The 72,089-nt window shown below is 44.1% G+C and overlaps 1 protein-coding gene across 1 annotated transcript; it reads right to left on the minus strand.

Annotated features, from left to right (window-relative positions):
- Positions 1-30,804: 30,804 nt before the first annotated feature.
- On the minus strand, positions 30,805-55,092 carry LY86 (lymphocyte antigen 86). Its single transcript, XM_074985919.1, has 5 exons — positions 54,909-55,092; positions 42,652-42,738; positions 41,363-41,491; positions 33,968-34,020; positions 30,805-32,336 (listed from the first exon to the last, which is right to left on the minus strand). The coding sequence occupies exons 1-5, from the start codon at positions 55,027-55,029 to the stop codon at positions 32,253-32,255; spliced, it is 474 nt and encodes a 157-aa protein (XP_074842020.1). The 5' UTR covers positions 55,030-55,092; the 3' UTR covers positions 30,805-32,252.
- Positions 55,093-72,089: the final 16,997 nt, after the last annotated feature.

The raw sequence follows: 72,089 nt of genomic DNA on the forward strand, positions 1-72,089 counted from the left end.
TATTCCTTACTGTTTTCGTTACCTGAGGGGGAGCTATGGAGTGAATATTTCACTAAGGGCCTCCATTCAGCCATTAAGCCGGCGGTCTTCACCTGCAGTCTAATTATCCCCTGTATCTCAAGAAGCTGGGGGGCAGGGTAGTGTCTGGCTTATATACAGATAAGACATTACAGCATTTTTATTCCTAAAATGTGATGCTGCAGGGCCGCACTCTCTGTGAGTTAGGTGCTTAACGAAGAATGGCTTTTAGTGGGAGCTTGTTCTTTCCTTTATTTTTTTGGATTACCTCATCTCTTCTTCAGCCCTTATGTGTTTGCTTACTGGGACGCCCTCTAATCTGAAAAAAAAAAGGTTCTGTTACTATGTATACTAGGCGAACGCTGCCCTCTAGCGGCCTATTAAGTCCATGAGCCACGTAACAGTTTATATAGGCAAAAGCCATGTTTCAGACCTTTCCATAATGTGGGCTACAGTTTTACAGAGAGCGTATTGAGGAACCTCCTTCCCTTCCATTTATCCTGCCAAGGGCCTCTTTCTTCCCCCCGCCCCCCCCACAACAGCACATACCTCCGCTCCCACTGACTGTCATGTAACATCGCTGTGGCCCCCTTCCCTATGGTAACTGCTTGTTTTTCCTATTAGGAAAATGTAATGTATTTTTAGCTGCCTTTTAATAAAATTTAGAAGTTGTTAAAAAAGAGCCACACCAGCACCTTGAGACTAATCAGTTCTCAGCAGACCACCAGAGATTCATGGACCACAGCCTGAGAATCATTGGAGTACCCAAGGTCTTGGAGAGAATTCAGACAGACCTGTTTGTGAAACTCATCACTGTGGTAACTAAATTCTGCTAGTTTACTGTCAGACACATAGTAATATCTGTTCTGGTCTCAGAAACCTATCTGTGCCCTGTCTGACTTGTAGATTTGGAGGGATTACACTTTGCACCAAGCCAAAGAGTTCTGCTGCTGTTATCTTGGAGTAAGGTACAGCATGTTACACTGTTCAGACCACTTCCACAAACAAAAAGCGCCTCATCAACGTTCATGAAGTTTTTTCTGTTTTCTCAACAAATAGGAAAAGCTTTTAAGACAGTGTGGTGGGGCATACGTACTGCATAGCAGAGGCTTAACAAAAAAGAAAAATACTGGAAAGACATCTTCAGAGTTAATGATTGGTAGAATGTAAAGATCATGCCTGGACTTAGCCCGCTCTTCTTTAATAAAGAATTCAGTATCCCTCTGCGGAACAAAGTTTATGAGTGACAGAGAAAACAGAAGACTACTTCTGGTTAAGGAGACAAATAGTGTTTCTGAAAGTTGTGGACCAGGGAGTTCTTTTGGTGGAGTGAAAGTCTGTGGGTCCGATTCTCATTTAATTAATTTTAGTATAATTCCTTAATTAATGCTATTGCTTCTTTTTTATTGCAGTGTGAAATCAGAATCAGAACCTGTAGTGGGTCCTATTCCTACCTCAGACACAGGCCTGCTGGGTGACTTTGGGGAACTCACGTCGCCGCTGTGTGCCTCTGTTTTCATACCTATAAGATGGGGATCAATACTGACTTTCTTTATACAGCCCTTTGAGATCTGCCAATGAGAAGCACTACATAAAAGCTACATGATTTGCTTTATTTATTTATTTATTGGCAACTTACCCCACAATGTAGAATTGTATTAATAAAACTTGCTTTATGTTTGTATGTCTTAGAAAGTCTGGAGTGAAATCGTAGCCTCTTTGAAATCACTGGAAGTTTTGGTGTTGGTTTGAGTGGCGTCAGGATTTCAGTCCTGATGTTGATGTAGCTTTCTGACCACACTGAGGGATTAGAAAGATTCCTGGATAGAAGAAGGAATTTTGGATGGCAAAGGATGCTTTGTCTTTTGCAAAGCAATATTGGGGCAAAATGGTGGACAACTGCCAAGTAAACGGAAGTGGCAAAGAAGCCACATGATTTTCTGGCATGTCTTTGGATGAGATTTTTTTTAACCTCTTTAATATAGCTAAACTGAGTGCCAGTGACACAAGGTTTCTACCACTCTAGTGGAGCTTGTACACACTTACAGCACTTCAGCAGCACTGTGCTTCAGTAAAGACGTTACTTTCAATGAAAAAACAGTTTTACTTGTCAGCACAGGAAACGCAGCTTTCACAGAGGCTGCAGCTAGGTTGACAGAAGAATTCTCCTGTCAGCCTAGTGCTGTCTATACTGGTAATTAAGTCAGTTTAACAACATCACTCTGGTGTGTGGATCTTCCATACCCCAACCACCGAATTTCTTAGTGCAGACCAGGCTTTAGTCTGACATGGAGCCAGTTCCATTATAGTCACCGGCAGGGAACTGTTGGGCAGCTTTTTAAAACTAGACAATTGCCAGGTTTAAGAGAACCAGAAATCTAGAACATTAATGAAACCGTGGTCCTCTCTATCTAATAACCCAGGTATCAGCTGATACCAAAGCAATCCCCAGTAGGTAACCAAACATTGGGTGTGCACTGAAACTGAAAAATCTGCAAAGGGCTGCTTTTAAGAATATGATCTGACGGGGGAGGCCATCCTTTGAGAAGTTTGTGAAGGATTTTAAGGTCTGATCTCATTAAGCATGCTCAAGCGCAGGGGTGGACTACACGTAGCCTGCAGGCCAGAATCCAGCCCCTGAAGCCTTTTTATCCGGCCTGCAAAGGTGCCATTTTGATAGCCAGGTGTGGGGCGCGGGGTTTGCAGCTCTGGACAGTGCTGCTGCTGACTCCTCCTCTGGCTCCCTGCCCTGCCACGCAGAAGTAATGGAACTCAATTTAATTTGTTTAAAGGCCAGCAGGAGGGATCCGACTGTTAAACCAATTAAATCGAGTTCCATTATTTCAGCATGGCAGGGCAGGGAGTTGCCCGTGCTGCAGATGGGGGAAGGGAGTAGGAGAGCTGGGGGGAGCCACGCAGTCATGCTGAGGGGGATGAGGTGGCAGTAGCCATGGTGCAGGAGCAGCAGGGGGCAGCGGATGGAGCTTCTGTCTCAGGTAGCTTAAAGCTGGGTTTGGGGCTGAGAGGGTTTAAGCCTGAAGGTTGTGGGGGGAGTTTGGATCTGAGAGGGGTTAAGCCTGGGGATGGGGGTGTGGAGTTGGGGCTGAGAGGGGTTAAACCTGGGAAGGGGTGGACAGGTTTGGGGCTATTTTGTGTTCAGCCCCCAGAACATGTAAAAAATTGTCATGTGGTCCCTGATGGAGAAAGGTTGGCCACCTCTGATCTAGTGCATGATTTCTTTCTACATATGGAGGTCCTGGCCAGCTTTCAGATATCCCAGGCAATGCTTACATATTGGCTAGGATTTGCAGCAGATAGTCAATTTTGTATTTGGCATTCAGGAGTAAAAGCCAATTTTTAAAATATTTCCTAGTTTAAGTAGAATAATGAAGCCAAAAAGAAAAGTTAAAATTTTAAGGTCTTTTCTACGTGCAGCGACTGCATCTATTTAAAACTGCTTGTACAGATTGAACCTCTCCAGTCTGGCACTGTTGGGACCTGACTGGTGCCTACTGAGAGAATTTGCCAGACTCCACAAGGTCAATATTGTCTAGCAGCATTACCAACACTTCCACTGCTTACTGTTCTCTTAGAAGACATTTGGGGTAAATTACAGCTACACAACAGCACAGAACACTGAGAGCCAGGACTGGTGGCTGTAAACAAATTTGACTGGCCCATTGGGAACTTGACCACACCCATGATAAGTGGTTGTCCAGCTGAGGAATGTAAGGTAACCGCTACTATAAATCAGGTTTAAAATCAATAGGCGAGTCCACACAGAGGTTTGCGAGATTTTGACTGAATCAGTTTAAAATCGCATCTTTAGTTTAGTTCAGTGTGTTTAGATAAGGACTTCATCTATATGAGAAAATTGCATGGTTTGGTTAAAGGAGTGATTAAAACTTATTTATTTAAACCAATACAAACATCTCTTTGGACGTTTATGTAGGGTTAGTTTAAGTCAGTGAGGAAGAGGTCTAAGCTAAACAACAGCTCACTCTTACAGTGAAGTAAGAGTGTTCGCCCAGGCGTTTTCACTGTTTTAACTACCCCAGTGAAAAGTTAAATGGCGCAGCTGGTCTGCAGACAAGTTTTCACACGGACACACACACATTCACTTTTGGTTCTCTGTGCCTTAAATATTGAGTCTGTTCTGGTATGGCTATGGTGTGAAGAAGTGGGTCTGTCCCACGAAAGCTCACCTAATAAATTATTTTGTTAGTCTTTAAAGTGCTACTAGATTCCTTTTGTTTCATTCACGCCAGTGGAACTGCACTGGTGTAAGTGAGGGCAAGATTTGTCCCAAGATTCCCTCATCAGATTCCCTCGTGGAGGCCACTGAGGGTGGATATGACAGAAGCTGGTAATGTATAACAGGAGAGGGATCACTTGATGATTGCCTGGTCTGTTCACTCCCTCTGGGGCATTGGCTATATAAATCAAAGTTTATTTTTGTTTTGCATAACCACCCTTCCCACCCCTGCTTCAGACCAATGCGCAGCCAGTAAAGTACTGAACAATCAGTATCTGAGGAATACGGTGCTAATGTCATCCTACTGTAGACCTGGCCTTACATTTAAAGTTATGTAGGCATTGCTACAGCACTCAAGGGTGAGACCCTGGTGTAGACCAGTTAGCTACTGTCACTCAGGGAGGCGGAGTTCCTATAGTGAAGGAAAAATCCTGTTGGTCGCTGTAGGAATTGTTTACACTCTGTACGTTGCAGTAGCACCTGTAGTGTCGATGCGGCCTGGGAGACATTGGGATTGATTTTGTGGGCCTGACTCAGCCAACATACTCCATTGAAATCAATAGGAATTTTGTCTGAGGGAAGTCTACAGTATTTGGCACTTGGTGACTAAAAGCTGAAATTGCGCTGGGGGGAGGGGAGCAGGGAGGTCTCTCTTCATTTTTCTTAATGCAAATAAATAAACACACAAATCAGGGCCAATGTGCCAAGTATAAGAGGCTTAGCTGAGTCAGGACACGCCAGAGTGAAGTTTGTTCGATTGCGCCAAGATTCTCATGGCTGTAATTAGCTGCGTACAAACAGGATGCAGGACAGCCCACTGTTGGAAGCACAGCTCTGCACTGAATGGAAGAAGGTGTGTGCAGAAGAAGGAGGGGAAGATTTTTCTGCTGCCATTCAGCTATTGACTAGAAGAGCTGTTTTCTGCTCCAGTTAATGTTGGCTGAACAGCCCCTCCTGCAGTTGTATTGAGTTACATGTTATTTATGCAGTACAATCCTGTGTTACAAACAATGGCCAGGGGGACCTAAATCATGTAATACAAAGACTATAATTAAGAGGGGAAAGTGCTTGTTTTGCCCCACCACCCATCAAGATTGGCTGCAAATCACGTGGCATATCTTTAAGGAGGAAAACACTCGAGTTCGGAGGCCTCACAGTGTTGAGCCAAGGCAGCCTGGTGTAGTTTGAAAATTACTGTTGGGCTCAGATCTCGGGCGGATGATTCTCTGCCTGACAGGAATGTGAATTAAACTTCAAATATTACAGGTACGCCCCAGGTGGATTTCAAACACCCTCATGTTCAGAAGTATTTGGATTGGGGGGGTGCTGTTCCACACCCATCTCTAGCAAATGGCAGGCTAGCTGGGCGAATGAAGTAATGAAAGAAGTAGCAGTGTAGGAATGTTGCTTATCTTTCTGTTTGCTATCATTGCTAGTGCTAACTCTAGAACCAGTGTGTGTAAACATTAAAAGCTTTCCTGTGCTTGGCTCTACTTACCAACCTCCCTGTTCTTGCTCTGTTGTGCATCCGTGTGATGTGAACTATTGAGTATTTAACAAAGAAATTTTTCCTTCCTTTTGTTAGATATTTAAATTAAATGAGAGGCTAAAAAGCGAAAGGCCTTATATTCCTTTAACTTGTATCACTTTTGCACTGATGCAGTTCCAGGGTTTCCAGTGACATTCGTCCTCATTGACGCCATGGTCTATGAGAGGAGAGTCAGGCCAAGAGAGTTTTAAATAATCTGAATAAGAATCGTTTCCTCTCTCAAATACCTATTGTTACCTCAATTGCCTGTGGAGTCAAATACCTACTAGTTCTCTAATTCACCATAGGAACTCCCAGGAAAAAATAAGACCTTTTTTTTTTTTAAATATAAAATGTGAGGAAAGTGAGCCAGCACTGTGTTTGTGACCTAGCAGAGTAGTAAAGGTGGTGACTGTTCTGATGCTGACTGCCCCACTCTTTTACGTAATCCTAAACGTTCCTGCTTTTCCTGCAGAGTCTCCTTCTGCAGTGAGCATGTTACACTCATTTTATACCCACTGCATGCCACACTGGTTCATCATCATCAATAACTGTGGGCTCAGCGCCCGTTGGTGTCTGATGCCTCTCTCACTATTTCCTTCCATCTTTCCCTGTCCAGTGCAGAGTGGCTTTGTTTCTGTAGACTAGCTCCGCACCAGTCTACTGCATCATCTCTCCATTCTCTGTGGGTTCTGCCTCTCCTATTCGAACCGTCCATTATGCCAAATACCAGGGTCTTGATTTTTCGTTTGTTGTTCATTCTGCAAATATGTCCAAATAGTTCTAGCTTCTGTTTTATAACCTTCTGCAGCAGGTTCTCTTTTGTCTGTATCTTCCCATATATTTCCTCCTTGGTGACCTTTGCATCCATCCTATTCTCAGAATCTTTCTATAACAACTCCTTTCGAGCACCAATATTCGTCTTTTCGAATCTTTCGTTATCACCCATCACACTGGTTACTCTAGTTATATTGGCCCTGAACACAGACAATCTGGTCAGTTTTTTCTTTATGGAGAGTTTAATGGACAGCATTGTGATAAAAAGGTGTAAAGCCTGCATATTAACTTGTGTATAGCAGTGGACCTATAGTGAATGTGTTCTTCTGCCAGTAATTCCCACAAACTCACCTCACCTTCCACCCATTCCTGTGCTGGACCACCACACACAGCTTTAGCTATTACAGCCAAACATCTGACATTTCAGACAGTCCTGTAGCACTTTAAAGACTAGCAATCTTATTTATTAGGTAACAAGGGTAAGACTCACTTCCTCAGATCCTGTAGGCCCCAAAATCTGAAGAAGTGGGTCTTACCCACGGAAGCTCATTACCTAATAAAGAAAATAGTTAGTCTTGAAAATGCTACAGAACTGTGGCGGGGGGTATGCGTGTGTGCAGCTACAGACTAACACAGCTTCTTCTCTGTGACGTTTCAGGAGTTTGGAGAGCAGGAGGAGGAAGCATTCATTGTTATCTATTTGCTCTATTTCTTCACCTGCACTCAGACTCCTAGCTGTGAATTCCGCACCTCTGTGAGGCTGCTGGTTTTTTTGCTGGTGGTATGGAGGATGTGGATAGATATATAAAATAGCTGACTCAGATAATATGCTCTCCACCTCACTCCCTGCGTGACAGGGGGGCAGTGCATTATTTACTTGTTTTATCATTTTCACATTATGGAGTCGGTTGTGGCTTTGCCACAGACTCTGTGTGTGGAGCAGCACATCGTGTGCTATCCCAGCCGCAGGCCAGGCTTTTAGGCAACGTTTACACAATAGCTTGTGCTGTCATAATAGATATGAATAACCCCTGGGCAACATAAGTTACACTGATATAAGTCCTTGTGTGTACAGCTGTGTGTTGGGTGGAGAGCTGCTGCCATTTGCGGAGATGGTTTTATTGGGCGGCTGGGAGAGCTCTCTTCCTTCAGTTTAGAGCGTCCTCACCAGATGCCCAGCAGCAGCACAGCCGCATTGGTATAGCTGCACCCCTGCAGTGCTGTACTTCTAGAGTAGAGTAGAGCGACCTTTGAATCACAGTATCATAATCTGTTCTGTGGTTCCTTCCTTGTTCTTGATTCCTCCTGAAAATTTGATAGACAGAGATCTGAAGCAAGGGAGAAAGCTCCAAGCATTCAAGTGAGAAGAGGAACCCTTTGGATTTAAATTGTGTAGAAGAGAGGACCTTTACTTTGAAGAGAGTACAACGAACTTTGTCGATGAGAGAGAGAGAGGCATGAGGGAAGTCCTGTGTGCGGTCTGACATGGATTCCTGCCCTGTGTGCTAACTCAGCTGCACTGGCTGATAGGTTGCAAGAGGAAGAGCCAAGGCTCCATCCGCTCCCTGCCCATCAGGATGGGAAGGAAAGCAGGGACTCTGTGGAGCTGGCTTACCCTCCCACCTCACTACTCATCTCAGGAGAGAACCTGATTAAGGGCACCTTCATCTCAATTCTTCTTCTGCAGTGGGTTGCCAAGGTAACCAACAGCCTCACTCTGCATTGTTAGAACAGGTTTCTTCTGTGTATTTAGGTCCAGATGGATGCTCTTACAAAATGAGTTCTCTGCGAGGTTGCCACAGCAGTTAATGCAGTATAATAATAGGGCATCTCAGCAGCTGTTCATATTACAGGTGCAAAGACACTGAAAATATTGCCATGGATAATAACCCTCGCCTGAGGCATGAGGAAGTATTTGAGGCTTCTCCAGAAGGCCCATTTGTACAATGCTTGACACTGACATCTCCAGGTGGGTAGTATTAGTGGAAGGAAATATCTGGCACTATTAGATTAATCAGTTCGGGGAAAGGAATTACATGGCCTTCTTCCATCTTCTCTGGTAGTCCTGTCTGCTGCCTCCTCTTCATTCCAGCCAACCATGGAAGGTACTCTCTTCTGCAACGTTTAAATCCAAAGGGTTCCTCTTCTTGCTTGAATGCTTGGAGCTTTCTCCCTTGCTTCAGATCTCAGTCTATCAAATTTTCAGGAGGAATCAGACCTATGGTTTATACTATGTGGCTAATAAAATCCTCTTTTGTCATGATTTTGAACAAAAAATAGCAATCGTGGTGTTCTACTTCCTGGAGATGACACCAGCCTCTGGTTTGGCTGCTGATGTTTCTTTCCTACTAATTAGAGAACAGCCCAGGCTGTGAGGTTCATGGCAAGGATTCACAAGCTGCATGACAAGGATTTTTTTTTCCCATTTATGAAATCAGTAACAAACCCTTTGGAGTAATTTATCTGTGCTCTGCTAAAAACAGACAGTGCTGTGGATTGAGAGGCAAATACATTCCAGTGTTAAACCTACTTTTTGGGAATGGACTCCCCACAAGAACAAGAGTCTGAAATAGTAAGGAAAGAGACCAGCTTCAAAATATTTTGCAAGAATTATTGCTGTGTGTTAATTATTAATCATTATTATTTATTCATTTGTTTGTTTTGTGATTGTGCCTAGGAGCGCCAGTTAAATAGATAGTGGTCTAGGACCTCATTTTGGTAGGCATTATACAAATACAGAACAAAAAGATGGCCTCTGCCCCAAAGAGCATATAATTAAGTTGTTCTGTTTTAATTAAAATTGGTTTAAAATTTGACTTAGTCAAACCAGTGGAAAATCTTCATGACCACATGTGTGTCAGTTTACAAATAGTTGATGCAAGCAAGATTGCCATAAGCCAGTTGTAAACCCATCTGAGCCCAGTCACACAGGTTTGCGCTGGTTTAACTCAATAGGTTTCCAGCAGAGTTGGTCAAGGTTGAAATTTCTGTCACAGTAAATTTCAAAGTTCTGAAAAAAATTAATTCTGCGTCAGGAAAAATGTAGCAATGTCTAAGTTTCCCATGAAAGGGAAAATCTGGGATAAAAACTGAAATAAATGAAACTTTTCATGTTGGAAATTTAGAAACACAATTGAGTGTGGGAGCCCAAGCTCCAAGGCTCCTTGCTGAGCAGGACTTCCAGGCTCTCTGAAGCTGTGGTGGCCGGGCTGCAGATAGGGGTGGGAGAGGAAGGTGGCAAAGGGGCAGCTAAGTCAGTGCCTAAGAAGCAGAAAAGGCCCAGGGCTTCTGGGTGCTAGTGCTACTGTGCCAGTGACCAGAACTCTGGGCTCTTTAAATCACTGCCAGAAACCTGAGTGCTGCAGGCTGCTCAGAGCTGAAGGGCTGATTGAAAGAGGCTAGACACCAACTCAGCCCTTCTTCCCAATCCCTACTCTTTCTGGGGGCCCAGAGCTTGCCTAGGGGCCTGGCAGTTCTGTCAGCAGCCCTGTGTGGCAGCCATGATGGCGCTGGGAGCTTGGAAGCTGGGAGTCTAGGCTCCCAGCAGTGTGGCAGCGAACAAGAAGGTCTGAGACCTCCAGCTTGAGCTGGGGTCCTCAGGGCTTCCAGCCGTCTGTCTGTCAGAGTGGAGCTCTACCTGCATTTCAGTGGGCATCGTTTGAAATTGACACCGTTCTGCCAAACCTTTCGGTTCCAGCGAATCCATGTTTTCTGATGGAGAAACTCTTGCGTTGGGAAATGCCTAACCAGCTCTATCTCATCACCCTGTTTGTCCATTACGTAAGTGCCAAGTGTGTGTATAAAACTCTACCAAATTAGAACGGCACAAATTGTACCCAATTTGAATGAGCTAAGCCAGGTGCAGGGCTACCTCTTGCTGCTCTTGGGCTTTGTCTAGAGCGGTGTTTCTTAAAAGATGTTTCACGGAACACTGGGGTTCTGCAAACAACTTGCAGGTGAGCTGCAAGCGTCTGGCTCTTTTTTGATATCATACCCTGAGGGTATATATTTTCTGTTATTAAAACCAGGTACAATGTTAATTCTTCATTGCTATGATACCTGACTGAATTACTTCATTTTGTTTTTGCTGTAAATGTTGCTGTTTGGTTTTTTTTTTTTTGTCTGACAATTATTTTTAAAGAAAATTGCCATTGGTGTGCCGCATAAAAATATTATTTCTTTGGTGTTACATGGTCTCAAACAATTTAAGAAACACTAGTCTAGAATAATAACAGAGAGATATCCGTGTTAGTCTATATTCTATCAAAACAAAAAAGCAGTCCAGTAGCACTTTAAAGACTAACAAAATAATTAATTAGGTGGTGAGTTTTTGTGGGACAGACCCACTTCGTCAGACCATAGCCATACCAGAAAATATTGAGTCTGTTCTGGTGTGGCTATGGTCTGAAGAAGTCGGCCTGTCCCACAAAAGCGCACCTAATAAATTATTTTGTTAGTCTTTAAAGTGCTACTGAACTGCTTTTTGTTTTGATAGTCTAGAATAAGGTTTCAAAGTATGTGATTTGATCCTTTTAGCTGGCTCTACGGAGCTTTATCAAATACATTCTAAAGCTCTAGTCAAAACAGAGGCCAGGGCTGCATTAGAAGCACTACACTGGTGCAGCTGCAGTGAGTCTGATGAAGTATACAATGGGTGAGCTCTGTCACAGCTGCATAATAACTCCACCACTGTGAGGAGCAGAAGCTATGTCAGCCAGAGAGCATCTCCTACCGACAGTGCGGGTGAGTACAGCACATAGATCACTGTGACTTAAATCGCTGGCGTGTGCGCGTGCACTTTTTTTTTTTTTTTTGTATCACTTTGTGCAGGGCTGTCCTGAGAGGAGTGTGGGCCAATGCTTCCTCCCCTCACTGCCAGGGAAAAATGATGTGCAGTTGGCTGGGAGAGCGGTGGAGCAGAGCAGGCTGCTCTGGCTCCCACTGCTTGCTGAGAACGGAGGATGGACCATCCAGCTGCTGCCACTGCACCAAGCCCCTGTAGTGCCTGGGTCCCTCACATCCTAGGACAGTAGTGGTGGCCACAGCAGAAGCCCAAAAGTGCAGGCCTGGCGCAGCCACCACGATTCATCCTATGGTTGGGCAGCTTTGCCTGTGCGACATAAATTAGATAAAAGTGGTAGTGTAAACCTACCCAAAGCAAGTTCCCCCTCCACCTCTTCATTTGCCGAGCTAGCACATGCTGAAGTACAGATTGCTTTGTCTTGACTAGAGTTTAGAAACTGTTAAATCAAACCAGCTAACATGACCTAGCATCACCCCTTTCAATCTAGACAAATCCTTAGGATAGCTGAAGTCTCCAGTGTACTCAATTTTATGTTCTCATCTGTAATGTGGATACTAATTCATATTCCCCTTACCAGTCTGGGACCTTTGAAAGCCCTTTGAGATGCTGAGAGAGAAAATGCAAAGTAATATCACAATTCAGATAACTGCCAGGAAACTGATTCAGTGCAATTCCTTTCAGTGATTGTGTACAGTTGATAAAAGCCACACCTATTTAATTACATGGCACACCTGCTACTGTCTGTTCAAGTGGTGATTGGGTAAGAAATTGGTATTTGCTGATGTAAATTTCTGACTGTACAGTCTTTGTTCCCCGGTCTTAATCATGAGCAATCCTGCAAACTCACATGCGGAAGTAAGAAATGGGCAAAGGTGAAGAGGATGCAGGGAGAGAAGAAGTGGGGTGCCAGAGGCAGTCTCTGGGTGGGAGGTGCTTACCTAAGTAGCTTGCAGCCAGTAGCCCCGTGGGTTCCTCAGGCAGGCTCCCTGCCTTCCCCGCCACTGCACACCAGTCAGAGTGGCTGGCTGTGGGGGCCATGTGCTTCCCCGAGCAATGCTGTGCATCTGGTGGGCAGAGAGGCTTTGTGCACTGTCCTGGCTCCCAAAGCTTGCAGCAGGGCTCAGAGCACATGGCTTCCCACCAGGCTGCTTTGAGAAGCATGTAGGGGTGGGCCAGGCAGGGAGCCTGACCGAGGCTCCACTGCACTGCAGGCCCCATCCAGCAGCTTGGTGGGCTGGATGAGGCCTACAGACTGCTTTTTACCTGCCCACGGCCTAAAGGCTGCATGGACATGCCGATGAGTGAGCAGTCAGGGCTGTGCCCCAGGGAGGTTGTTCTTGAGGCTCAAGGCTTTTCGCTTCTGACAATGAAGCAGTGGGCCAGAGCCGGTCTGCAGGCCACAGGTCCCCGCACCCCTCCTTTACAGATCACCTTTACACACAACCTTGGCAACGTTTAGGCTGCTGGTGTGCTGAAACAGCCACCTACCCTGCAGACCAACGTTGTCTCATTCTTGTCTTCTACCCCCACCATCTTGTTTGTCTGTTCACAACTGCTGCTTGCCTTATATTTACATTGACAACCGTGTGGGGCAGGGAATGTCTTAAGCAGCCCCTTCCTTTTGGAAGAGGCATATTAATGAGTGAGTTCAAAATATGCTAATGATGCACCGCCATGAATATGCAGCATCTCATTAGCATAACGTTGGCCGTGGCTATTTGAAAGTGCGGCTTTCAAATCGTGTGCCGCCTGTGGAGAAGGGGACCTTTCGAAAGGATCCCCCAGTCTTCGAAAGCCCCTTCTTCCTATCTGGTGTTAGGAAGAAGGGGCTTTCGAAGACTGGGGGGGGTCCTTTCGAAAGGTCCCCGTCTCCATGGGCAGTGTGCGATTCGAAAGCTGCACTTTCAAATTGTTGTGGCTGCCATTATGCGAATGAGGTGATGCATATTCATGACAGCACCTCATTAGCATATTTCAAACTCGCTCATTAACATGCCGCTTTCGAAAGGAAGGAGCTTGTGTAGACACAGCTTTGTTGTTTGGTTTCTACAGTGCTACCCCAATGGGATCCTGGGCCACAACTTACAGGTTCTGCGGTAATACAAATAACCATAACAATGATGATTTAATTCTAATAATTATAGCACAATTAAACTTTCTGAAAATATATGTTAATGCTGGTCAAAATCTTGAGATCCTTACTGCATTTTTAATTTAGTTTTTTATGTGGTTCTTACTCAGGAAGACTCACACTGGAGTCATTCAATGCTTACCTGAATTAGGATGTCGAGTTACTTATAAACCAACTAGTGTATTGCAAGAAAATTGCAGAAGGTATTTTAAGTAACCAGAATATAATTTGCCATCCTTGACTTGGCTTTTGGCCAGAGCACCATGGACAACCCCTCTTCTTTTACGAATACTCCTTGAAAATGTCATAATGCTATGTAGATAGCTGAAATTTAAATAATTGCCTTAATAGTAAACATCTCCCAGCACATTATGTTCCTCTGAGTCTCTGATAGACTGGGTGATCACTTATGAGAACACATCCGTTTTCACCAGGGACTGTATTGTACTGGTAAACTACAGCGTGTAAACTGCAGTTCCTCCAATGGGTAGTTTCTACTGCTGACTGTGGTAGGAAAGAGGATGTGGGAAAGAAGAGACGAGGTTTCAGGGGGAGTGCCTGACTATGGGGACTTTTAAATACATCAGAGAAAATGTAGGCACTGCGGTCTTTGCTGTGATTTGTGTAATATCTGGGTCACTGTGTGAGACTGGATGTCTTTAGTACAGTAATTACTGACATGTTTGCAGCGATCCCACTTAACTGAAAAGCAGTGGCACACTACTGTCATTTGCAGACTTGTTCCAGGGCTAGAAAACAGAGTTAGCTCAGGCAGGGGATTCCCATGCTGTGATCTGGACGGTTGGTTGCCCTCGGTGCATTTGCTGGTGGTCTCCTAGGACATCTAGCAAGTCACATGGTGCTAGCGCCTTCCTCCCATTGTTTCTGCCTATTCCACCGCATGCACAAGCAGCTAAAAATACATTAAACACGTTCCCAGTATCACTGCTTCATAGCAGCAATAGCCACCAGGTTGCTTTTTATTTGCCAGTTGAGGTGCTCTGTGCAATTGCAAATGGGAGGTGGTCCTTGAAACGGTCAGTGAGAGAGAAGGTGGAATGGGAGATATTCTCTGGGATAGTGAATGGAATGAGGAGGCAGTTCCTGTGGGGCTCAGTGGAAGGGGAGGAGCCATGATGGCGAGTGGGAGAAGAAGCGGTCGACGGGACAGTTTACTATGGTTTGGGCCACGTTATGCCAAAGTCTGACAAGGTCTGGTGTACAGGGATTTCTAGACCACTTTTGCTATTTTTTCACAGCACTTTTTTATACACTGACTCTACCTGAGGCAGGGAGAGAGTGCAGTGAGAGGCCTTTTGCTTGTGAAGCCTGAATCTTATACCTATGCCATGTTGACATGGCACCTAACTGAGAATGTAGGGTGCGTCACTCCATGGAACATGCAATCACCCTTTCACCAGGCAGCCACTTGCGAAGAGAGGCTCGTATATGTAATGTGTTTGAGTGCAGTGAGGATGTGGTTACAAACAGAACTCTGGGAAGGCTGGCTCCAGACACCAAAGGGTAAAAATAAAGCTCAGTTCTCAGAATCATTGTGAAGAGAAGTGAATGCAACAGTGTGTGAGATTTAATGAACTATCTGTCATTCTCATTTAGAAATCCCTTAAAACATTGGTGCAAGAGCCAGAAGTTAACACTGAGGATATGATAAAACCACTGTCAAATTAAGGGCTTATTACATCCGTATTTGTCCTTTTAAAACAGTAAATCCCTTTCACAATATCCAAGTCAGGTATCCAGGAAGAATCTCACAAAACAAAAAATATACAAACTCACAGTGACTCCTAGGCTAACACTGCCACCTGCTGGAACAGTGCATAGCCTAAGGGTGTGGATGTCAGCAGACTGGAATACAGAATGTACATCATTCCATAGGATAAGATGTAAAATTCTGTAAGTCACTTAAAAGTCTTCCACACTGAGGCACTGGATCTTGAATGCTGTGCAGAGGAAGAAAAACTGCCTTGTGTTAGTCAGAAGAACAGCCGGGAAAAAAACTTCGGTGTATTGAGTTGAGTAGAACTCGGCAGGAACCAGATTTTCCATTTGGTTGGAAATTTCATGAGTGTGAAATTTTTATCTATTCCAGAACGGCATGGTAACAAAAAAAAAAAAAGTGAAATTTTCAACAGAATGAAATTCTGATTTTTGTTTTGGCTAATTGAAATGTTTTGTTTTGATAAAATCAAAACATTTTCTTCTAGTTTCAGCATTTTAGTTACAAAAAATTAAGAATCAAATAAATATCAAATAAAAATCATTTAGAAATGAAAAAATGAAATATTCCATTCTGAAAATATCCAGGGTGAATGTTTTGACATTATTAAAATGCTTTATGACATTTTTTTGTAAAATGAAAATTTATCAAAATCAACACTTGTTTCTGCCAAATTTTTTTTGCTCTTGAGGAAGCTGCATTTTCTGATGAAGAAGACATTCTACAGAAAATTTGTGACCTGCTGTATACATTAGATTAGCTAAGCTCTGGGAAAAGTCTGGAGTTCCCGTCTCTCATTTTGAGATTCTTCCTGCTCAGAATAGTCACAGCAGGACACCCTCTCATCCCTTCCTATGCCTGCATCCTTCTGGAAATATGGCTTCTGAGACACCTCAGGGGGCTGGAAGTCTGGTGACTTGGACATGAGAATGGAAAAAGGATAGCAAGGCTCTCTCAGTGGAAGCTAGCAGGATGTGGACCTCATTTTCTTGAGTGATGGCTGTATGGGCAGTGCTTCACTGCAGTTCAGATTCAGAGGGGAAGCTGCACTTCCTTCCTCAAAGGTCCCAGCTGGGACTGGAAAGTTGTTTTGCTAGAGAGGGCACAACTAGAGAAACTTGATGCTAAATATTACATAAAGTTCTGCTTGAATCCAGAGGTTCTGCTTGAATCCACTCATAGATTCAGTCTTCTTGTCTGCACTTAGCATTTACCTCAGAGTAGTTGCTGGTTGCTGGTTGCTGGCCGCTGGCCACTGAGTAATGGAATCAACAATATAAGCAAGGCTGTATGGTGGAGATGAATGAGCAGGAACATGTGGGCCTTGGAGATAATGAGATGGTGATATTCCAGAGGAATTTGGCACTGTAGGGAATTGTAGTGGGGCGGCTGCTCCATTGTGGCAAGGGAAGGGCTAGAGGAGGCCTGAGAGAATCTGCACAAACCCTTCCAATCAGGGTGAGGCTCTTAGGGAACCAATCAAAGGGCTGCTTGCTGGGGCAGCCCTGATATAAGGAGCTGCTCAGCAGAGCAGAGGGCAGTTGAGTCCTGGCCAATGAAGGGGAAAGACTGGTTCCCAGGAAAAGCATCTTGAGTAGTGTTGAGCAGGTTCAGGGGAGTGGAGTGGGGTGGGGTGGGGTGGGGTGGGGTCCCAGCCTGATACCTCCTGGGCTATAGGCCTTGAAACAAGGGCCAAGAAGGTGCAAGGGTCATGGGGAAGTGGCCTAGGGTACAGAAGCACTCAAGGGGAGTGAAGGAAGGCTGTTAGTAGGGGTTCCCGGAGTTGGGTCACCCGTTCTCCATTGCGCCACACTTTGCCACAAAGGAATGTGGCCTATATAGATAGTGCTAGACTTTGGGGCTGCAGTTGGCCATAGTAGTGGGTGTCAGGAGTGAGGACTGACACACCTGGAAGCAGGCAAGAATGGAGTTTTGGGCACTGCTGGAGGGTGCAGACACCAGAGCAGAGAGTGATGACAGGTGAGACACCAACCAAAAAGATGCTCAAAACTTTTCTGTTAGTCTATAAGGTGCCACAGGACCCTTCGTTGCTGTTACAGATCCAGACTAACACGGCTACCCCTCCGATACTCAACCAAAAAGAGGGCGCCCTGCTGAGGAGCAGAGATAATTCCTGGAGTGACCAGCAGGAGGCACTGCGGCTACATTCCATCATTACAGTACAGAAGCTCTGTTTAGGACCAGCAGCAAAGTGGCTAACAAATTATGTACATGGTACATATTTGCTCTTCAGTGGATCTGCGTTTCTTTTCTCCAGTTCTGCAGTAATATTTATGAACATTAACAAAATAATTAGAGATAGAAACGAACCACCTGTTTGTTAGCCGGATACAAACTTCCCTAAAGTTTGGGGAGGATAGAATTTGATGTTCCTTCTCTACTTATTGGAGCACAGGCCATGCTGTGAGAAATAAACGTGAGCTTCATGACCAGGATTTTTTCCTCCTTTATAAAATCAATAATAAAACCTTGGGAGTAATTTATCTGTCCTCTGCAAAGCTATAGGAATCTGTATTGTAACTAGGGAGCTACAGGCATCCTCCTCATCTTTCACCACACCCCCATTAATGGGGAAATTGGTTTAATTGGTTACAGACAATAGTGTTTCCTGCTAATTGATTCAAGGCTGAACTTTTTCTCCAAAATGAAGAGCAGTCTAAACACTTTCATTTTTTTGTATCTGACTTTTTCTGTTGGCTTTGCTTTCTGGTTTTCAGAGTGGGAAATAGCAGGGGTTTAACATCAAAACACTGAGTTGAATGAGTACACGGAACTTGTGTGCACTGTTTCCCCAGCCTGAAATAACAAGGACTGCTACAGATGCTGCTGAGTCCATGACCGGGCTGGATAAAGTGGGGGGAAACGAGAAAGGGAGGAAAGTTATTGGCATCATGTGGTTACTTGGGGGACAAAGGTCCTGATCCTGCACATATGCCCATGCTTAACTTTTAGGATATGAATACTCTCACTGAAGGCAAAGTTAAGCATATTTGTTTTTGCAGGAAAAGGGTCTAGATCAATAATGGTAGGACAGAAGAATCCTTAATACTGGTTAGGCAGAGCCAGCAGCACTGTAACTAAAGCATATCAAGCTTTAGATAATTAAAAACTACATAACAGTGGTTTTCAACCCTCTCTTCATTTCTGGAAGGCTACAGAAATTTGAATGGAGGTGCTGTATATATGCATCATTTCCTACTACTTCTCTTTCCACTCAAAATGGCCCATAATTTTCCAGGCTGACAGCTCTGAGCATGGGCAAGGAAGGACAGAGAAGGCAAACAGTGACAATCTTGTCCTGGAAGGGACCGATAACAGTCAATATTAAAATACAATGTTTAAATACTAAAGATGGAGAAGCCATCAATCGATTGAGAAGCAGTACACCCACCTTGTCACTCTGCTAACTCCAGCTGTACAATTTACCATCAGAAAGTTAATAATGGAGCCACACAAGCAAACAAAAGACACAAGGTTACTGGTAAATATTTGTTTTGGCTCTCAGCAGCGCCATTCTTGTGATCAAAGTGTTGGGAAGCTGAGCCCTTTTCTGGTTGTTTCACAGTCAGTGTCATGCTGTCCTGTGGGTAGATTGATGGTGACAGAGCAGAATGCGGGAAGTGGGAAGGGGGGGGGGGGGGCGGGGAAAAAGCCCATGGGAGGGTACTCAGCTATAAAGGTGTGAGCCAGTGGTAGCTGAATTTCTGAATCCAGCCTCTATTATCTCAGGCTATGGCTAAACTACAAGATAAATTTGATTTTTAATAAATTCAATTTTTAACCTCTTTCTTATGAATTCGAATTTAAGTATTCACAAACTTTCTTGGAATTTGACCCATCATTCTTCCGTGTCGAGTTTCCGCATGCCCATTGCCCTATGCAATTTTGACAGCATGAGCAGTGCATCGTGGGTACCTATCCCAAAGTGCTTTAGCCCTGGTTGCTTGTGGGTGTTTCATGTTAGAATCCCAGAATAGAAAGCACTGTTCCAGAGTTCAGAGCCAGTAAGAGAATTCAGCCCCTCCTACAAACCCGCCTGGGCTCCCTGTACTGCACATCCTCTGTGGACGTTGGTGTAGTGGCGGGCAGCTGTGCTATCAGCCCTACCCACCCCTGCCCAGTTCCGTCAGCCGCATGTCCGGGCCTTTATATTTGCAGGCCTGGGCACTGCAAAATTCTAATTCTAATTCTAATTCAATCAAAAAATCATGGGCTTCCTGTGACCTTCTTCCTGTGCACCTGGATGGAAAGCAGCAGAGAAGGAAGTGCCCATACATGGAGGGTCACTGCACAGCTTTGTGGGATACATACAGGACACTTCTGGAGGCTAATAAATTTGAGTTAAAGACATGGCAATCCCACACTAGCCTTTATTCGAAATTTTAAATTTTAAATTGACGCTATACCCATCCCATAGTATCGACATTTTGTTATCGGTATTAGGGTTCACTAATTCAAGCTCATGGTATTTACAGGGAAGACAATGACATTTTACTATCAAGCTAACTCATTTAAATTTGATTTTCTCTCCTAGAGTAGATGCAGCCTCACTCTAAACTAATGTCAGGATTGTTGTGGATACATTATGGCAATGCCAAAGGCTGTTTTAACATCCTGTATGCCCCTGAGAGACTGACCAAATAGTATTTGGGCCTTTGGCAACAGAATACCTTCCTTGGAAAAGTGGTGGTGCTTGTCTCATGGTAGCCCCCTGCACAGCTCCTTTCTCAGGCCTCTATAGGTGCGGACACCCGTCATGCTCGGAGGTGGTGAGGAGGGCATGCAGCGCTGTGTTATCCTGCTGGGTTGGGCTTGCATTTCATTTGTAACTGAGTTACTGTGTGAGGCACCAGCCTCACGGCCTCCAACAATCTCACGGGTTGCAGGTGCCTAATGACGCCGCTGTACTGGAAATGTAGATAAGTAAAAACCTGATTTCTCTTGGTGTGTCTTGTATGTCTGATCTCTTTGTTCAGGGCTTCCGCAGATGCTTGAAACCACCCTGGCAAATAGGCTACGTCGACACTATGAGATGAATTTGTTAAAATAGACTTTGTAACGCTGTGTTTTATAAGTTCAAATTGGAGTATCCTCACCTCCCCACAGGCTCTCCACAAAGTCGACTTACTGCTGCCACAGTCAACTGCCAAACATTGACTGTTGCAGCAGTGCACCATGGGAACCTATCCCACAGTTCCCTCAGCTCCGTAGCATTCTGGGTATTTTTGTTGATGCAGCATGGGGAAAAAATGTCCCACAAGTAGTTGTGGGTATGTGATGTCATTTTCCCACATTGTATTGCCCTCATTCCCCTCCCGTGGAAAGCAAACGGCCGTTTTTCCAGGAGGAAGGAAGAAAAGTAGGCCACCAACAATGATTGCCAAATTAACTGAAATCTCTTGCTTCTATAACTGAATTGCTTTTTACAACTGTAGCTGTAACTGAATTATCAAACATTTGCAAAAAAGGCAGCAGGTGTCTGCTTCCCTTCCCTTGTGGGCCCAATAATAATAATACAGGAACAATGCAGAGCTTGAAGAAAGAGTAGGATAGTAAGGGTTTTGAAAAAAGAGATTTTTCAAGGCAGGGTCTTTGGCTTCCCAGTCCGCTACACAGCTTCTGTTCCCTGGGATCTGCCCACAAGCTGTGTCTTCTCAACTGGCCCTCCACCCACTCTTCCCTGTGTTAAGGGGTCCAAAACTCAAAGAAAGAGAGTAGAAATGGTTAGGAAAAAGATTTTGGGCTTCCCACTACATTACACAGAGTTGTCCAATATGGGGGATGGGGCTTGCTAAATTTCAACAACTGGTGGTGGTCAGGTGTGGGGGCAAGCCATGATTGACTGTCAGGGTGCTGCACCCCCCATATCCCATGGGGAAGGGTTGGGTGGATCGGAGGATGATGGGCCAGTTGAAATGGTTCCCCAAAAATCTTTTTGTGTGTGGGGACCATGGCTGCAGAGTCAGTTGAAATGGCCCCCCCATGCAGCAGGAAGCCCCCAGAAATCTTTGCCAGGGGAGACTTTTCCCCAGCAGCAGCAAGCACCCAGAAATCTTTCCCACCTTTGGAGCATTCACTGTGCGCAAGCCAGGACACAGTGCTGCCTGGCAGTATGGTTTGCACTGAACAGCGGGCACATCCTTTTATTGGGTCAGGGGCTTGCCACGTGATGTGGCTGGGTGCGGGACAGACCCCAACTGCATTGCGTCTGTGGGGGATTGAGGGGGGAACCCATCCACAAATGTCAACTGCAGAAAAGAAGTTTCTTGGCCTCTCTTTCATGCATGACCCCCCCCCGCCGCCCCCAACGCCCTAGCTGCCATGTGGTATGGTGGGGCAGGGGCTGGTGCTAGCGCTGAAAAAAAAAATCCAAGTGCTCAGCTTGCAGAGGTAGAGACAGAACCAAGAACTCCATGTTGGGGCTATCTTTAATGAGTAGATACACTCACAGCGCTGATAGAAGAAGAAGAAATAAGCTTCTCAGACTCTCATACAAGCATGACCCCACAGCCAGAAGCTTCCTGGTGCTGAATTCAGATTTGCGGGCTTCCTGTTTCCTAATTCCTGCACATCTGGGCTACGTCTACACGTGCACGCTACATCAAAATAGCTTATTTCGATGTAGCGACATTGAAATAGTCTATTTCGATGAATAACATCTACACATCCTCCAGGGCTGGCAATGTCGACGTTCAACTTCGACGTTGGGCAGCATCACATCGAAATAGGCGCTGCGAGGGAATGTCTACACGCCAAAGTAGCACACATCGAAATAAGGGTGCCGGGAACAGCTGCAGACAGGGTCACAGGGCGGACTCAACAGCAAGCTGCTCCCTTAAAGGGCCCCTCCCAGACACAGTTGAACTAAACAACACAAGATCCACAGAGCCGACAACTGGTTGCAGGCTCTGTGCATACAGCATGGATCCCCAGCTGCAGCAGCCAGAATCCCTGGGCTAAGGGCTGCTGCCCACGGTGACCATAGAGCCCCGCAGGGGCTGGAGAGAGAGCGTCTCTCAACCCCTCAGCTGATGGCCGCCATGGCGGACCCCGCTATTTCGATGTTGCAGGACGCGGATTGTCTACACGTGCCCTACTTTGATGTTCAACTTCGAAGTAGGGTGCTATTCCCATCCCCTCATGGGGTTAGCGACTTCGACGTCTCGCCGCTTAACGTCGATTTCAACTTCGAAATAGCGCTCAACACGTGTAGCTGTGACGGGCACTATTTCGAAGTTGGCGCCGCTACTTCGAAGTAGCGTGCACGTGTAGACGCGGCCCTGGAGAGCAGCGGAGATGGAAGGGGCCAGAGCAGAGCACTGTGGGGCATTGTGGGATGCATACGGGACGCCTATGGATGGAGAGCAGTGGAGAGTACATACGGGTGTGGAGAGAGTGCATACGGGACTCTAATGAATACAATTTTAGGATTTGGTGCTTCCACACTGGCCTTCATTCGAACTTTTCACTTCGCATTTGATGCTACGCTCAGCTGGTTTTGATGATGTTATGATCTCGATATTAGTGATCCCTAAATCAAGCTAATGGTGTTTACAGTGAAGACAGTGACATTGTAATATTGAGCTAACTGCCTTAAATTCAAATTTATCTCACAGTGTAGAAGTAGCCTTAGTCTGCTGCCTGGCTAATTGAATGTATCCAGCCTTTCAAGCTAGTTAGCTGCATGTATGGTGAAAACATTATAGTAAACTTTCTCATATCTGGCAGCCCCAGGACTAGGAGGTTGCCAGATAGTCAAATATTCTGGATAATAGAGAGGTATACCTAGCAATGCATAACACTAAAGAAAAACAAGATTAAATGTTACCAAACAAATATGCATGCAGAGTACTTTATTTACGAATAACAGTAGTATTGCACGCTGTAAACTTATACTGTATTTGCTGTGTTTATTTGTTTATTTGTATTTACTTTCACTACACTGTACTTTTGGAAAATGTAACTAAAATTTACTTATGGTTAAAATGCTGGTCATCTGAGAGTTCCAGGTGAGAGAATGCCCAGATCTGAGGGAGTTTACTGTACTTTCAACAGTTGTCTGGTACAGGGGTGAGCAAAATTTTCCATCAGGCCCCACTTTTTGTCCCTGCAATTATCAGGGCCCCCCAACCTGTCTAATGTTATCCAAACCAATGGAAAAGTCAGTTACATGCCTACGAAAACCCCCTTTTGGCACGTGTAAGAAAATCAGTCTGTAGAAAGTAAAAACTTTATGGATCAGTCTGTAAATGTGAACACACAGACATAAAACCAGTAACACAAGCTTGACATTCTTAATGAGCAGGATGGCCCTGACACCCAGCAGCCAATCATTGTGCGGTGCCTCCCCCAGGGAGCCCCGACCTGCCACTTTGTGCACCCCTAGTCTAGTACCTGGTCCAACTTCTAATATCAGATAGTAGTAAAGTTGATGGGACACCTTTTAGAAAAGACTTGTAATAATGACCTTTCTGTGCACCTTGAAAGCAGATGGCTTTTGTTTCACTTCATGGATTTAGAGCACATAGCGTTGGCTTACTGTATCCTCTGTTTCTTTTGTCATCGCTGTTCACATGTTACTCTTCTGTCAGTCCAGCATGGTCCTGCACCTCCCTGTTTTTCAAAATGTGTCCAACTGGGGGATGCACTATACATATGCAGCTGAGCCACTGTTAGTTTAAACTAAGGAATTAGGCTGCTGCTGGGGGAAGCAGAGAGCAAGATTGGCTTTATTAATATTCCTAGATTCCAGGCCTGATGATCATCTGAACACCTGTATAGCTCTGGCCAGTTGTTGCTTGTTGCATGCGCAGAGTGTGCTAGGAATTGTAGAAATATGGAAGGAGCATGACCCTTCCCCCATAGAAATGATAGTTTGAGTGGATTGAAACCTTTTCTTCTAAATAGTTTTCCGTTGGAAAAGGCCGTTTCAATGTATCCCCATTTTTGGGCTGATTGCATGAGTTTTGATAACATCACCCATGAAAACAAATTTTTCCCAAACAGTTTTTTTCCAAATGTCAGTTTTGTGGGAAATTTTGAAAAGACTTGTTTTTGGTTTAATTCAGAAGGAAAACAAATGTGAGACGGTAGTGCTGAGTTTTGACCAGCTCTGCTTACAAACTAAAGAAGAAAAAACAGACAGATGGAGGCTTAGAGACTGGTCTTCAGGAAAGTGAGACAAATTTGTAACCTTTGCAGAACAATTAATGTGCGTTTCTATCTGCACAAACAAGAGGCCATGTGTAATCTCTCTCTGCCATCTCCGGCATAGGAAGGTTTTTGCATCTGCAGCACTGGGGGTGGGCGGCAAGTAGTATTTAGTTATGTCATTTTGCAAAATAAATGAAAATCAACTGTGATGAAAGGCGCACTTTGAGTCCTCTTCCTCTCTTCCGTCCTGCACAGCCTGACTGCTGGTGTAGCAACGACGGAGCTCTTGGCACAGACCCACGCCCCATGCCTCAGTCAGTATCCTGTGCACTTGACAGAGGGGTGGGGACTGTTCTTTCAGACGTTGTCCTACTCCTGTTTCGCATATGAGTAAGTCAAAGTGCACCAAGGGACTTAACAGCGTGTGGCAGCAGGGTCCATGGAACCGGTGAGAGTGTGAATGAAAGATATACTCCCCAGTTTGCTACATACCAACATGCCATCTAGACAAGCCCTCTGTGTCCTTTTGTCCTTAGCTTTGTCTTCTGGGATATTCTTTGATGTGCAGGCTCTCTTCCCAAGGTCCTTCTGTTGCTTGGGAGCTCCCGGCTTGAACGCGCTTTGGCACATTGGACGCACGGAGATTTCCGCATCCACGTCATCTGTTTATTGTATACGTTTGTATTGAGCCCATCACGCGGTCGGCTAGACCCCAGCCCTGCAGGAGCTCATGTGGTTGGACCTTTGTGTTACAGGGAGCCCCGCTGAGTTCAGTGACGCTCTGCACGTAGGGTGGCTCCCATGGTGTTCCTGGGTGCCAGATGGATCCTTCCCCAAGAGTGTGGATGAGCTATTCTGTCGCAATGAGAGCTGTGTGGTGTATAAGTTTAGGACAAGGACAATTTTGTTTTACTTTGACATTAACTGGAGGGAGGCAAAGATAAAGCCACTGCTAATTCAGACCCTATTGGGGTCTCGCTCACTGCTGTGTCCCAGGGAACCATTAGAAGAATAAAATGGAGCAGCCAGAACCTTCTTTAGAGGCTCATACAAGAATCCTCAGGTCATGAAAATGACCCTTGAAAACACATGCACATTTGCAGAAAAGAACAGCACCTCTGAAGACAACGGAAAACTACAACAATCCCCCAGCGTGGTTCCAAGCCACTCAGTTCCTTCAGGGAAATCTTTGAGCACACACTGCAGCCATCATTTCATTTCTGCCTCCACCTCCTGACTTCAAGAAGAGCTGACTGGGGAGTTCACAGATCCTTGCTTCTGAGAAAGCATCCTTCCTCCTCTCTAGAGCCGTGAATCACTGGAGGGTGTGCTCACATGAGCCGTGTCTACACGTGCACGCTACTTCGAAGTAGCGGCACTAACTTCGAAATAGCGCCCGTCGCGGCTACACGCGTCGGGCGCTATTTCGAAGTTAACTTCGATGTTAGGCAGCGAGACGTCGAAGTCGCTAACCTCATGAGGGGATCGGAATAGCGCCCTACTTCGACGTTCAACGTCGAAGTAGGGACCGTGTAGACGATCCGCGTCCCGCAACGTCGAAATTGCCGGGTCCTCCATGGCGGCCATCAGCTGGGGGGTTGAGAGATGCTCTCTCTCCAGCCCCTGCGGGGCTCTATGGTCACCGTGGGCAGCAGCCCTTAGCCCAGGGCTTCTGGCTGCTTCTGCGGCAGCTGGGAATCCATGCTGCAGGCACAGGGTCTGCAACCAGTTATCGGCTCTGTGGATCTTGTGTTGTTTAGTGCAACTGTGTCTGGGAGGGGCCCTTTAAGGGAGCGGCTTGCTGTTGAGTCCGCCCTGTGACCCTGTCTGCAGCTGTGCCTGGCACCCTTATTTCGATGTGTTCTACTTTGGCGTGTAGACGTACCCTCGCAGCGCCTATTTCGATGTGGTGCCGCACAACGTCGAAGCTGAACATCGACGTTGCCAGCCCTGGAGGATGTGTAGACGTTATTCATCGAAATAGCCTATTTCGATGTTGCTACATCGAAATAAGCTATTTCGATGTTGGCTTCACGTGTAGACGTAGCCATGGTGACACAGCCCAGCTATAATCAGAACTTGTTTGTTGCTATGGGAGTGGTATTTAGCTTTCTAAGGCTATTTTGAAAAGACTAATGCTATAACTGATAAATCTGTTCTAATTCAAGCATCACAGTGTGTCTCAGCCCTACACTTTCTTGGGATATGAAGGGGTTAACATGTTATACTGGGACCAGAGAAGACGAAAACCCTTGTCCCTCAGAAACTGGCCTAGCTGCCAGGCCTGGCAGGGCACAGCTGAGCCTGATAATGAACAAGAAATAAAAGGAGAAGCTGAGTTAAGCCAAGGGGCTTTTCAGGAAGAAGGGACTGAGCCACTTTTTAAATTTGGAAGCAGATGATGCTATGGGCTGCTAAGCTCTAGAGCCAGGATGGTAAGGGAAGCCACTTAGTTGTTAGGTAGCAAATAACTGAGCAAAGGGTTTGAGCATACCCCCAGGAACAAAATGCATTTCCTATTTTATTAGTGGAGTAAGAACTAGGGTTTACTTGTAGTTATTTATCTAATTCTCTCTGACAGCAGTGTTTGGGGTAGGAAAGCAAGGACTGTTCAGCTGGAAGTGATGTACTGGCTTTATGTGCGTGTATTTATGTGAGATCCTCTAGTGCAGGAGCTAGCAACCTCTCTGAGATGGAGCTCCAAAATTTGACCTTTTGACCTCTGTATATGGGTTGAGTGTGATACTTTTTAAAGTCGCTAATAGTCCTACTTACAGCAGCTTCATTAACAAATCAATTAACATGCAGAGCTTTGTGTTTAGATGTGGCTGTAGGGAGAATCCTGGCATGCAGAAATGGCATGTACTGGGGGCAAGTGAGCTGAGGGAGAGGAACTGGGAAGCCCTGGGGAAGCAGGACCTCCTCGCTGGAATTAACTGCCTGGCTGAAGGATAGTGTTACCAATTGCTGAGGTAGCAAGACAGGGCACAAATGGAAAGCAAGAGGGCTCGGGCTCCATCCCAGACTGAGGCGGGGCAGATGGACTAAAAAAATCCCTGCTCAATGGCAGATGTCAATGGTGGGCTGAGGGGCTCAGCCCCAGTACCTGGGAGAGGTTGTAGTGGTGAAGGTGTTGGAAGAGAGTCAGTCCCTGTCCCTGGGGAAGGCAGGGGCATATAACAGAGCAGAGGGGGGCAGATCGTTCAGTCCCCTTCCCCAGAGGAGAGAAGGGAAGATGGCAGGGAAAGGGGGTAGCACATGTGGCAGGGACAGCAGCTTCAGCCACACCCCACCTTTGTCTTATGCTCCTGGCAGCTCCAGCCTGCACCTGCAGCCTGGCCTGCCCGTTCTCTGGCTGGCTCATGGGTGGTGCTCACATGGCCCTGCCTTCCCATGGCAACTCTGCTTGCTGTGATGTGCTCCTGTGGGAACAGAGTGGTGGCTGAGGATCTCTACGCCCCCCTCTGCATGGGGGGAGGAGCGGTGGGGCTGAGCTCCTGCCTCATGTGCCAAAGAAAATCACCTTGGCACGTGTGCCGGGGGTTGCTGACCCCTGCTCTGGTAGCTGGGGCACCAAGAGGTTAAGTGTGTATATAGACAACAGTTAAATACCCCTCACTGGCCTGAGCTGGAGCTTGAGCTGAGGTGCTGTAAAACTCTGCTGTCGACATTCAGGCTTAGACTGGAACTCAAATTCTGGGGGCTCGGCAAGGGGGAAGGTCCCACAGCCCAGGCTCCCACCCAAGCCTGAACATTTACGCTGCAGTTTTACAGCCTCACAACCTGAGCTCTGTGAGCACAAGTTAGCTGACATGGACCAGTTGTGCCTGATTTTTTTTTTTTGCAGTGTAAACATGTCCTAAGAGACCTGTTACAGCTAACACAGAAGGGAGATCTACTCTAGCTAAGGTGATAGTTTGATTTCTGGAGAGGAGGTTTTGTTGTGTAGATGTGTAGTTTATTGTCCACAGCACAGGAGCAGTACCGCACTTTGAGTTAGAGATGGCCGGTTTATTTCTCTGGTGATGGAGATTTTTGGAAACATGATTTGAGATTAAAGAACTTGGTAGGCTGTCTAAAGTCTAGGTTACAGGGGACATCAGTTTTAGTTGGAGGAGTTTCAACTAGTGAAGGTCTTTGGGATTGTTTTGGATCTGGCATGGGTGGTTGGTTGAAGGTAAGATCAACCACCAGGATTTTAGTAATAAGGTTTCTCTGGTTGCCATGGAAGCGAGCTGGTTGTAGGGAACGTTTCCATGTTCTACCAATGCTGCTAGACATGATTTTGGTAGTTTCTTCTCCTTGACAGTTAGTTCTGACTTTTGTAACCTTGTAGGAGTCTTGTAGAGAGGGCTAGTGCGGGGGGGTGGGGGGAAATCCTACACATTGCAACCTCTTTTGTGAGAGACAAGGTAGGTGAGGGAATATTGTCTGTTGGTGGAAGGTGCAAGCTTTTGAGCTGGTATTCATTTTTATATCCAGGTTTTGATACTTTAATTTCTAGAATGTAGTCATTGTGTGCACATCTATGCACACTGTGGTGCTTAGCTGTTTGTATGTGGGCTGATATCTCATGCTTCCTCAGAGGTCTGGGCTGTGTAGCTTTACTGTAGCTGCATACGATTGTGACTCATTGAGTTAACTAATATGATGCGGAGTTCTGTCTAGCAGGCAACCAGGATAAACAGCGTTTGACATAGTATCAGCAAATTATGTTGCATTCTGAACAAAGTTTAAGCACAAATAGCTCTCAGTCTGTGGAATATTTTGCCTTGCTTTATGCTTTTCCAACTGGCTTGAGTTGACCCCTATCAGTTATTCAGAACTGTATTCACTCCCCATCAAACTTCATAATGTAAATCAGGTCCCTGAAGACTTGCCCACTGTTTATTGAAACTGACTTTACTGGATCCACTGCATGAATGGGAAATGGAGGGCTATCTCAGAACACAATAGTTATTTATCAGGGGGCATGCTTTGCTCAAAGGTACATTTTTTTAACAAGATCTGGGCTACAGTTGAGGAATGGTCCTTTCTGTGAGTACTAAAGATGGCTTGTATCTCTCATCCTGGTATTTCTCTGCATTGTTAAAGCCAGAGGGGCGAGGACATGCAAGCCTCAAGTAAGAAATTATAACTCACTACGGGCCCTTTGCTTTACCTTTTGGGTGGACCTCAGAGACAAAATACTGAAACAGAAAAAAAACCTGCACAGGGCTCATTTTGATATGACTTTATCAAGAAGCAGAAAGTTGTAATAACAGACAAGTAAGATAGTTCGTATGTCATTGAAGAGGATTTAGGGAACAAACAAGCTAAGCCAAGTCATGAGTGGGAGTGCTGTGACTCTGGAGAACTGACAGGAAGCTAGGGTTGCTCAAATAGCAGGTGGAATACCTCTGTCCACAGTCCTGGGTGTCTCTTTCAGGGGTATATTAAAAAAATAGTCTGTGTGGGGAAAATGTGGTGGTAGTTTGTCACCACAGAGGGCTACAGCGAGATTATACTGTAGCTTCTCTAAGAGTATGTGGATGAATGCTGCAATCAGAATGAGGGTTTCCCATCATGTACCTCTGTTGTCTACTTTTCTGTCTTACTGAACATAAATTATTTGGTTTTCTTCATTAATAAGTGAGCTGGACCTTTTTGTAACATTCATATTGTATTGGATTGCAAATGTTAAGTGCTGTAGCTGCAGAATACTGAATGCCTATTGAGAGTTTAACTGTGGGATGTGTGCCTTTCTCACCTTGATCCTGTAATAGCCAATTCAAGATACTGGAAGCTTAATTTAAAAAAAAAAAACAAAACTTGGCTCTGTGGCATGTAAGTACTGAGTTTGGAAGTTGTAATGTGACGCACTCCCCACCAGAGACGGTGTGCAATATAGTTATTTCTGAGGCATTGGCTCATAAGAGTAAGACCTGGGGGATGCCAGGTCCTTTCTCTTTTTATGTGCCAATTCAGTTGTTCTCCACGACTGTGTCTGCACAAGCCCCTTCCTTTCGAAAAGGACATGTCAATGAGCGGGTTCCAAAGATGCTGATGGGGCGCTGCAATGAATATGCAGAATCTCATTAGCATAGTGGAAGCCACAGTGATTCAAAAGTGCAGCTTTTTGAATTGCACGCTGCCCGTGGAGATGGGACCTTCTGAGAGGACCCCCCACCCCGAGTTTTCGAAAGCCCTTCTTCCTATCTGGTGATTGGAAGAAGGACTTTCAAAGGACTTTTGAAAACTGGGGGGGGTCCTTTCAGATGGTCCCATCTCCACAGGCGGCATGTGATTTAAAAACCTGCACTTTCGAATCGCTGCAGCTGCCATTATGCTAATGAGGCTCTGCATAGTCATTGCAGCGCCTCATTAGCATCTTGCGAATCCGCTCATTAACATGCCCCTTTCGAAAGGAAGGGGCTTGTGTAGACACAGCCTACTGGTATAACATTCGCCTGCCTCTCATCGAGTTAAACGAAGGCTGCACCAAATCCCGTCATGTCAGATCGAGCAAAATAGAAATCTGAGAAAGTCTGTCTGCTGTTGGGTCCAGCGAGTGTAAAATGAGACACATTTATTGCACCAACAAAACAAAGCAGCAGAAATGTAGCACTTTGAAGACTAACAAATGATTTATTGAGTGATGAGCTTTCTTGGGACAGACCCACGTCATCAGATCAATTTAATTTCCAATACAGGTTGACATTTATAAGTACAAAGGACCAAAAATAAAGATTGCAATAAAAACTGACAAATCAAATAGGATTGAAGGAAGGGGGTGAGACGTGGAGGGATGTTAATTGTCCTGTCCGAGGTAATTCCAAGCATCAAAGGAAGGGAAACAGTCTTTGTAATGTGTGAGGTAATTGATGTCTCTGTTCATGCAATGTGTAATGTGTCGAATTTGAATATGTACTCTGACTCTCAAATCTCTTGCTTTAATCTGTTGTTAAATTCTTTGTGTTTCAGGACACAAATTCTCAGGTCTTTAACAGAATGGCCCACTCCACTGAAGTGTTCACTGACCAGCTTATGTGTATTGAGTTTCTTGATATCTGCTCTGTGTCCATTTATTCTTTGGCGGAGGTTTTGCCCAGTCTGTCCAATGCATATAGTGTCAGGGCATTGTTGGCACATAATGGCATATATAATTTTGCCGTAGGTGCATGAGAAATGAAATTGATTTGAAGAAGTGGAGCTGTCCCACGAAGGCTCATCACAGAATAAATCATTTTGTTAGTCTTCAAAGTGCTACATTTCTGCTGCTTTGTTTTGTTGGAGTAGAGACTAGCACGGCTACCTCTCTGTTACTATTCATTGCGCCAAGTTCAGGTAGGAAAGAGTTCTGTAGTTGGGACCCTCTGCCAAGTGTCAGTCACAAAAGCCATAGCTCTAACAGGCATACCACTGCCTCAAGACCTCTGCCTCCAATAGCCCAGGAAAAAGGCCAAAAAAGCACCAAGCTCTGTTTTCCTTCTGCTAGTTAGATAGCGGGCAATGCCTGTTTCATTCAGTTCTGTAGATACTGAACTAGAAAGCTTTTGAGTGGTTAAAACTCTTTCTATTTAAAAAGAAGCCATATATTATAGAAACAAATCCAAATGAAGTACAGTGACTGTCATAGGATAAACTACCTCTAGGGGTTCTAGTAACTCTCTGAAGGCAATGGATTATAAACAAGAATAACACTTGAACCTCTGAGTGGAATTATTTCCTTCCATATCGCTGTAGAACATAATTAAGTTTCATAGCTATAAAGCTTGCAGTCTTTTGGTGACCTGCCGTTTTAAATGAGTGCTTTGTGCTTTCTTCTTTGATTCATATGGGGAAAAACTATGTATTTTTTATGGTAAAATTAGCGCAAGCAATAGTGAGATGATCTCCATTATACAGCTTCATTGAAACTGTGTACTTTCCCTGTGTGAAACAAAAGCAAAACATCAGATTAGCAGTCAAATAGTACAGAACTGCCTCTCTTCATAGGAGAGTCCTCTTTTTTTTAAAATTTTTTTTCATCAAGATAGTTACGGCCCTCCTGAAAGCTCTTGTGGTCCAAATATGTTTCAGTGGTAGGAAAAGGTGTGGCCCATTTTTCTTGCCAAATGTCCCACTCCCTTGAGGCGAAATGCCTTTAGCACAGAAAACTCAGAATTAAAACATAGTGGTACACACTTCCATAAGGAAACAAAACTCTTCCATGTTTAAAAATTCCTTTCAGGTCCATGTAGATTTTCCTGGTTGTTCTGAAACAGTTGCACTTTGGCTTTTGTTAGTAAGGCTTTCTCTTTACTTTGCAACTGCTGTTTGATCACAAATGGGAGAAATATTCTTTCGACCGGTATTCATCCCACTCTAATCTTATTGTTCAAACATTACACTGGTAGAACGTCAAATGAATTTTCACAAACATTAACGTGTTGAGTATTTTAAGAAAAGCATCATTTGTAAAATCTCATGACACAGACACCCAGAACTTGTATTTGGTTTCAGCAAAACAGTTGGTAACCGTAATGCTTTCTTCTGCGGGGAAATAATTTCACATCCACATTCTGCCCAGTGTAGACGAGAAATTATGTAAGGTCCAGATTTGTAGACCTGGGCTTAGGGGACATCCTAATTTCAGGTAAAGAGAGACTAGGACACTTTCAGTATTTCTGGCACTGTGAGCCTGTTTCTAGATTTCAAGCAGGAAATTGGTTCAGGATGGGGTATGCAACTTCCAAAGATAAAATGGATGAGCAGTGAAGGAGTGGGGCAAGTAGGACAATGAGAGTAGAAGGGAGGGACAGATGGGAAGGAAGATAGGGAAAGAGACAGGTTGTGTTTTTTAAGTTGATACTCCTTTCACCTCCTTTCTCAACTTCTACATTTTCCCTACCCTTGACTCTCTAAGTTTTCAGTGAGTTTAAGGTCCTTGCAGCAGCTACTGGTATAGAAAGCATTCCTCCTATGGTGCTAATGGGCCTTAGCATAGGTGATCTTTATGCTAAGAATAACCAGGAGGCACTGCTTCCCTTGGCATAGGGAGTGAGTTATACAGGCTAAGGGTTCCCATGCTCCACCAGGATTCAGAAACATGGGCCTGGCTGATGGTAAACATTCATTTGGAGTCTCAATACTCAAATACTTTAACCATTGTGATATCTCCTTTTAATTTCCAGCTAACCAGTGTCCTCATTTTTGCGTGGCTCATCTTTTCAATGTGGAATGTTACCATGGCATGCTTTTTGGGTCTTAGTCGTCCTGTAAGAATGTTAAATTTAATTACATTATGATCAGTCTTACTGATCAGTTCAGTCACCGTTACTTTTTGGACCAGCTTCTGGGCTTCACTTAGGAGTTAATCAGGGCCCTGCTGGTGTGGTTCTGAACTATCTGCTCCAAGAAGCAGTTAGGAATGATTTCTAAAAGCTTATCTCTGCATCATGCCATAAGATGACTTTTACCCAGTCAATATGGGGATAGTTACAAATCACCCAATATTACTGCACATTCTGTTTTTAGTCAAATAACATTTACATTTCTCAACATTACCAGAGGGAACTTACTTTGGGGATTTCCTGGATTCCCAGTGAAACAGGCCCTTCATAATAGATATGTTCTGAAAAACAAATGCATGATGATTATGCAATGCACAAAGGAAGCAAGCTGCTGATAGTCTGCATGATTTTTTAACAATAGTTTGAAATCCTCAGTGACAAATGCTTCAGGACTTAAATCTGATGAACTGATGTTCACATCTGATGAAGTGAATCTGTGCTCACGAAAGCTCATGCTCAAAACTTTTCTGTTATTCTATAAGGTGCCACAGGACCCTTCGTTGCTGTTACAGATCCAGACTAACAGGGCTACCCCTCCGATTCAGGACTTAAAAAAGCTTTATGGACAGCAGCTCTCTAAGGCTATATCTACACTTCAGAGCTACTTTGGGATACCGAGCTATACCGAAATAGCTATTCCGTGTCTACGAAATGTTCCTGTTATTTCAAAATATTTTTCAAAATAACAGGTGCACTATTTCGGCATCCATGTACACCTCACTGAAGGAGAAGAAAAGGATGCCTCAAAATAGATCAGTGTTTTGACATTTGGCATGGTGTGGACAGTGCCAAAAGCTACCACAGCCCATCTTGAGATAAATTCGAAATAGGATACGCAATTTGTGTAGTACAAATTGTGCATATAATTTTGAGTTTAGTGTTCGGTGTAGCCTTTGCCCAAGAGCAGTGTAAAGGTATGGGCCATCTTCCTAGTGCAGGAGAGACTATGTGGATGAATACGGTAAGCCTCTGAGGGTGCCCTCTTTGAATGGCCTAGTTTCTGAAAGCCTAAGGTGGAAAGTCGCCGAGTGCTCATGCAGTTGAGTGTTTTCCATCCAGAGATGCTGGATTTCTAAATGTTTACTGAACAGTACACTTAGGCACTGTGGAACATGTGGGGATGCTAGTGAAGGCAAATGCTAATTTTTCTGCTATACCATAAATCAAACTTTGACCATCCCACCAGAACTGGACTAAGGCAATCCTGGGCTGTAGATATATTTCCTTTATTAGTGGGCTCAGCGGTTCTGCCCATGCATTGTGGCCACACGCTTACTTGCAGTGGTAGTGTTAGGAGCTATTTCTAAAGCAAGTGTGTGCTGGGCAGAAACCACCATCACCAGCACTAATCTCTGGGAGTCTGGGAGAGCCTATCCAGAATTTAGTCAGGGACGTCCTTGAGTTCTGTTCCAAATGTACCATGCTTTGGCCTTAGTGGATGGCACCAAAACCCCTTTGTGTGCTAGGTGAATATCAGTCTTGCTTCACAGACTGGGAACTGAACACTTCTTTCCTGCACCAGTACGAGGTGGTCCTCTGCGAGAGGAAATGAGAGAATCCTTAATCTTCAGCTCCCAGGTGATGTTCTGAATCAATAATTCCACTGAGTTTTCTGGCCAAATCTCTAGCTAACCAGGGCTAGCCACTTTGGTGGCTGTGTTATTTAAACCAGGCCCCTCAAGCCACTGTGATTCCCTCTTTGTGGACTCTATCCAGCTGGGGCTACCAGACAAAACAGTGTCTCCCAAGGCTTAATCAAACTGAATGCATTTTGTGTTTGGGATTCCAGGGTTCTTCATACAGTACATCTTCCTAAATCCTGGCATTTACCTATCAAACAGGGGCAAATGAAATATAGTTGCAGCAGTTACAAATAAGACCAACACTTAGCTTTGCATATTGAATGCAAAATGTTGCCTCTTTGGAACTTTCCTGGTTTTACATAGCATATATAGTATGAAAAAATGTATATGATTTATGGGATTACTTCATAAATCAGGGCAAACTTTCCAGTCAAAATGTTCACCGACTGTCATCTGTGCAAGATACTAGTTAAATCATAGCATCTATAATACAAGTTTTATTATCCAGCATCCCCAGAGAACCAGGGATACCGGATAATAAAATGTGTTGAATTCTCGAGCTGGGGCTTTGCTGACCCCCAGTCAGACAGCCGATCTCCTCTGCCAGTTCTGGCCAGGTAACCAGCCTGCAGCATGCTGGTTAATCGAATGTGCTGGTTGTCCAGGTGCCGGATAACTGGGCTTTAACTTTATTAGTGCAGATCAGTGTTCTTGAGACATTATCTTCCATGCTCAACCCTTAAGAACTAACATGACTAAAGAGGTTTTCTGCAGAACATCATAAAATGGTCTCTAGGTACTGCTGACTTTGGGCTTTCTTTTTTATTTTGTGTGATTTTTTTGCACTATTACTTCCTAATAAAAACTAATTTACTCCTTCTCCTGGCCAAGAACTGGTCTCTGGCAATTTACAGTTGGAAATGGAATGAGTAAGAACTTCCTGCGAATTGCTCAAGTTACTCATTCTTGTGAAGCCACCTCTGATTTCTGACAAAAACACATATAATGAAACAGACTCCTCTTTCTCAACTCTTTCCCAGGCTGAAAATCTTTGAACACTCTCACATTTGTAGTACTATATAAAGGACCCAGTACATCTGCATCCACCTCTTCCTTTTCTGGGCTTTAAACCTTTATAGAATCTTACTCTATTTTTTTCTGTGAGAGTAATAATACAGTCATAATTAAATTTTCTACAGGTGGAGCCTGCACATATTCAACTCAATGGCACAACAGCCATGAATTCTGTTAGATTAGAATTTATCTGAGTAGTCAGCAGCTATTAATATCGGAACTGTCTGAGTATCATTAACTCATTTTATGCGTGGGAGAAACTGAGGTGGAGAGGATGAGTTTCTTGCTTAAGAGCATGTGGCAGTTCAGGCCAGATGGATTCCAGCCTTGTGATGTAGTTACTGGCTGAGGATACATGTCCATTTCCAATTGCACTCAAAAGAATTACTTAACTTCACATCTCATACTCTCCAAGTGTAATGCATTATACATACAAGCCAATACATGTATATGGTCATGTAACTAAGGTCTGAGTTAAGATTTTTTGGTTGAGGGGGTGGCAAGAAATTGGGTGTGTGCTTTGAGCATCCTGTGTTAAATCTGAAAAAAGCAAGTTTGTGCAGCTGCAAAGCCTGTGCGTGTATTTGGGCATTGAATGGGTAAGGTATGTGAGTTTTGGCTACTAACATTACCATAGTGGGTGAGTTTTCTGATTTTTTTGTAACTGCATGAAGTACACTTGAGTAATACTAACTCTATGGAACCATTTGCTTGTATGGGATACGATGAACGATCAGAAAAATTCCTTCCTACAAAGTAGAAGCCCATCTCTAACTTTAATGCCACAAAGACTTCAGCAATGATTTTTTTTCCCCACCAAGCAAGTTCCCCTCTCTGCCTTCTCTGTAACAGAAGACAGTGTAACAGGTTTAGCTCTCCCAGAAATACACATAGGTTTGGAATCATGTTTTAGAGCCCTTGTCGGTTTTGCTAGTCTGATTGAGACCATTATACAATTTGTTCAAATAAAAGTAAAAAGATAAGTAACATACTATAATCAAGAGAAAGATGTTGGTAAAACATCTGACTATATGTGTTCTGACAAGACAGTTCCAATAATGGGTTGTTCTGGAAATAAGACAATAGAAGAAAAATCCTATATATTTGCCACCTTTGACTCCTCCTCATTTCCTTTCCACTGCACCCTCCTCTGTCTCAGTACAGGGTATTCCTGAATCTCTCAAAAATGGCCACATGATCTATAAAAGCAACAAACTGTAAAACCAGTGGTTGGCTGAAGCGGGGGAGGTGGGGGTGGGGGTGGGAGGAAGCTTTACAATCTTTGTTCTCACAACAGTGGCCAACCAAATTATTAAAAGGTAAAATAAAATTTGCTTTCCAAATGTTGGTCAAAGTGCAATGGGTCCATAATTGACAAAATTCAGCCCTAGAGAGAGAGCGCTTTACCGTCTTCACTCTTCCTTTACTCAGACCTGACAGCACAAATTCTGACACAGGTCAGTTATCAAGTTTAATAGCCGGGCCATGTCTACACTAGAGACCTTAGAGCAGCATAGCTGGGCCACAGTAAGATCTCCTGTACTAAGCTGCTGGCAGTGAGCTCTCTTGTTGACATAATTAAACCATGCCACATGAGCAGGGGAGTAGCTATGTCGGCTGGAGCGCATCTCCAGTTGACATGGCACTGTCTGCACCAGCAGTTTGGTCAGTGCAATTTGTGTTGCTCAGAGGATGTCTGTTCACATCCTTGCGTGGCATAAGTTATAATGACAAAAGTGTTAGTGTAGAATCACAGAACACTAGAACTGGAAGGGACATCAAGAGAACATCGAGTCCAGGTCCCTGCTCTCTTGGTAGGACCAAACGCCATCTAGACCATCCCTGATAGGTGTCTGTCTAACCTGCTCTTAAATCTCTCCAGCAATGGAGATTCTACAGCCTTCCTAGGTAGCTTATTTCAGTGTTTAACCACCCTGACAGTTGGGAAGTTTTTCCTAATGTCTAATCTAAACCTCCCTTGCTGCAGTTTAAGCCCATTGCTCCTTGTCCTATCCCCAGAGGCCACGGAGAACAATTTTTCTCCTTCTTCTTTGTAACCCTCTTCGAGGTACTTGAAAACTGCTCTCATGTTGCTTCTAAGTCTTCTCTTTTCTAAACTAAACAAGCCCAGTTCCTTCAGTCTTCCCTCATAGCTCATGTTCTCTAGAACTTTAATCATTCTTGTTGCTCTTCTCTGGACCTTTTCCAATTTCTCCACATCTTTCTTGAAATTTGTTGCCCAGAACTGGACACACAACTCCAACTGAGGCCTAATGAGTGCTGAGTAGAGCAAAAGAACGATTTCTCATGTCTTGCGCACAACACTGCTGTTAATACATCCCAGAATCATGTTTGCTTTTTTTTGCAACAGTATGACACTGACTCATATTTAGCTTGTGTCCACTATGACCCCTAAGTCCCTTTCTGCAGTACTCCTCCTTAGGCAGTCGCTTCCTATTCTATACGTAGGAAGCTTATTGTTTCTTCCTAAGTGGAGTACTTTTGCGTTTGTTATTATTAAACTTCATCCTGCTTACCTCAGACCATTTCTCCAGTTTGTCCAGATCATTTTGAATTCTGATCCCATCCTCCAAAGCAATTGCAACCCCTCCCAGCTTGGTATCATCTGCAAACTTAAGTGTACTCTCTATGCCAGTGTCTAAATTGTTGTTGAAGATATTGAGTAGAACCAGCCCCAAAACAGATCCCTGCAGAACCCCACTTGTTATGTCCTTCCAGCATGACTGGGAACTATTAATAACTACTCTCTGAGAATGGTTGTCCAGCCAGTTATGCACCCACCATATAGTGGCCCCATCTAAGTTGTATTTGCTTAGTTTATTGATAAGAAGATCACATGAGACAGTGTCAAATGCCTTACTGAAGTCTAAGTATACCACATCCACCACCTCTCCTTTATCCACAAGACTTATTATCTTGTCAAAAAAGCTATTGGATTGGTCTGGCATGATTTGTTCTTTACGAATCCATGCTGGCTGTTACCTATCACCTTATTTTCTTCCACGTTTGCAGATGAATTCCTTAATTATTTGCTCCACTATCTTTCCTGGCACAGAAGTAGCTTTAAAATGTAGCTGTGCGAGATGCTCCATGTAGGGCTGGAGACCAAACTGGATAGGGTAAAAACATACTCTGACTATCTAAAAATACTACATCTCCAGTTTGGAGCCCCATGATCTAACAAACTTAACCCCTCCCCTGTCTGGATTGCATGGGAAAATGCTGGCCACCCAATGAAGGTGGCTATTAAACAACATGGCTTCTATTAATAACTGCATGATAAGGTTCTGTCACTAAGGCTGTATGTACACGAGCAGCGTCTGTTGACAGAAGTGACTGTTGGAATGGATTTCCAGCAAAACTTCTATTAACAGATTGCATCTATACATAGAAGCTGATTGAAAGAGTAATTCTCTCTCTTGACAGAGAGCAGACAGACTGCCCGGCCCTCTCTCGACAGAATGGCTGACCAGAAGCTCTGCAAACAGGGCTGCCCAGTGAAACAGAAGCCCTGTCTGTCGACAAAAGGGGCCCCACAGCATCTACATGGCTGTTTTGTCGAGAGTAAACTGTTGAGAAAGGCGTTATACCTGAACAGGGAGAGGTATAACACTGCTGGCAGAGGTGCTTGAGTTTTGTGGACAGACTGCCGACAAAGCACATTTTGTGTGTAGAGGCTTCGCAGGCTTTTCTGACAAAAGCCCAGTTTTGCCAGAAAAGCTCTCTTGTGTAGACATAGCCTAACGCAATGCTGCTTTTAAATGAAGATGCCTGGCTTTATTTAAATAATCAGGTGTTGTTTACTATGATGATGCACTTCAGTGAGCGAAAATGGTGTTGCTGACAGGCTAAGGCTAAGGACCTGCAACCCCCTCAATGGTTTGGCAACATGGATCTATAAACAGCAGCTTGTGTGGGGCTTAGGTTCAAGTCTAGTTCTCCTTAGTGCATTTTCTGCAGTGTTTTTAAGCACTTTGTCAGATTAACACAGTGGTCCAGTAGGTCTGCAGGTGCCTTATTTTTTTCTTTAATTCAATATGCTATTGAGAGAGCCTCTGGATTTAATTTTTCATCTAGCTAGCTTGCAGAATTTACATAATTGGTTGCTTGTGCAGCATTTCTCTATTATTTGTTTTGATATCTCTGTGTTGTGTGAAATGCCTTAGCAATTCCCCCGAGGCCATCTTGTTAACAGGGCAGTGTGGGGTCACCAGACCCATAGCCCTACAGCAAATGAATTATCATAGTCGTGATGGAGGAAAAGAGCTATCAAAACTAACTTACTAAACTGCCACTCTCTCAGCTCCTGAGAAATTGCTCCCCACCTGCCTTTCTTGTCAGAACAGCCAGAAGAGATGAGCATGACATCAGGAGGAGTAAGAATTTATTATTCTGAGAGATCCTTAAACAAAACGAAACACCTTAGACAGTACTAAAATATGTCACGGTACAAATCTTACAGTCCCTAATTCTTACTCAGGCACTACTTTTGTGAAAGTCAAGTACTGGATTAGCAAACAGGAAACACGACTTATTTTTAAATAGGAAGCACATCTCAAGTTATCTTGTTCATTAGCTTACACTTTTGCAAAATCAGGAACCAATCCTCAGGCAAACAAACAGGCTTGCCAAAAGAAATGGGACTGCTCTTGAATGTGAAGGGTGTAGAAATGGACCCATCCTACTTAGGTACATTGCACACTGAATTATAGATTATTCTTCTAAATTCCCCTTGAAGTCTGATGTATATAGTGCTCAGACCCCTGTGCAATTAAAATACAAGCTGGTGAGCCTGCATGCAGAGGAGATTTTAAAAGTAAAATGTCCCTCTACTTCTGTGGTTCTGTCATCCATTAACATTCTGATGAAGTAAACAGAATGTGAGGCCTGTTCTGCTTTCACTGTTCAGCACCCATCTAGTGTTTAGTGTGCTAGGTAAAATTACCTCCTTTTTTCTTTCCACAGAAAAAAAACCTTCGGCTCTTCGGATCACAAAGTTTTTCTGAGTAACTTAGTAAACGCCTCCCATTTATGCTGAGACTGAGGTTCAGAAAGAGTTCGGTGATGCTGTGCCCTGTGCAGAAAACAGAAGAAGAGTTCAGGGAGATAGAGGTTTGGAAATTAAGCAATTAGTATTTATTTTTATAATTAATCTATTCCATGAATAAATAGTTTATTGTTTATTTTAAAAAGACCCCATTTTCTTATTTTGGCCCCCGTTTTTCTGGGAGTTCCTCAATCCATAGAATGCTATGTTGTACAGAAACTGCCCTGTAATATCCTTTGTGTTTGATAACAAGATGGAGTGAATGGAGAGTAGCCTCCTTTGGAGGCTACTGGATTCAAGCCCCACTAGATGGGGATGTGGACAGATTTTGTGCAGTGATTGTAATATAATCCTCAAGGGTGTCTCACTTGTGACCCCTGCCAAAAAGACATGCCTCACATGAGTGAGTACAGGGCCAGTGTGGCCACAGAAATCCAAGTGGTTTTTCGCAGTGTGGCTACTCTCCCTGTAACTCAAGGGTGAGCAAACTTTTTATGCAGGCCCCACTTTTCATCCCTCCAATTAGGAGGCCCCCCAACTTGTCTACTGTAATCCAAACTGACTAAAATTCTGGTTATGTTCATATGAAAAAAATTCCTTTTGGCACATGTAGGAAAATAAGTCTGTAGAATGTAAAAACTTCATGAATCGATATATAAATGTGAATACACATACATTAAAACAGTAACATATTTCAACAGTTATAATGAGATGTCTGCTGGGTCTTGGGCTCATCCGATCATGCTGCACCCTGCCCCACCTTACAAAATTTCACACCCTGCTAATGGGCCCCACCCCCCACTTTATGCTACCCTATTTTAGCTAGAGCAACTCCAGAGGAGCAACTTGAGTTAACTTTGCAGCAAAGACAATACCAAAAGGACCCCCATCCACTCAACGGTTTATAGTGTGAGCAGATTGATAAAGTATGAGGGGGGGAAAAAGGTACCGGGTGTGGGAGAGGGACCCAGGAGGTGAAGTGATTTGTTTCTGGTCACAGAACAGGTCAGAGGCACAGCAAAGAAAATCTGTACCTCCTGAGACCCTGGACCTTCGCATAAGAGTAATAAACCCTCTTATGGTTTATCAACAACAGTTGGTTATTATTCATCTGACGGTCTTTAACATGGGCACGTGAACAATGAATTATCTTGTTTGTAACACTCAAAATCCAGCACTTCACTTACTTAAGATCACTGCAGCTCTGAAGTTAAAATTATTCTTTAAGATATTGGCACAATTGTCGATGCTGAGAGCAAAATCTTGCACGGGATCTGTCAAAAGGCAACAGGCAATTGATTTTTGACTTTTCTTTCTGATAAAAGAGAACTCTGCTTCATAAAAATACTGATAAAAGAATAGCACCATTATGAAAATCAAGTCCCGTGTATTTTCTTTGGAAATCCTTCCAAAAGTAATCCCCAAACTCCAACCTCACATGGCAGAAGGATTGAATGTTCTGTGCCTGTTTCACCATCATTTTGCTAATTCCAACCATGTTAGTTTTCAGCCTGAATGTGCCTGGGACTTGCTGTAGGAAGAGACAACTCAAAAGGGGAATGCCGAGAAAAATTCCATGCAGGGGATAGTAGTCAGGACTCAGCTCAGACAACAGTAATAGCACAACTGCACTTTTTTGTGTTCCTGAACTGTCATTCCTTCTACCACAGTGACCTGTGCCTAATAATAATAATAATAATAATAATAAATAATTAATATTTCTTATTCTTTTTGTGTTGTGGTAATGTTTAATAGAACTGCCTGAGAAACTGAATTTGCTGAAAAAATTTGAGTGTTTGGAAAAATTTTCACCCTGAATCGGTTGGTGGGGGGGAACAAGCCCAAAGCCATTTTTTCCCTAGAGCTGAAATCTTACAGTGTATTGTTTTTTCACCATTGAAATTTGATGCTGCTGAAATTAAATATACTTCCTTGGATCCTACCACCTGCTTGGAAGTGGGGGGTTCCACAAGCCCTGGTCACCGCTGTCTGAAATTGGCATTATTCTTCTCCGTTTCAATGCTGCATACCACTGAATGGCAGCATGAAACTGACCAGATTCATGCATAAATACAACTTCTCTCCTTCCCTCTACCTTCCTCCTTGCCAACCAGTAGGTCCTGGCCAGTTGTTCAATTATTTAATACTTTAAGACTTTGCCAGTTTATCCATTTCTGCTACTGGGTATCAGCAACAATTGTAGATGATTCAGTGCTGAATCTGGTTTAACTGCAAATATAAACTAAAACAACCTTGTTCAGATGATTTTAGAAACCACAGGTGGTTAACTGGAGAATGAAAATCAGGTCATTTAGGCTGTCTACACAGTATCCTAAGCTCAAAATAACCTATTGTGAGGCATCCCTGTACTCCTCGCGCAATGAGGTGTACAGGGATGCTGGAATAGCACCCCCCCAGTTATCTTGAAAACTGTTTTGAGACAACAGGCGTGTTGCATAGATGTGGGCAGCTATTTTGGGATACTTTTGTATCCTGACATAGTCCCCGCCATGTAGACATAACCTTAGGTACCTAACTATAGACTTTGGAGACTAACTTTAGACTCCTATTTTTGAAACTCGTAGCCTAGGCTTTGATGGTAACCTTGTATTGAAATGAAAATGGTGCGATAGAGACAGTTTCTCAGCTGCAGTTCTGAATGTGGAATCAAGATTGTTTTCTCTGAGAGTGGCTTGGCCTGGCAGCAATGCATTTCCTTCCAGTCTGAATGCTGTCTTTACAATGATCTCTTCCCCCGCAGGCTTAAACTGTACATGGGATAGAGGGTGGGGACCAGCCAGGATGAAAGCGTGGAAGGCAGAGAGAGGCACTGAAGTCCAGTGACTCAAATGCACAGAAGGACAAGAAAAAGCAAGAGGAGATGAAGGGAAGAGGGATAGGCACTTTACGAAACAACAACAACCAGCCAGCCGTGGACCAGGGAAACACGCAAGCTCTCCAAAGGACTACCCATAACTTATTTTCTGCTCTTAAAAATAACCAAATTCATATAGCAGTAAGACCAAAAGACAATACTATTTGCACAAGGCTTCATTTCAGTGAGCTGTGTTTTATTTTTTATTTCAGTAAACTAGTCCATTTAGTGGTGCAATGGACTAGAAAAGGAAGGATAGCACCAAGGGAACAGTTTAACAGTTGAACAAGGGAGACGAGATTGTTTCTCTCCCCCGCCACCCGCCCCCGGCCTTTTCTTATTTTGCAACTTTGGTTTCAAAAGTCACTGAAATGAGGTGAAAAGAGCTGTTTCTTGGGGAAGAGGGATTTAGACTTCTCTTTTCTCAAAAGCACATGAGGCTCTCTCCCCATTTTTTTTCTATGCCCTCTCAGGGGTTGATTTCCTCTTTGCTTCTGCAAGAGGATCTCTCACTTCTGTATTTGGTGCAAAGTGGTGATAAAGTTTAAGCAGCACCTGCTCGGATTCTGGACTAATCAGGAGCCAGTGGCTTAAATGTATAAACTAGCGTTTCTCTGGTTGCAGTTGTCACTGCTTTCGGTAATGTGTTGAGTATGAATAAAAACCACAGATCGTTGAAAGGTAGTTGTAGTTTTGGCAGGGGAACATGGTTACAAAATGGTATTGCAGCAAACACAGTTTGATCTTGCTCTGAGAGTGGTCTATGTTTTAACCATCTAATTGTTTCCCAATTTTATTTGACCACAGAACCCTTTTAAAGTCAAAAGCATTTTTCAGACCCCCCTAATAACACTCTGATATATGGAGCCGAAAAAGTAGACCACAAATAAGTAAGGACAATAATAAACAGAAGCTAAGCCCCAAACCTGCCCACCCCATTCCTCAGAGTTAACCCACCTCAGCCCCAAACCTGCCTCAGGGACTAACCCATCCACCTAAAGAAGGTCCCAGCCTACCCCTTCCTGAACAAATTTTGCCCAAGTTAGCTCCTCCTGTTACCTGACCCAACATGGTGCATGAACCTACCTTAGCCATTGCTGCTCCGCTGACTTTAGTCCTGACGGCCCGATGTCATTGGCTGCCCTATGGCAATGTGAAAGGCCAGTTGCAGCCAATAAAAGGCGAGAATGACCCAGGAACCAGAGAACCCATCTGGTTTCCCTTCTGGATAGCCGTTGGCTCCCCTTCTCCTGCCCCCATTGCATGTGCAGTGGCTACTTTGTGAGAGGGAGGCTCTCCGGCTCCCTGCCCTGCTGCTGCAGAAATAATGGAACTAAATTCAGTTGGTTTAATGGGTCTATCCCTCCCATTATACTGCCAGCCGTTAAACCAATTAAATTTAGTTCTACTGTTTCAGAGACAGCAGGGCAGGGGGCCACAGAGGAGTCAGTTGCGGCAGCGTCCAGCGCTGCAAATGGCTCCTTAAAGAGCCCCAAGTGGCTCTGGAGCTGCAGGTTGCCATCCCCAATCATAGTCAATTTATAAGTACAGGAAATCATGCGACATACTACATTTGTATTCAGTCACCCTTGTATTCAGTGATCCACGCTCCCAAGAGTGAGTACAGGGATTTATAGTGGTATCTAACAGGCGATTGCACCACTGACAAACTGTGCACACAGCTCTGAATGAGTGCATGTGTGCGTGCACGCACGCGCACGCTTGAAATGATCTCTAGTGGAAATAGGGTAACAAATGCATGTCAATATCATTGATGCGGGACGCTGAACTTTCTTTGGGGATAATTTGAGACTGTGGAACGAACTACCCCGCCAAACTAAGAACCATCACAAACCAACCAAAACTTGTGCTCCAAGTGCAAGGTCCATTCCTTCGACTTCTTCTTCTCTCACGTAAACATTCAGCAGGAGGTGTATTTATATTCAACAAAAATCCAAAACCACCCTTCCAAAACTAGACCCTCCACACCAGGTGTTTCTCCCTCTTGAGAGAGGATGAGAACAAATCTCACATGACATACCTGCAGTAGTATTGTTTAATGAACACCTGGAAGGTATCCCTCTATTACTCAAAGGTGCCACTGACTATCAGTGCTTGCTGTAGTGGTTTGCAAATCATCACAATTTCATGTATGAAATAGAACCAAAGATGTCTATAAAAAGTCATGTGACTAGATAGCCATTCAGAGTACTGTATACCTGACTTGATTGCTAATTACTCACAACAGTGTCTGGCTGCATGTCAATATAGCAGATGTGACCCCATTTCCCTAGAATTAGTTAAAATTAGGTATAGAGCTGGGGCGGTAAGTTATAAATGGCACAGTGTGCCTCTTGAGGAAACGGCTATGACCTGCTGTGGTACCTTGCCTTTGAATCATTGCACAGAAGTCTTTTTATCTTCAGATGAAAAGAAGGCCAGCACTGTGTATGGAATTCATTTTTTGGTGGTTCTTCAGATCTTTAATAAGAAGTTCTCTGGACTCCACAAAGTAACATTCAGTAGAGGTTGATGTTTAGTGCTTAGCAGGATCAGCCTCACTAAAATCTTCTTTTAAGCAGTCTTGATTACCTCTGTTACTCCAGTTTTATGCAGCTGTAACTCCCACAGAAGTCAGTGAAGTTGTACCAGTGTGAAATGGGAGTAGCACAGCTGCAAATCACATCCTCCTTCTGGATGAGAAAACATCAGGGCCCAGAGAAGTTCTTTTCTGAATTATTTTAGACAGTTCATGTAAACTGATTGTACATTGATTAGGGGACTCCACCTCCCACCTAGAAAGCGCAGCTATTGTTATAATTAAAGAGGTGTCTGGAAGATGTGAGCCTATAGGTGTGACATCTCTAAATGAGGTAGAATGGAGGTCTTCTAGAAGATGTATCTTGTGGTACACCTAAACAGTAAATTTACCATGAGACTGCATATGAACCACTGTTGTTCAGTTCTAGATGTTTAATGTTATAGCGGCATGGGTAAACTTTGATGGCCTCCACTTTATACAACAAAGAGAGCTAATCTCAAGGTCTTGCTAGGTATTTGGCATTTCTTTGGCTCACCTATTTCATAGTTAACTTGTCCTCCATAAAATATTCTAATTCTGCATGTGTTAATAATTGACAAAACCTCAGGCTCCTTACAGTTTTTCTTGATGCAGTGTATCCTGTAATTATAATTTATAACACTATTTTGAGATTACTTAATTATATCTGGCTGGTCCCATGCTTTTTCATAGAGGGCCCCATATCTTCATACTGATTGCCTTGTGGACTACTTCCCCAGCTGTGTGAGATTCCTTAACAGCCCTGTGGCCGTAATAACAATTGCCTACATGGGAAAGGAGTTAGCTGCAAATACAATCTTTTAATGTGATACAACAGCTTGAAACGAGGAAGAAGGGCTGACACCATGTGATCAGACATTTCTCTGTGGATCATGGACCAGATGGGCATTCAAATTGTCACACAACCTATTTTGGGTAAAGCAAATGAAAACATTTTCAAGGGAAACTCTAGTTCTTTGATTGTTGTCCATCAGGAATCCATGCAAGAAAAGACCAGTGCGGAACTGGTTTCATGTGGCTTTGAATAATTCAGGAACAATGGCAATTTGCAGGGGAGTGCTTGAGATAAGTAAGTAAATAAATAAATATGAAGCATCTGGCTCAATCCAACTGCCATAAAACAATAAGTAAAGGCTAGAGATCTTTCTTTTATCAAGCACATGATTTAATATTTACCATGTAGAAGCAAGAAACAATCTTTCCACCTCCCCCCCACCCGCCCCCCTGCCGGCTAACTTCTCCCGAAGAGCTAAAGCTCCTAGCATGCTTATTTCCTTTAACTAAAAAGAGAGTTCCTGTACAAATAGTGTATGCAGCAAGGGAGAGAGACCAGCCATCCAGTTCTACCTGGGGTGTTGAGAAAAGCAGAAATTGTTGTTCTATAAAAACAAAGTTGCAGTCAAGATTAATCAAGAAGACAACCTGTTAGCATGGTACTATTGAGTGATCAGATATGGTTATTCTGGGTTTATAAAGTACGATGCCATGCTTTACAGATCTGCTTCATATCTGACAGCTCAGGGCATTGTCAAGTGTCCCACAGAGCAGTATGTTTGGTCTGCAAGACGCTTTTCAATTTACGTGGCAAAGGCCTTTGGGGGATGGGGAGAGTAGCAGACAAGGATTCTGCTGACAGCATGGTTACACTATAAATACTACAGCAACACAGCTCCAGTGCTGCAGTTGCACCTCTGTTCTGTAGACACTGACTCCATTGGTTTGCTACTGTCGTAGTAAATCTGCCTCTCTAAGAGCTAATAGTGAGGCACAATTCTTTGGTCAAACTACCCCATCTGCACAGGCGTTTAGTTTGGCTTAACTACATCACGACACTGAGCAACTTAACTAAGTCAGCCTTATTTTCTAGTGTAGGCCTGCCCTAGGAGTGAAGGCATTTAGAAGTGCATGGATAGCTTAAAATAAAAAAGGGGGCGGGGGTGATTGATTGAGTGGTGGAGTGGTTGCAAGCTATCCTATATGCCAAACTCTGTGACTGGTTTCTCATCATTGAAAAGATACCAGTGAAGTAGGTTTTAGTGTGAGGAAAATCATTATAACTCTTTGTGGCACAGTGGGCCCAGCCACGACTTCAGTTATACCAGAATAACTCTATTGACTACAACTGAAGTCCATCAACTTACTTGTAACTCCTGTGCTTCCCAGCCTTTCACGCAGCGGCTATGTCTACACTAGTTGTTGACAAAACCCGCAAAGCGTCACCACTAAAAATACTTTCTGTAGGCGGAGTCTTGACAGAACTCGGAGCTTCTGTCGACAGTCAACAGTCTTCTGCCCCTCCCCCATAAAAGCCTTTCTCAACAGAATCTACCAACCAAAAAGCTGTGTCAACAGACAGGTCTTCCAGGTCACTGGGCAGCCCTGTTTGCTGTGCATCCGGTTGGCTCTTCTGTCAAGAGAGGGCCGGGCAGTCCAGCTGCCCTCTGACAGAGTGGATCTCTTTTGCACTCTGCTTTTGCATGAGGGCACGATCTGTTGGCAGAGGTTTTGTCGGAAGTCACTTCTTTCAACAGATCACTGTAGTGTAGATGTAGCTAGTAATACGCCAAACTTCAGGCAGATGTCTTTCCAGAAGAATGTGCTTTTGTTCACTACTCTGCCCTAAGAGGTTGCAATTTTGTACCCTTTCAGAGCAGAGTCTGTCCCAAGGGCATTAAAGGAATGCGGCGTTATCTGAGAGTGTACTTCCATTTGTGACTAATCCAGTGAAAACTGATAACAAAGGATATAAAAGTGCAACTTCTTAGGGCAGAGCAGGGGACTAAGCTTACTCATGTAGAAATCTGTGGGCCTGAAGTTTGGCATGTTCCTATGTAAAGGGTTGAAGGCCACAGTGGCATTACACAGGCTAGATCTACACTAGCGTAGAAAATCGATTTCCGATACACAATTCTAGCGATGCCATTAGTGTAGCTAGAATCAATGTATCAAAATGGATCTTACCTAGTGTAATCCAGGGGTCAATGGCTGAGCCCCAAGCAGTAGATTTTACCACGTCTTAACATTCACAGCACAATCAAACTCCGGATGATCGATCTGCCCACGTCGATTGACCGGTAAGTGTAGATTCACCCCAAAAGCATACTTTGTTCCAACTTCCACTTAAACATAGACAGCAGACTTACTACGTAAAAATAGAGCCCAGAAGCCCTGACTGCCAATGTTTTCAATTCAAGTCCTCCATAGTAGTTTACACATCATGTATAACAGAGCAATAGGTTCTCTTCCTAACTAAAGCTAATGGTTGTCCCTATTCCTAAATAAGGTGGTGCTTCGGTAATATACCTACAGACAGTCAGCTGAGTGCTGCAAATAAAGTGTGCCCACTTGACTATTTTGATTATCGAATTTAAGATTGTATATAATCTTTGTTTCCCCTTCTCCTGAAATTTCAGTTCAAGAACATAGGGCCTGAGTTGACTTGAAAAGAATTAACTTAAAAATACAGATTTGATGTGTGACATCAGCTTCTCATGTAAACACTCTTTCTGCTAGCCAGAAAGTAAGTTGGGCCAGATGGTAGTCAATAGACAAGCCATGGGCCAAATCTGGATCACCAGATGTTTTTGAACAAACTCTGAAATCTTTTAAATTACTTATTTATTTTTATTATTATCTTTTGCTACAGTCTGGATTTTGATTATTCCTTGACCAAGAAATTTGGACCTTGACAAAAAAATAATTGACTACTAGACATTTTCAGTTTTAGGGAGTAGGCTCTGTGAGGTCAATCACATAAGATAATCAAGAGACTTCTGGACTTTATTTAATCACTTCAGGTGGTCTGGTCAATCAGCTGAAACTACTTGTCTATAAATGTCAATGCCAACATATGATGGTTGTACAAACACTGGCTAACCATAAGACTCTTCAAGAAACTATGTTCTAAAAGCACCTGGAAAATACTTTACTTCCTTTCTCAGATACCTACAGCAGCAAAGCCTGGTGTCCTCTTGGAGAAGGGTGTCTTTTTAATGCCTGAGACAGCTAATTAACATAATCTAATACAATTAGTTATATAAACCCATTAAAAGAAGTCACTTGTGGGTGTCTCAGAGTTACCCTCCATCAGCTTTGTTTGCGTGCACTTTCAAAGTAGGCCCGTGATACTTGAAGAGCACTGAAATCTGCTTGGGGGACTTAACTACATTATACTCTCCTTCCTTCCCCCAGAGAATTTCTTTTTAAAATACAAACTGAAGAGATCAGGAGCATTATTATAGTAGAAGGCACTCTGAAGTACAAAGGAATCAGAGTCAAACTTTTATGTTGCAGATTCCTTTCATATCTCCAGATAAAACTCTCCTGTTACGCTTCCTCTTTTTCACTTAGTCAGCAAAATCATGTTAGCAATGCAAGAGTCACTTGACTATTTGTCTGCCTGGCAGTCAGATTCTTAGAATCTCTGTTCTTTCTGGATGTGATCCCTTTTGTAAACAAAATATCATTTAATATCCAGGTATAAATGCATAGGGGACCAAGAACAAAAATGTAGTTAATGTTCCATTCACAAGGCAGATACAAGCAATAAAAATGATATTATTGTATCGTTGTAATTTTGTAGCCCCTGTGCAACTCTGTAATTGACTAGGACCTCACTCTGCTAGGTGCTGTACAAAAAGACAAACATGCTGACCCCAATGAGGGTGTGTTAGTTACTCTCCATTATTCCCCTAATTCTTCAATCCATGGGCAGAATAAACGTTATGTGCACCAACACATATGTGGATGTGCACCACCAATAGAAACACATCCTGCTTACTGTGGGTGGCTATGGGAACTCTGCTTATCAGCTGGGCGGCACCTGAATCAGGTTACAGGGAAGCACTGCACTAGACTGATGTTATAGTCACTAAACTAAATTAATCCAAGTCCCCTGACATGAAGTTCTCATCAGGGATGGTCTTAACTCTGATGTGCCCACCCCCATGGAACTGGAGAGAGAATTTGTCCTAGTCTGTCCAACAAACCACTTGATTAAGTGACAGAAGCTTTCAGTCACTTTGTCAAGTTGTCATTTCACTCAGGCACTTAGTCAAAGCATTTAAAATATTATGATGTTTCCAGCTGGATTTTCCTGAAAAGCTTTACCAAGCAGCCACCCAGGCAGACGACACAGTAATAAACAAGTAATTAAACTGATGGTGCAGCTTTACATTTGATAACTTTGAGTTCTTCCTACTTTTCATATGCAATGAATGACAAAAATTGGGGAAGGGGAATTAAACTGCTGGGCTTCAGGGTGTATGCCAGTCTCCAGACCCATCAATGGGGCACTGGGGGTGGGGTGCAATTGGCCAGGGGCCAGACAATTTAAAAGGGTCCAAGGGTTATGGACGCTGTCATAGTAGCTCCGCCAAAAAGTGTCTTTTGATTGGAAGATGCTTGTAATAAGTAATATGTACTATGCAGGTTCTGGGGTGGGGTTATAGGACCCCAGGATCAGCATGGGGCATATCAAAATAATCTTTCAATCAGATTGAGTCTGGAGAAAGGAAGGAAGGGAGGGAGGGAATGAGGCTGAGGCCAGCCCAGAGCTCTTCTGGGGGCGGGGGGGAAAGGGGCGCTTTGGGTTTCTCCAGCCAGGAGTGTGGTGGCCCTAGCTGAGGGAGGGGGACAAAGGACCCACTGATTTCTGTGCTGGGGCCCTGAATTCCGGTCAGTGAGCCTGCCAGTCTCAAACTATTGGAGATCGGGATGGGCTGTAATAGGGGGATCAAATTATCCCACATCTACCTCTTGCAGCATGCTTATAGCTTCTCCTGAAGCATCTGGTACTGGCCACTGTTAAAGACAGGATCCAAACCCTAATGGACCTTGGATCTCATCCATGGCTTATGTTCCTGTAGGCACTGCATATATATTGTAGGTGATAGAGACGTTTGAGAATGTTAAGGCATTTAATTTTTTCAGAATTCCTTCTGTCTTATTTCATAGGTTGCCAGGGAAGGCCAAACCACTTGAGATCCACAAAAGCTGTCCTTTTTCACTTCAGAAATCCTGCTAAACACCATCTGTCATTGTTCCACATTCTAGTAAATGCAAAATCAATCTCTCTAGGCTCCTGACACATCCATCAGTTGCTCCTCAGTGTTATTCTTGATTGCTTTTGGCATTGGAAGGAGCTTCAGGAAGGTGAGCTCTATTTAATCAGCTCCAGTTAGTGGAACCACAAGGCCCAGTTCTCCTTTCACCAGTACCAGTCTCTTATCAGGGTAATTTTGTTGCTTTCACAGGTGTTAGTGCTGGTTTTCTTCAGGTTCAGTGAGAGGAGAATCAGGCCCATATGTGTTGAATCTAACCTAGGGTGTGTCCACACTCTCAGCTGGCAGTATAAATTCCAGCACAAGGGGACATCCTTGCACTTGTTATGATTGGACAAGCCATGGCAGTGCGACAAGTGGGAGGGGCTAGCTCTCTTGGTATGCACTTGTCTGAGACCCTAAATAAGGACCCCAAGTGGCTAGCTCCTGCTACCCATGCCACTGCAGCTATATTTTATTTTTAGTGTGCTAGCGTGATAAGGGCTAGCATGGGTATGTCTTATTGAGATGCAAATTGCCCCCTGGCTCGAAGTCTAGAGGTACTCAGCCCAGGCTGCTTTCACATCTGTGCAGTTCCTCTGTTTTCTAAAGCTATGCCTGATTCTCATGGATGTGAGACCAGGATGAGGACCTGAATTATGTTCTTTCTCATTTGCTGTTCTCAATATAAACAATTACTCTGTTTGAAAGTATCCACATACGAGGAAACAGCAGTCACGATGTGTGCTCTAAACCAATACATTTTGGCTCATCAGCTGAGATGGGCGGGTGAGGAAATCAGGGACTGACATACTCCTGGCAAGCAATTCTGGTCATGATTTAAAGCGACTCAGAATTTAGCCCACTGCCTCCGTAAAGCTTGCTATTTGATAACAGACATTTTAGGGAGATGGGGGAATTAATTCATACTAGGAATTATTGTTAAACGTAATGGCAAAGCTTCCATCCAATGTCTAATTAATTTTTTCCTGATATGCTAGGTCCATTTATAATACACAAAGCCTGATTTTGTTCCCATAGGAACAGGCTGGTTAAGGGTTTTATTACAAATATTTATTTACTCCTCTTGCCACTTGCTGTTTTTATGTTGAATGGATGTGCAATGCTGCAGGGGAGAGAAAGCCTTCTGGGGAACCCTTTGTGTCTGGTTGAATTGGAAAAACAAACTCAAGGGTGCTCATTTGCCACCAATCTCTTTTCACATCATGTGCATAATATGAATGAGGCGTCTGTGAATCTAATTCCCTTTGTCCCAGTAGTAAAGCAGATCAGTATGACAGAAGAGGTGCAAGGCCAGCAAAGCAACTAACTTGAAAAGGAAGCACTAGTCAGTGAATCCATTTGCAGCTGTTTCAGAGCTGTTTGCTCTTTTTCTTTTCATCAGATTTAGAGAACAAACCTACAGTCCCCAGGAAATGCTGCAGTCAAGCTGAGCATGGTAGCAGCTTTCAACAACACAAACCCATCCTACTATCACACTGGGTCTCTTGTCCCTCTAAGTGGGCGAAGAGAAAACATGCATCCCCACAGCCAAACCTTACCTTAGGAAAAATGCCATGGCAGCCTCCTGCCTTTGTCTCACAAGAGGGGTGAGGATGATAAAGATTAAAGGGTTTTGTCTCACCTCACGATAAAAATCCCAGTTGCACAACCCTTCTGTACTATATTACATCTATTTTTGGCAGCTAATTGATTAATCTTTGGAGAATTTACATTATTTGTTTCCTCTCCACATTCTCTCTGATCTCAGCAGGAGGTTTTCATGCAGCAAAAACCCCAAACAACTAAGCACGTGCCAGCTCGAAAAACAGGGCTTGCCCAGAAACTTCACTCTTTCATTCATCACCTGGAATATGAACTTTCCCTGGTATGCAATAGCAACTTTATTGTCCTTGTCAATATTAAAGGGAATATTAAAGATCTCACCACAACTTTTGTAATATATTTCCAAATTGTTCTCCTTGCAGACTGTGTGCGTAGGCCATTCTGTGCTGAGACGGGGATGAAACAGGACTAAAAAGAGAAGGGCAGCATTACGCATCTTCATGGTGGTGAAGGTGAAGTGGTCTCTGTGATTATTTCTCTCTTGTCATCAAGATGGGGAAAGTAGTTTTTCACTTCCTCTCTCCAGTGACTGTGACATCTGTAAGAGGTTACTCTATATTAACTGCCTGCACAAGGATTAAATGATCCAATACAGGCTCACAGCTTGAAACAACGTAGTGTAAGCAAGAGGCTAATCAGCATTCTGAGTGTGGTAGTTCCGTGTGTTCAGACTTCTGCTTTCTCTTTCCTGTTAGCTTAAGCTTATGATGAATGATCTAATAACACCTACTCATTGAAAAGCTCCACTCTGCAGCCTTAATTCTTCATTGAACTAGATAGGTAACTATTTATTTGCCCCTGCCCCCCATGCGTTCCATTCTCAGGTTGTAGTTAGGGCACGTGCAGGGTCAGAGGGTAGACAAGCTTGGCATTTTAGACTGCAGAACACTGCAGGCCAAATTCATCAACTCGTAGGTCTGCAAGGCACTTTGATGGATCATCTAATGTGGTGCCCTCACTTAAGGCTGGACGAAGTAGCCTGTTCTCCCAGCCTTGAGCACAGTGAGCAGAGTATGAGTAGCTGCTTTGCTTTCTGTTAGGCTGCTGGCAAAGGAAGGTGCTGCTCAAAGCGAGCACGGGTTACAGGCTTTGTATGACATTTTGAGGTAAAAAATGCCCTATTCTGGCACTCTTGTCTGCTGAAATTAAGTTCCACTTGGACATAAGCTCCACTCTGAGTTTTCTGGTCACTACTTTTGTTTTAACAGTTTGCTAAAGAGAACAGAGCTTTGCTGTTCAGTAGATTTGATTCTCTGGGACCCTGAGCCTTAGGAACACAGCTTCAGGAAGCTTTCCGTTACTTTTGGCTGTGCTGAAAATTATTTCAGGTGTGCAGTGACTCACCTTTCAAGTCATGATTTAATTATTCCTGGCAGTTCATCTATTAATTTTCCTCTGTTGCTTCTCTTTTAAGCCAGAGCTCTGGATTTTTCTGGATATGTATTGGCTGAATAAACACACACACACGATTGAAGCTGTAAATATGTAATCCTGACTAATTGTTTCATGCAGCATGGCATGTGTAAACTGGCAATTGTTGAAGACAGTGAGGAAATACAGAGTAAAGATATAAGGGCTGCTTGAGCTTCAGTAAACATCTGTTGGGTTTAAGAATCAAGATTTTTAATTGGCTTTCAAAATTCATGTGCTCCAGCAGGAATTTTTTGGACTGGACCATAACTGGGAAAAACCTTCAGGCCAAATTCAGCCCTGCAGCAGGTAGGTAAGAGTCCATTTGATGGAGTTGAACCAAAGCTGAACTTGGCCCCATGGGCAGGTAAAATATTAGGCTGGCTCATCTCATCTTTCTTATTTCTAATCCTGCCAGGTGGCATTTGTTTTAGATTAATGAGGTGACCAGCACTCAGAAAAGTGGCACTCTGCCACTCAGTAGAGTGGCAAGGGAAACAAAACAAAACAAAACAAAAGGCATACATGGCTAAGAATGCAAAAATGCTTGCAACAAAGTTATTAGTAAGTAATAATGAGCAATGGAAACCCAGGTCTGCCAATGGGGTGAGCAGAAGGGGGCAGTTGCACAGGGGCCCATCAGTTCAGCCAGGCCCCGAGATCCAGCTGCTGTCACTGCTACTTTGGCACTGGTGGTGGCTAGACCTCTGGGCCCTTTTGAAGTGCTGTGGCAGCGCTGCTCCACCACTCCATGGGGCTTTGAGGAAGGGAAGGGGAGGGGAGTCCAGGCCGAGGTCCAGACGGCACCAAGTGCCAACTGCCCTAGGCTGCTCCCTTTCCACTCGAGGGCCCACTCCTTCAAGGGGCTCGGAGCCAGGTCCCCCTCCCACCTTACCCCAGAGCTTGTGGTGGCCGTCAGCCCTGCTGTGGGAGCCCTCCCGTTTAGCAGGGTGAAATCCAGGCCCAGCTGACGTGAAGCATTTTCCCATTGACTTCAATAAAATCAGGATTGGAACTTTTTTTTTTAAATTTTTTTAAATCGAAATTTCTGTTACCAAAGCTGGCCTGGAAGATCTGCAAGCTCTAGAGTTTAACCACCCTCTGCCGGCCTAATTTTTGGAGGGGACTAATCGCAGCTCTTTTCTTTAAATGAAGTTTCCATCCTGTTTGTGGTGGACAGAACCTTTAAAATATACACTCAGGTTAATGTACTAGCAAGAGTGAAAGTTAACTGGCACTGTCCTTTGCTAAAAGCTCACGTGGGCTCTGGTCCTCCATACAGCTCTTGGAAGCCAGATCTGAATTAGATGGGTTCAGTCCCATGCCTAGTTTTGCTTTTTTTAGGCACTAGCATAGTAGTAAAGGATGTGTTTTGTGGCCAGGTTCAGAACTCAGGCAATTATGCTGAAGTGCAGAACAGGTACACTAACCAAGGACAGCGTTGCTATAGATCTGTCTGGTTTGATTGAACAATTGATTAAACACATCTCCTTGTGGTGTCAGATTAAAGCCAAGGGAATTACCCAGGAGATGTGATAGAGAAACTGTGTTTGGAATTACTGATGTACAAGTTGTGGTAATTTTCATTATAATATAATCAGTGTAAACCATTCAAAATAAAACGCTCTTTCTACTGGGAACTACATACAGGTGAATCTTGAGCACGTCCCTGGATATTTAGTTTCTGCAATTTGCAAAGATTCATGAACAGACCCTGTTAAAGAACAACCATGACTTCTCACACCAAACATGACGAACAGTCAGAATGAAGCTGATGTAGGCTTTCAGTCTTTAATTCAAGACGCTTGTGTTCTCGCTTATGTTCTGAGAAGAATCAAGTGCTAACTGGACATAATCTGATGAAGCGAGTCTGTGCTCACGAAAGCTCATGCTCAAAACTTTTCTGTTAGTCTATAAGGTGCCACAGGACCCTTCGTTGCTGGACATAAGTGATTTTTCCAGGTTGTGAAAACATTTACAACTGAAAAAGTTCCCCCTTCCACAGGCTTTTTGGGAAAAAATGAGACTGTCTGCACTACAGCTTAGATTCAAATTTAAGGCACTCAGCTTGATTTGAAATTGTGACTGTTCACACATCAAATACCATTATTTTGAATTTAGAGGGTGCTACGGCCACTATTCTTACTCCAACAACCTGAGTGGGATTAACAGAAAGGTCTCGAATGTAAGTACTCGGATTAATGACAATATGGAAACAGCTTCTGTTTAAACTGGTTTTATTGGCCTCCAGAGGAGTCCCACATGTATTCCACAATGCCCCATAGTTGTCTGTTCTGGCCAGTTGCATCTCCAATGCTTTCCAGGTGCACAGGATATAAGGTAACAGGAAGCCCTCAAATTGAAGATTTCAGGGGCTGGCTGTTGCTGGGGGAGGAGTCTCCCTCCTTCAGCAAAGATTGCGGTGGCTGATTGTTGTAGGGGTGGGGAGTCTCCCCCACGTGGCAAAGGTTGCAGGGGCTGGCTGTTGCTGGGGGAAAGTTTCCTTCTGAAAAAAATGCCCTTTTATTTTCTACAGGAGGGAAATGAGGGCAATACAATGTGGGAAGATGACATCACATACCCACAACCACCTGTGGGACATTCTTTTCCCATACTGCACCAGCAAAAAAACCCAGAATGCTACAGTGCTGAGGGAACTGTGGGATAGAATCCCACAATGCACTGCTGCAACAGTCGACATTTGGCAGTTAAGTGTGGCAGCACTAATTTGACTTTGTGGGGAAGCGAGGATACTCAAATTCAAATACATAAAACCCAGCATTACGAAATTGGTTTTAATAACATTGAATTTATCTCATAGTGTAGACACAGCCTGAGGGTGTGAGAGAGATCCTCCACCCTAGAGGTTAGGGCACGCACCTGGGATGTGATGGGAAGCAGGAGACAGAGATGCAGAATAGTCGATACCCCAGTGGTCAGGGCACTGAATGATTTAGGTGGATCAGAAAGTTGAACCTGTGTGTCTCACATCCTAGTTGTGGGCTCTTTTGGAGGATAGTAAATCTTCCCAGGGAAAAATGTTGGTTTTCATGAATCAGCATTTCCAAATAAAATCATCTCACAACACATTTCCCGAGTGGCTCTAGTCAGAGGGCTATTTTGTGGTCTCCTTGGTCTGAGTTCTGATCAGTGTTCCCTGTAAGCTTTGCAGTTGTGTGGCCACTTCGGAGAAATTCAAATGCTACCCACTGATTAGCAGAGCAACCACAGGTAGGTTTTGTGTTTCTCTTGGTGGTGCACATTATAGAATCATAGAACACTAGAACTAGAAGGGACCTTGAGAGGTCAGTGAGTCCAGTTCCCTGCCCTCTTGATAGGACTGGGTACTGTCTACAGTAGACCATCCCTGATAGGTGTCTGTCTAATCTGCTCTTAACAATCTCTGGTCATGGAGATTCCACAACCTTCCTAGGTAATTTATTCCAGTGTTTAACCACTCTGATAGTTAGGAAGTTTTTCCTAATGTTTAATCTAAACCTCCCTTCCTGCCGTTGAAGCCCATTGATCCTTGTCCTATCCTCAGAGGCCAAGGAGAACAATTTTCCTCACTCCTGTTTGGAACCCTCTGGCCACATCTACACTAGCCCAAAACTTCAAAATGACCATGCAAATGGCCATTTCGAAGTTTACTAATGAAGCACTGAAATACATATTCAGCACCTCATTAGAATGCCGGCAGCTGCAGCACTTCGAAATTGACGTGGCTTGCCACCATGCAGCTCGTCCAGACGGGGCTCCTTTTTGAAAATACCTGGCAATTTCAAAATCCCCTTATTCCAATCTGCTGTTAGGAGTAACGGGATTTTGAAGTTGCCGGGGTCCTTTCAAAAAGGAGCCCTGTCTGGATGAGCCCCATGGCAGTGAGCTGCATCAATTTCAAAGTGCTGCGGCTACCGGCATTCTAATGAGGCGCTGAATGTGTATTTCAGCACTTCATTAGTAAACTTCGAAATGGCCATTTGCATGGCCATTTCGAAGTGTTGGGCTAGTGTAGACACAGCCTCTTTGAGGTACTTGAAAACCACTATCATGTTGCTTCTAAGTCTTCTCTTTTCTCAACTGAACAAGCCCAGTTCTCTAAGTCTTCTCTCATAGCTCAATTTCTCCACATCTTTCTTGAAATGTCGTGCCCCGAACTGGACATAATACTCAAACTGAGGTCTAAGCAGTGCAGAGTAGAACAGAAGAATGACTTCTCATGTCTTGCTCACAACACTGCTCATAATGCATCCCAGAATCATGTTTGCTTTTTTTTGCAACAGCATCACACTCATATTTAGCTTGTAGTCCACTATGACCCTTAAATCCCTTTCCACAGTACTGCTTCCTAGACAGTTGCATCCCTTTCTGTATGTATGAAGCTGATTGTTCCATCCTCAGTGGAGCACTTTGCATTTGTCCTTATTAAATTTCATCCTGTTTACCTGAGACCATTTCTCCAGTTTGTCCAGATCATTTTGAATTATGATTCTATCCTTCAAAGCAGTTGCAGCCCCTCCCAGCTTGGTATCATCTGCAAACTTAATAAGCTTACTCTCTGTGCCAATATCCACAGCAAGGTCCCCACATCTGTGAAGTTAACAGTTTCAAATTCAATTATTCGTGAGTGGCTGGTTTGCAGGCTCTGGGGTGGGGAGCACCAGCAGCTACCACTTCCTCAGGGACCTGGGCAGGAGTGCTGGCAGCAGCCACTTCCCCAGGGCTCTGCACCCCCCCTCCGCCCACCATATTCACAAAAATCAACATTTGCAAGGGTTCTGAACACCGAACCCTCGTGAATATTGCAACCCTACTGTAAATTGTTGATGAAGGTATTGAATAGAACCAGTACCAAAACAGATCCCTGCAGAACTCCACTTGTTATGCCCTTCCAGTATGACTGTGAATCATTAATAACTACTCTCTGAGAATGGTTATCCAGCCAGTTATGCACCCACCCACATTCACACATACCTTAGTGCACGTAAAAATTCATGCCTCATGTGGATGGAAAAAATCCACATATGGACTGAAAAGATTAGCAAGAACACTGGTTGTGATTGTAGGATTTTTGCCACAGAGGTATACAGAATAATTATTTTTGTTCATGGAAGTGCTGTCATGCAGTTGGTGCTTTTCAGACATTCAAGTATGAATAGTCCATCCACTGAGGAGCTCACAGTCCACGGATCAACGGAGTTGGGGGAAGCCAAACAAGAAGCACAGATTTTGTTGGTATAAGTCATCCAGCTTCACTGAAGGCATGATGACAAGACGTTCCTTTGGAGGCTTAAATGTGGTCAAAGTAAAGTAGGGGCCTTGCTGATGAGCTCAGAGAACTTGTACCATACACAGAGGACCACGCTGCAAGACAGCTCTTCGGCCTGTAGAGGAAATAAACTGAATCCTTTCTTACACTGTCCTGTCACTGGTTCTAGATATTGCATTTAAAAATAATGTTTAGGTTCCTTTGGGATGTGCAGGTATTTGCAAGACAAACGCCTGGGCATGGTCACACTTGCCCTCCCAGGAAGAGTTTTATTACCATTCCCATCTCCTCTGTTGGCTACTCCTTCAAATGTGAACAACCTCCCCCCCCCAGACTTCTGTGACTAGTAGGATGAGAAGCTACGTTGGGTCAGACAAGCATGCATGTACCCAAGAGTTTAGGTGGGCTTCACCCCCAGCTGCAATGCAGCTCTACCCCTGATTTCCCTCTGAGAGCCCGGCAGAGCCAGAACTATTGCAGGAGTCAAGAGTAATAAACTTACACGTGTTGCTACTCTGTTCTATGTAGATTCTTCTACCATCACTCATTACTGTAATATGATGAAGTGAGTCTGTGCTCTGAAGTGAGTCTGTGCTCACAAAAGCTCATGCTCAAAACTTTTCTGTTAGTTTATAAGGTGCCACAGGACCCTTCGTTGCTGTTACTGTAATATGGAACATCTTCCAGTAGCTTGTTCAGTGACATGTTTAACATCTCTCGGGTTGGTTTGCTCTCTCTCTCTCTCATCCTTTCCCCAGCATGAGAATTGTGTGCGGAAGGTAGTGTATTGTTTTGTTTTGATTTCATGGGCATGCTGCTCCATGGTCAGATTAGAGAAGACGATGACAGAAAAGTGCACCTAGTATTTGGAGCGCAAGGTTTGTGATGTGACTAAAATGAGCAGAGGTAACTATATAGTCAAGGAACTGAGACGTTAAGAAGGTGCCATTTTGAATTAGCATCTTCATGCACAGCTATTCTTTGCTGGCATCTCACCGCTTCTACCCTGTGAATGAAGGAATAGGCTGGCAGGGAAACTGAGACTTACTATTACTTAGTGCAGAGCCTATACCAAATGCATCAATTTAATGTGTGCTAACCTTTGTCCAGTTGTGGTTGCTCACAATGCAAAGGTTCACAGGCTCAAGCCTAGAATGAAATTTTGACCTTTGGGTCATGCAGGCTTTCAAAATCTCTGAAAGCTGAAAGTAACAGCTAACAGCTGGTGGTGCAAATAGGGGAAAAAAAACCCCACATATTCTGCTGTTCTGAATTTTGTATCCCTGTGAAAGAAATTTGCCTCTTGGGAGCACTTTTTCCAACTGGAAGAAGGCATTACAATATTTGTCAGATCTTCTTCTGTGGCTGCATTTCCCCTTCCAACACTCAGTATGGTTTGACTTGCTCTGCATGTTGGTGGTAGTGATGTGTTGTGAATTTACTCTGGCGAACAATCTTTAATTAGCTAAGAAAACTGCCTCTGGCTCACAGTGCACAGTGCACTCTGTAGGTTTTATTATGTCAGGGGTCGGTTTCTTCTGCAACACCTTGATAACCCCATGCTCATGAACAGATGTTTGGCAGTCCACTGCATTTAAACTGGTACTGGAATAAAAACCACAGTATATTAATGCCTTTGCTCAACCCATTCACCCTACCAGGTGGACTCTGTTAGCTTGCCAACATTGCAGCGAGGTAAAACTTTAGATGGATGTGAACCAGCACTGCTTAGACCGTAAGAAGTGACAGCTTCCCACAGCAGTGACAGATGATGTTTTGTGTTTCTTTGTAGCCTGCTGCTTCTCTAGGTGAAATCAGCAGAAGTCTGACTCCATTTTAGATAACTGAACTTCCCGTAGATTCCCATATATGGCTGCCTCCATGGAGTACATTCAGCGCCACTCACTGCCTAAGAAATGCACATACGAGCACACAGGCATCTCTTTAATCATGCTTACTGAGACATTCTGACAGAAATGGAGCAGAGTCAATAGGGCCCTAGGAGTTTTCTGATGTGAGAAATGCCAGTTCTGTTGTGGATCAAATTCTCTTTTCAGTTGACTTGGAGAAAGAGGGGCAGATGATGGAAAAATCAGGGTTGTATCCAAATGATCTAACTAGCTTGAGTACAGTAATGGTGAAGCTGCTCAAGTAATTACTTAGGGTTACGAACGGGATTGTTCAGTCTGCACTAAATTCTGTGCTGCCACAGCTTCACTAGTCCTGGGACCGAAGCTACACTAAGGCTGTGCCTACCCTACCACCTTCCTTCGAAGGAAGGATGGTAATTAGGGTGTTGGGAGTTTGCTAATAAAGTGCTGCCATGCATAGGCAGCACTTCATTAAGCAAGTGCCACCCCCCCAGTGGCAACTCCGAAGCTTTAAACTTTGAAGTACCGGCACGTGTCTAGCCATGGTGCACCCGCCGGTACTTCGAAGTGCCGGGGCAACTTCAAAGTCCCCTTACGCCTCAAAATTTTGTTTAAAACTTCGGAGTTGCCACAGCAAGGGGTGGGGGTGGGATTTGCTTAACAGAGTGCTGCCTATGCACGGCAGCACTTCATTAGTAAACTCCCAACATCCTAATTACCATCCTCCCTTTGAAGGAAGGTGGTAGTGTAGACAAGCCCAACAGCAAGCTCACATACCCTGATAGCAGAGTACACATACCCTAAGTATAAAGGCATAAAATTCTATCCACTCCATCCCACTGTTACAGGAGGGGATTCTGATGAAGTTTGGGTTTGGTTTGGATAAGCCAAGACAAGTAGGGAAGACAGACGAAAATGTCTGTGTCTTCTGTGCATGTGAGTTTCAGTCTCGATGCTGATAGTTCCACTCTTCTAGTGGTTGTGGAGCTGCCCTAGGAGGTCATGCTCAATCACAGTGAGTTGACCCTGTGTTAATTATGGCCTGTCTCACAACTAGCTTCAGAAATGGAGATCCTTTAATTTGCCCTGGTATTCATCAGGAAGGCAGTGAGGAGAATAGAGCACTGGAAAGATGTGCTCTGGGTTTGGTGTTGTGGTGTGTTAGAGCCATGTGTTTAGGAAACAGTTTTCCACCTGGGCACAAGGAATTACAATAATCAAGCTAAGTGATGTCATGAATGGGAGGACTACTGTCGCTAAATTAAATCTGGTCGATTGTGTCCTCACCAGCCCCAGCTCGGTCTTAGCAGGGTTTAGAATCTGCCAGGCATTCTCCCTCCAGTTGCTTATCTCAACCAGTCCCTTACGTAGTGGGGAGGTGGTGGTCTTTACATCTCATACGAAGGTGATGTAGTGAGAGACTTCATCTTTGTGTGGCAGGTTGGACTAAATTGCCACCAAGAGAGTCTCCCCTCGAAGCTTCATACAGATGTTAAATGGGATTGGAAGGACAATGTGATTTCACAAGTAAGAGCTGTGGAGGTGAAGAAGGCCATCATGACTTCCTTAGTGCTCCCAGGAAGGACTGAATTCATCTTGGTAAGAATGTAACCCTTGGCATGTCCCAGGCTGGACAGCGGTGTTCCATGGTCTCCTCTATCAAATGCTGCAGAAGTCCAGAAACAGGAGCATCTATTTACGATCCTTGTTCATGACTGGAAGACCATTAGTATTTAGTGCTATGTACTTAGACAGGCATCTTTTTGTTCTGTGTACAGTGCCTGACCCAGGACAAAGACTCCTAGGGACTACAGTAATACAAGTAATTTAATCGGTGCTATCAACGCCATCTTTGTATCAGGTCCTGGCTTAAAGACTGGTTGGCTGGGATCCAGCCCACCAGCAGTACCTAGATGGAACAAAGTTTTTCAATTAGCTTGCTCTAAAATGACAAGCTGGGTTGGTTCTGCTGAGCAGTTGTGTCTTAGGTACTGGGCAGATAATGGTATCTGTCAAAGTAATTTGCAGAGTGCCTCCATGAAAGGAGTTGCCGAGAATTGTCCCAGCTAGTCTAGAATAAACTCTCATTTTAGATTCTCTTTCAGATGTTGAGAAGGATGTAGATCACGGCCCCAAGCCAATGGCTGTTTTCCTGTAGAATAGTAACAGAGAGGTAGCCGTATTAGCCTGTATTCTAACAAAACAATGTAGCAATCATGTAGCGCTTTAAAGACTAACAAAATAATTTACTAGGTGGTGAGCTTTTCTCGGGCAGACCCACTTTTTCAGATCTGTGCTACATGACCGCTTGTTTGTTTTGCTGGAGTGCTTCTAGCCCTCCCTAGTCTACAAATGGGCTAAAATAAAGGGACAGAGGGCATAATGTTATTGGGTCTGTGTCAGATGTATGGTCTATTTTGCCCCAAGAAGCGACTGCGGATGTAGATAGCTTTCTTCGAGATGTAAGCTAGTAGTTTTTCATGGTGGAAAGTGCTGGGTTCTGGAACTGAGTGGAGACATTTTGAGTGAACATGGCAACTTACAGTCTGAAATAGTTCAATGCATTTCTCACAAACCTTTTTTATTGGAACTTTTTTGTGTTTCCCGCCATATACTTATTTTTCTTTCCTTTCCTTTCTGTTATAGCCCATCAGTGATCCAGGAAGATTAGTTGTGGCAATGGGGAGGACGCTGCGCACCAGAGGTGGTGGAGGCTGTGAAGTTGTAGTCATTTTGATGATGCTTGTTTGTAGAGGTCACTTCCTATTCCCATCTGTTTCTACTGGAAACAAGGAGGAGGTCAGAAATGGGATTCCAAAGCTTCATGTGCAGCCTTTCAAATGTCATAGAGTAAATATACATAGCAGCCTTACTCCAAAAGAAGCTGTTCTGGAAGAGCTATTCTGAAATAACACTGCAACAAGCAAAAATGCATTTTGAAACAGTATGGAGGTATTTCAGAATACATTGTCTAAACACAAAGACTGTGTCTACACTTGCATTCCTCTTTCAAAAGAAGAATGCAAGCAAGGGAAATTGAAAATGCAAATAAGGCACTGATTTGCATATCTCGTGCTTCATTTCCATAATCTCTTTTTGCGGTGCTTTTGAAAATAAACCCCATCTTCAAAAGAACCCTTCTTCCTATTTTGTTTCAGGAAGAAGGGTTCTTCTGGAGATGGGGGTTTATTCTGTAAAGAGCCCCATCTACACTGCTGTTTCCTTTTGAAAGAATTTGTTCAGAAAAGAGATTATGCAAATGAAGAACAAGATATGTGAATCATTGCCTCATTTGCATTTTCGATTTCCCTCATTTGCATTCCTCTTTCAAAAGAGGAACGCAAGTGTAGACACAGCCTATTTTGAAATAGAGCTATTGGACTCACTATGGCTTATTTTGAAATAGTCTTTATTCCCTGGTTGTGGCCACACTACTCTCTCCTTTCGGAGGGGGCATGGTAATGAGACACTTTGTCAGATGCTAATGAGGTGCTGCTATGGATATGCAACACCTCATTAGCACAATGGCAGCTGCATGCACTTCAAAAGTGGTGCTGGTTTTGAAATGCATGCTGCCTGTGTAGCCAGGGGCTTTTCAAAATGACCCACCCAAATAGGAAGAAGGGTTTTTGCAATCAGGGGGATCCTTTCGAAAGGCCCCTGTCTACATGAGCAGCGGTATTCTGAAAGCAGCACTTTAAAATCACATGCAGCCTCCATTATACTAATGAGGCACTACATATTCATGTCAGCACATCAATAGCATCTTCTAATATGCCTGTTTCGAAAGGAGGAGGCAAGTGTAGACACAGCCATAGAGTGCTTGTGTACTTGGTGCTGCAGTGCAAACTTGAGGGGTGTGAATTTAGTTCACACTGCTCTCAAGAACTAAGTGATACCTAATTTGCATTAATATCTTTAATGTGAACTAGGTACCTTTATTGCTGCACTGCAGTTCAACTGGCTTAGGCCTGCTGACTCAGTTTTTTGGGGCTTGGGCTAAGGGGCTGTTTAACTGCAGTGTAGATGTGTGGGCTCAGGTTGAATCCCATGTTTTAGGACCTTGTGGGGTGGGAGGATGCTTGAGCTCAGGCTCTGGAACCTCACAGTAAGCCCTGAGGCTCCAAATTCCAGGTGTTCCTCTAGCTTTTTCCCCACTGAAGACCCATCTTCAAAGCCTTCTTCGGATCAGAAGAGAAAATGATTTTAGCAGGCTTCTTCTGCATCTCTGTTGAGCTACCCACAAATTTGCCAAAACTTTTTGCTTGACTGGAGTAATATGGAAGGTGTCACTGGTCAGGATTCCTATGCACTTGAAGAACTGCTTAGCAGCAGTTTTCACAGTAGCCAAATGTCTGATGCATGACACAAGCTGGTGCTGCGACAAGCTGTTGACTTTTATTAACACTAACTTTTCTCTGTCCATATAAAAGGGAAATCAAAGGCTGGCAAAGCTGCATGGGAGAGAGGAGAATTAAGATGTGTGCAACGATCTTCTTTGTGTCCTGTAAAGATTTCATCAGGCTTGGTGGTGTGTGTGATAACAAAGGGACAATTGCCCAGGGGCCTGGCCCTTCAAAGGGTCCTGGAGCTCCGGAACCTGCTGCTGCTACTTTGGTAGTGGCAGTGGCCAGAGCCCTGGGTCTGTTTGAATTACTGCAGCAGTGCACGGCTGTGGGGAAGGGGCAGCGCAGCAGTCTGGGCAGTGCTGAGAGCCAAATGCCCTAGGCCCTGCCCCTTCCACCCTTGGCTCCATCCCTTCTGGGATGTAGAGCGAGACCGCACCTTCCATATTGCTACAGGTCCTGGGGCAGCTGTCGGCGCCACTGGACTTCTCTTCTTCTAGGTACTGTTTAGTAGGTCTGAAATGTGTTAAGGTAGGAGTAAGTCGCACATCCATGTATGCTGTGACCTCCTCTTACATCATTTGTAAAAGCTGGTGAGATGCAGGAAACTGTGGCTAAGGAGAGACCTACACTTGGTGCTGGAGGTGTAATTTGTACCTTGAGTAGATGTACACATGCTAGCTTTGACCAAGACTGCGCTAAAAGTAGAAATGTAGCCATTGCTATGGAGGGACTAGCTGTCCAGGTATGTGCCTAGGAACCTGAGCAGGACTGTACTTGGGTTGGCTAGCGCAGCCTGCTGCCTGTGCCCTTGTGGCTGCCCTTCTGTTGTCTGAGTGCTAGCTTACTCAAAGCTAATGGAATAGAGAACATTTGTGGCTAGTGTGGTACATTTACCCAAGCTGGCAATCACACCCCCAGCTCAAAGTGTAGACGTAGCCTCAGTGATATTTCATGCTGTTTCCCCCAGAACACCCCAACTATAGGGCGATCTATTACAAAGCACAGGAGATTCAAAATATCCTCTCCTCTAGCAGAACTTCAGCATGCTCAATGGCAATCTAGTTCAATAGTTGATACCACAGTGGGAAATGTAATGTCATCTTATCCTCTTTCTTTCATGTTTTCTCCTTTACGTTGAGGGCTCAGCTGTTATATTGCCCCAAGCACATCTGGGTGGCTTTATTATAATTACAACATGCAGAGATTTAGAGATGTGGATGCTAACAGTGTGGTGGGAAACCTGCAGCCTGTGGGCTTCATGCAGCCCATCGGGGTTCTATGTGTGGCCCACAAGACATTTTGTTTACAATTGCCCATTATTCAGGGTCGCCTGAGTCTGCTGGTTTCCATCTGTGTAGTTTTTCCGTCATTACTAGAGATGTCATGGAAAATAAGGACACGCAAGGTGAGTTGAGTGCTGATCACACACAACATGACTGTAAGAGCTGTGATCTCCCTCTGCATCCAATCAGAGCACTTCTATGGTTCAATCGGCATATCTTGCAAATGCTAGGTATGCAACTGCAGTTAGCAAAGCTACCATATGCCAGGAGACCACCTTGGTTACAACAATCTTGTGGCCCACTGAGATGAGGGAGGGCCACTCAAGAGTCCTGCTGAGCAGCCTAGGCTGCCCATTGTTATGCTAATAATGTTTTAACTTTCTGTTAAGGTGACTATTTCCACACAAAAGGACCTATAAGGTCACTTGCGTTTCACTGGACCGCCAGTCAGAAAACCAGATTGATCACATCTGAATCAGCAGTTCTTTCAGAAGATTGATGCAGGACTTCCATGCAAGAAGAGGAGCAAATGTAGCTCAGGCCACCATTTGGTCACAATAACACTTAAGTTCAAGCTCAAGTTGTACACCAGAAAAGTGACCAAACTTGGACTGAAATTCAACATGGAGCAGCTGAAGGGCATAGAGACAAGAGCCGGTTTCCAAGTGGAGCTGTCCAACGGATATGAACTTCTGACAAACCTCATCCCAAAAGATGCTAATGTGGAACAAATTTGTGAACACACCAAAACAGCCTGCAAAGTGATCTGCAATAAAACATTGGGAAAGAGGACAAGGTGTCACAAAGAATGGATCACAGCAGAAACTCTGAGAAAAGTGAAGGAACTAAAGGACAGAAAAGGAGCAGTCAACAAGAGCAAAACAAGATCAGCCAAGATGGAAGCTCAGAGACGGTATTCAGAAGCCAACGAAGAAGTGAAAAGGCTGTAAAACAGGACAAGAACAACTTTGTGGAAAATCTGGCACAACACACTGAACCAGCTGTGGGACAGAGAAACTTGAAAGAGTTGTACACCATCACATGGAAGCTAGTTGGGTCACGGCACACAGTGGATCAGCCAGTACACAATAAGGAGGGGCGTGTGCTAACAAACCCACGTGAGCAGCTCAGTAGATGGAAGGAGCTTTTTGAAGAGCTACTGAACTGCCCTGCCTACATGGAACCTCTCGAGTTACCACCTGCAAATATACCTCTGCAAATTGACAGCAACAGACCTACAAAGCAAGAAATCAGAAAAGCCATTGCCCATCTGAGAGGCAGAAAAGCACCTGGTGCAGACAATATCCACACAGAAGAAATCAAGGCAGGTATTGAGACCTCAGTCAACATGTTGTGTAATCTAGTTGGGGAAAATCTGGGACACTGAAAAGATCCCACAAGACTGGAAACATGGCTACCTTATCAAGCTTCCAAAGAAAAGCACTCCGAAGAAATGCAAGAACTGGAGGGGCATCACATTACTGCCTGTTCTTGGAAAAGTGTTCAATAGGATTCTCTTGGAGAGAATGAAGACTGACATTGATAGCCAGCTCAGGAGAGAACAGGCCGGCTTCCAAAGCAAGAGATCTTGTACTGACCAAACAGCAACTCTCTGACTGACCATAGAACAGTCGCTTGAGTGAAACTCTCCACCCCCGTACATAACCTTCACAGACTTAAAAAAAACCTGTGACATCATTGTAGAAAGTGCTGCAACACCATGGCATTCCATCCAAAATCATTAATCTGATTCATTCAGTGTATGAACCCTCGATAGGCTGAGTTGTTCACAATGGTGTCTTGGCAGAATCCTTCAGCATACCCTCAGGAGTACAACAAGGGTATCTATTGTCACCTTTCCTGTGCTTGATCGCAACAGACTGGATTATGAACAGGACAACAGATGGCTATCAATGGGGCATTCAGCGGACACTTTTCAAACAGCTAGAGGACATTGATTTTGCTGATGATGTCACTCTCCTTTCAGACCTACACAAAAACATGGAAGAAAAGGTTACAACAGTAGACAAAACTGCCCAAATGACTGGACTGAGCATTAATAAGGGAAAGACTAAGACGAGTATCAACCAGTCCAACAACACCACCATCACACTGGGAGAGAATGACCTGCAAAGTGTGGAGCAGCTCACCTACTTGAGGAGTATTATGGGCAGATACAGAGGAACAAACAAGGATATTAATGCCAGGGTAGGGAAAGCAACAGCTGCTTTCAAGACTCTTCATTCCATATGGAATTCACAAATTGTATCTGCAAAGACAAAACTGTGGATCTTCAATACAAATGTGAAGAGTGTGGTCTTGTATGGATGCAGGACCTGGTGTAGTAAAATGTGTTCAAATAACAAGCTCCAGACATTCATAAACAGATAGCAGAGGTACATCCGTCACATCAAATGGCAAGACGTCACCACACATGAGGAGCTTTGGAACAGAGCAGGACAAGAAACACTTGATGTTCAAATCAAGAGAAGAAAGTGGAGTGGCTTGGGCACACTCTCAGAAAACCAACATCCATCGTAGTCTGTCAAGTTCTCAAATGGGACCTGCAAGGAAAATGCAAAAGAGGAAGACCTTGGACAACGTGGAAAAGATCTACTGAGACTGAAGGACAACTGGGGTACTCCTGGAGTCAGCTAGAAGTTTTGTTCCAAGACAGAGTGAAGTGGAGGAGACTTATAGATGTCCTATGCTCCACTCAGTGTATAAGGGTTTAAGTAGTATTAGTTAGTTAAGATGACTAGGTTTATCTGGTACAGAAAATGCCTGCTGCTCTATGATGGCTAGAGACATTTGAGCTTTCAACCTAACCCACAAATGTTAAAAATTCAGGGTTAGGAGTCTAGGGTGGTGATGCAAAAGTGCTTTCTTTGGGCAGGTGGAGACAGGAGACAAATCGCTTGATCATTGTCTTTGGTTCACCTCCTCTGGGGCACCTGGCACTGGCTACTGTCAGCAGACAGGATACTGGGCTAGATGGACCTTTGGTCTGACCCAGTATGGCCATTCTTATGTTCTTATGTCACACCAGAGTTTGCTGTGGCAGGGTGGTCAGTCAGTTCACTTTGCCTGAGCCCTACTGGAATGTGTGGGTTTTCTCCTTATTCTGGGCAGAGTTAGCTGTGCCTGGTGTGCAGGAGGCCTGGAAACTCCCTCAGGGGTTGTTGGTAGGGAAACCCAGGCCCACCCACTCCGCTGAGTTCCATCTCAGGGCCCTTAGGCCTGTCAAGCAGAATTGGGATTCAACATCTCCTGCTGTGTCCTAAGCTCCTTATTACCGCCTCTGGTTTCTGTAGGCTTTT

This window comes from Carettochelys insculpta, chromosome 2 (genome assembly GCF_033958435.1).
Source record: "Carettochelys insculpta isolate YL-2023 chromosome 2, ASM3395843v1, whole genome shotgun sequence".
NCBI classification, from domain to species: domain Eukaryota; kingdom Metazoa; phylum Chordata; order Testudines; family Carettochelyidae; genus Carettochelys; species Carettochelys insculpta.

Bases quoted from the DNA above. Each gene is read 5' to 3' on its own strand.
- LY86 (XM_074985919.1), bottom strand. From the start codon at position 55,029: ATGAAGATGCGTAATGCTGCCCTTCTCTTTTTAGTCCTGTTTCATCCC. The intron at 42,739-54,908 runs GTGAGATCTTTA...GCCTTTTGACAG, and splicing joins AATATATTACAAAAGTTGTG to ATCCCGTGCAAGATTTTGCT. The intron at 32,337-33,967 runs GTAAGTTCCCTC...TGTTTCACACAG, and splicing joins GAATCCAGGAAATCCCCAAA to GGAAAGTACACAGTTTCAAT.